Raw genomic sequence first — 70,204 nt, 5'->3', positions numbered from 1 at the left:
CGCCTGAACTTCCCCAGCTTGCCAAGGGCTCCTGGATGGAATTATAGTCTCAGACGACAGTGGCCAACGGGTGGGTTCCTCTGCTCTTCCTGGGGACATGGAGTGTGATGTGCTGTGCCCACTTCAGCTTGTTCCTAGAAGAAAGGGTGGCGGCCAACCCTGATCTCATGTTACAGGGGGATCTCCAGCTGCTCACTCAGTTCTGAGAACAGAAAGCCATGGTTGGGCAAGGCTATGAAAGTCCCTGCCCCAGAAGCAGAGCTTCTGGCTTTGAGGTGCAGGGTGGGCCAGCCTCGACTCAAAGACTCTACTTCACCTGGTAGGGCTCCTCCTGCCACTCTTGGCCAGCACAGCCCTTTCTGTACCTCAGTTTCCTCATCTGTATCACACACTAGGTTACTGCCTGCCCAGATTGTGCAAATGAAATGTAAGTCATAGACGTGGAATGTGGGTTCTTCCAGATCCTGAATCTCACCCAGACGAGGCTGTCAGAAGGAATCTTCCAGTAACCAAGCTAATTTAAGTATGTATAAGCTAGGCACGTGGCTCAGTGGGTAGAGGATTGGTCTGGCATACATGAAGCCCTGGGTTCTACTCTGAGCACCTCATAAAACCAGAAGCAGAGGTGCACACCTGGGAGCTAGACAGAAGCTCGAGATCATCCTCAGCCACATAGTGAATTGGAGGCCAGCCTGGTCTACTTGAGACCCTATCATAGGAGGGAAGGTAGGTCCAGCCATCCCCCATCATAGGCTCAAACAACTGCCAATCAAAAAAATGGGTCAAAGGAAACACTGCATCTGCAGTGAACTTGCTCTGACCCCTTTCCTGCCTTTAGATCCTGAGTTGCCGCTCTTTCCAGGAGGTCTGAGTTGTTAGGGGCATCCTAAGCCAGCCAGATGATCAGAGCCCACAGAGGGCATGTGTGGCTTCCAAGTAGGTTTTGTGCCTTAGAGGAGACTTGGGCATCCTTGAATTTTGTTGTTTGTGTTCTGTGATGCTGAGGGTGGAACCAGGCTTCTAACACCCAAGGCAAGTGCTCTACCCTGAGCTACCTTCCAGCCCAGGCTTCCTGGGAGTAGTGTCCCAGAACCAAATCCCAACACACACACACACACACACACACACACACACACACACACACACACACACACACACACACACTGCAGATAACAGTGTGTCCTGCTGAACTGTCACTGAGAGAAAACCACAGAGGGAATGAACTGGAAATACCTCAAGCCATGACCTTCTGCCCATCAGGGGCCTTGGACCAGGAGGTACTGGCATATACAAATGCATGACCCGGTTTGAAGGCAAGACAATGGAGGGCCGCCTGTCCAGGGAAGGCACCTGCTGCCCCCATCCAGAGAGAGCAAATATTAGGAGAGCTGAGTCTAATCTGCAGGGATGGAACATGGCGCTGGAGTGACTCTCAGGCCAAGAATCCATCCGGCATGAAGCTGAGGACACCGTAGGGCGTCACAACCACCCACCTGGGTAGGTAGGGAATGTGTCATCACATTAAAGCCTGTGGGAAGTGCAGGTTCACTGGTGTCATGGGTCTCCCCTCTGAGGAAGTTAGCTTGGGGACCACCTGAGAAGCCTGCCTACATGAGAGAGAGTGAAGGTGGGACAATTCTGGGCACAATAGGGAGCCATGTTGGCGTAGCTCCCAGGCTTTGTGTTCCTGCTGGAGGCTGAGGCAGAGCCACAGAGCCTATGTGCACAGGCAGGAGGATGAACCATGCAGCCAGCTGCTTCTGCCTCTGAGGACACAGGCGCTGTAGCCTCCAGACGTTCATTCCCTGAGATGTCTGAAGGGGACATAGCCCTGAAAGGGAGACTGGCAGGCCATAGTGCATAGAGGACCTTCTGTAAGGACCTTTGAGGATCTCCTGAGCCTCAAAGGAAAGCCGCCTTTCACAAGGAAGCCTTCACTGAGCACAGGGGTGTTCAGCTGAGGTCCCTGTGCTCATGGGTCACACTGGGGGCATGGCTGTCCTAGGTTCCACCTGGAATATGTAAGGGCACAGCCTTCCTGGGAGCAATGCTGTTTCCTAGAAATGGGATCAGGAAAGTGCTGATGCTAGTTTTTAAACTCTGTATTTACTGCCTCTACCTCCCTTCTCCACCCCCAATCCTTCCCAACACCCCATCTCTCTCTCTCTCTCTCTCTCTCTCTCTCTCTCTCTCTCTCATGCTCTCTCTCTCACTCGCTCTCTCTCCTCTTGCATTTATACACCTCAGAGTCCTCAGAATTAAAACTAGCTGCACCTGGCAAAGACCATACCCCACACTTGGAATTAAACAAAAACATCTTTTCTTTTTTCTTCTTTTGGTTCTTTGAGACAGGGTTTCTCTGTGTAGCCTTGGCTGTCCTAGAGTCACTTTGTAGACCAGGCTGGCCTCGAACTCACAGCGATCCGCCTGCCTCTGCCTCATGCTGGGATTAAAGGTGTGTGCCACCATGCCCGGCTGCATAACTGAGATTTTAAAGAAACTAAAACTTCCATTGCAGGAGAGGGGATTCAAATGCTGTCTGTGCACTGGGCCTCAGTGTCCCCTCTGTATAATGGGAGTAATACCAACTCCTCCTCTGGTCCCCAAAAGGCTCAAGTGAGAATTTCCCCCAGGAGGAGGCTAGCCTGGAGGATGCCAGGCAAACAGCCACTGAGCTGATTAGTAATGAATGAGGGGCTGGACCCACCGAGGAGTCACAGGAAAGAGCCGTCGTGATCGATCCAGGCAGTGATGAATAGGCAGGTGGAGAAATGAATCAATGAGTGAACCAGATGCAGGGCTAGTGCTAACAAGGGTCTGAGTCAGCTCAGAGGGAGGCCAGAGGTCAGGTGATGATGACCCAAGGCACATGGGTGCAGGCACGATGCCTCTGACTCACGCTGGTATTGTGCCACCAGGCCTCGCCTGAACCCGCTGAGTCACCTTTCCTCCAGGCCAGCCCCGGCCTCTGCTTCTCATGGCTCCTTATGGGCTGAGCCCACAGTCAATCAGGGATTTTGCAGGAGAGTAAAGACCCAGGAGTTGCCTTACCTGGAGATTGGGGGGAGGCGGGCTGTAGATGGGGGTTAGCAGAAAGACGCTCAAAGGCTGTGGGCCTGGGGGTGGCCCTGGAGGTGGGGGCAGGGTGGGCTCCATCCAGTGCAGGAAGTGTCAAGGGAGCCTGGCCCTGTGCCAAGGGGTGTGCCTTCACTTCCCTCTGCCTACTGGGGACAGGTAGTGCCTGATTTCCATCTGCAAAGCTAGCATTCTTGGGGCTAGAGATGTGGCCCAGAATACATGAAGCCCTGACAGTGCTGTTGCTTGTCTGCAGTCCCAGAACCTGGGAGGGGACAGGAGGGGGAAGCAAGAGCATCAGAAATTCAAGGTCATTCTTGGCTGTGAGTTGGATGACAGCCTGGGCTACATGAGGTCCCGTCTTACAAAGGGACACTATCCCGTGGGCTCTGTCCCCCAACCCCCAATTATTTCCCCCCCCCCCAGAAGACAATGAAGGCACTGGACTGAGCAGAGGGCTGAGAGAGCCCTGGGAGGTGCTCGGTCTAAAAGCGATGGTGTCAGGTGCATGTGTGACCAGACCTGAGCTGTGTCTTCAAGGAAGGGGGCAACAGGAAGGAGCAGGCAGTCTTGGGGGAGGAGAGATAAGGCAGCCCCTGTGATACAGGCTGGGGGAATTCGGCACCGGGTTTAGAGGCCATTGCAGGCAAGGCAGGTGTTTCTCATCCGCCTTGGGGGCGGGCAGCTGGGAGTCCATCCATCTGACCATCCATCCCGCACATCGCTCTATATGCAGTGGTCACCCGAGCAGTCTGCACAGCTGTAATGAGTTACACTCGATAAGAGCACCCAGTGGGGGGTGGGCACTAAGCTCTAAGGGAGGGTTGAAGTATGGCGACTTTTCTAGGGTGTTATGGATCTACGCCTAACACAAGGAGACCTAGTAGCCCTGGAAGCTTCTAGGCATTAGAGAACAGCCCACCCAGAAGGCTTGGAGATGCACTCTTCTGTCTTCAGTCTCTCACATGGCCATACTTGGCCCTCCTGCGCAAAAAAGCCCACAGCCGGTGTGCATGAGCTGTTAAGCCCCTGCCTAAGCTCTCCAGTCTTAAGGCGCAAAATGCAGCATGACCCACACATCTATACAGCATGCCCTTTCTATCTGTGGGGTGCTGTGCTCAGCCCTTTCTATCTGTGGGGTGCTATGCTCAATGAGGGCCTCACGTGCAGGTGACAGGGGACTCCCAGTAGAAAGCATAAGCAATGCCTGCTCTGTCCTACATCTTTTAAGAAAAGAAGAAAGATTGAAAACCCCAAGTAGCTTGTGAGAATCCCCGAGTTCTCGGAAGTGAAGCCAGGGTCAGCTTTTGTCGTGTACACCTCGGGTGCTTCAAGAACTGTTGGCTGGGATTGGCTTGTCAGGTCCATGGCTGCTTCTACACCATGGCCCATGCCCTCCCCCAGCTCCTAGAGGTGTAAATTAGGCAATTGCTACTCAAAAGAGAGCTCAGGCCATGAGCCTGTGAAAACCATAACCCCCGGGTTCATTTTTAAATGATTTACACAAAGCACAGGGTGTAGGTTAGTGGCAGAACAGGGGTCTAGCACGTGCTGGGCCTGGCATTCCCCAGTGCCCAGAGGCCAAAATTGTTTACATAAAAAAATAATGGAGCTGGGTGGGGGTGGTGCACACCTTTAATCCCAGCACTCGGGAGGCAGAGGCAGGCGGATCTCTGTGAGTTGGAGGCCAGCCTGGTCTACAGAGTGAGTTCCAGGATAGCCAGGGCTACACAGGGAAACCCTGACACTCAAAAGGAAACAAAAACAAAACAGAAGTAATTATGGAAAATTGGTAGGATGGCTCATGCCTGTGATTGAGGAGGCCAAAGCCAGAAGATTGCCATGGGTCTGAGGGCAGCCTGGGCTACAGAGTCAGTTCAAGGCCAGCCTGGGCTACAGAGTGAGGCTACAAACAAATGTTGGTTGTGGCCTCTCACACCTATAATCTCATCACTCAGGAAACAGAGGCGGGGCAGTTGCTACAGGTTAGAGGCTAGCCTGGAGTTCCAGGCCAGCTAAGGCTACAAAGTGAGAGCCTGTCCCAAAATTCAAAGCAACAACAACAACAAAAAAAACCAGTTGTATATTATAGCACGACCCAAAAGACACAGGGACAGAGCTCCCCAGGGAAGGAAAAGCTGTCCTGCTTGCTCTGGGATGATGACCACCATGTCCCGGGACAGGAAGGGATCTGGAGCCAGGACCTCTGGGAACTCTGTGTGGCAGGGGTCCTGCTCGCTCGCCTCCACCCTGTGAGCTGTGCCACCTGAGATGCCTTCCTTCCAATCCAGGTGTCAAACCGGCTTCACTAGCTTGGACACCCCCTCTTCCAGGAAGCCCAGTAGGCCAGGTTAGTCCCTACCTCAGCCCTCCTAAGTGTTTGGCTTCTCCACTGCTCTGGCTTCTGCAGGGGGCTGTTCACTTGCACTCCTCAGGATAATCTCAGCCCTCCCACAGGCCCCTCCCACAGGTCTCTCCCACAGGCAATTAACTTATCTGTAAGGCCTAGGAAGCCAGGGCTACAAAGAGAAACGCTGACTAGAAAAACTAAAAAAGAAAAAGACAGACCCTGCGTGGGTAGAAAAAACAAAATAGGGTTGGGGAGAGAAGCCGCCCAAGGAGGAGGATCAGACTGGCAAGTGACTGGGATAGATGCAAGTTTTGAGGCCATAGGATTAGACTAGTTTAGTTTAGTTTACTAGTAGATTAGTGGTAGTTTAAATTCTGCCCAGTGTAGGCCTTGTAGCTTTAAAATACACTACAGTCTCATTGTATCAGTTATTGGTTTCTTAGGCCACACAGATAAGTTAATTGCAGTAAATTGCTGCCCAACGAATTTAATGTATCTACACCCTTGAAATAGCATACTTTGTCATAGCTTGGTAGGGGAAATAAGCTCCCAAAGAGATTTAAAAAAAAAAAAAAAAGAGGCATTTAAGATGAAAGACACAATAACACAAAGTTTTTGGGGTTTGTTAAATGCTCTTTTACATGAAGCTGAGATACAAACATGACAGAAAGGTTTGCCTTCTCAGTACCTACTTTTTGTTTGTTTGTTTGTTTGTTTTTTGAGACAGGGTTTCTCTGTGTAGCCTTGGCTGTCCTAGACTCCCTTTGTAGACCAGGCTGGCCTCGAACTCACAGCGATCTGCCTGCCTCTGCCTCCCGAGTGCTGGGATTAAAGGCATGCACCACCACGCCCGGCGTCAGTTCCTACTTTAATAGAAGCTGCACAATAAAGAGATATCATTGGAAAGTTTTACCACAAGGAATGTTAAACAGTCCTACCTTGTGTCAATATTTTGTGCAACAGCCATTGGAGATAATTCGTAAGATATTTTCTCAATCCGTAATTTACCATTATATGGAGGAAATCTTATTGGCTGATTCAGAAGCAAGTATATTAGAACAGATTTTTGATTAAATAAATAGAACACCTTGTTGGGGATTACAAATTGCCCCCCAAAAAATACAAAGAGGAGATTCTGTTGATTATTTAGGGTACAAAATCGGACTTAGAAAGAAAATTAGACCATAGAAAGTACAAATAAGGAGAGACCAATTAAGAACTCTTAATGATTTTCAAATTTTTTCTGAGAGATATTAACTGGCTGTAGCCTACAAGGTGTTGGGGTATGGTCTGGTGCTTTGTATTTGTTCATTGCTTGCCCCCAGAGATTCTTACTGCAGACTGTCAAGACTGTCACATACCCCAAGTATGCCACTTAACCTTGCATCCCTGTCTCACCAGTAAACTAACAGCAACAGAGGGGAGCTAACATTTCCTGGTGGGCTCAGGAGTTCGAGTGCCTCCTTCTTCCTATTGGCCCAGTTCTTCCCTGAGACAGTACATACCTAGGGGAAGGGGACCACCCCAGTCCTGTATGTCTACAGAGAAGTTGAGCTCAGGGAATGGGCCTGAGGTCACATAGCCATTAAGTGTCAGAGCTGGGATTCAAAGCCTTCACCTAACATGAGCCAGTGTCACAGAACTTTCTACTAAGAAGACCCATGTTCAGGCGGAGGTGGTGGTGCACGCCTTTAATCCCTACATTCTGGAGGCAGAGGCAGGTGGTCTCTGTGAGGCCAGCCTACAGCATAGAATAGCCAGGGCTACACAGTCCCATTTCTTGGGTGTCTTTCTCCCAGGCCCTCCTGCTAAGGGAGAAAGCAGACATCAATAGCAAGTCTGGAGCCCAGGAGAGATGAGGGGAAAGTGGAACCCCATCTTCTTGGGGCTTTTCCCATTCAACTCCTGAAGAGGCTGCGTCCTACCCTGCACCTGCCGCCCAGAGATGGGGGAGGGAAGCCTTCCTGCTCAGAGCCGGACTTACGGGAAAAGACCAGTGGGGAGGGGTCTGGGAGGGGCAGAGAGGGACAGGTAGCAAGCAGTGATATTTCCTACAGGCGGGAAGTGTTCCCACCACTTCTGGGAACCAAGATTGCCCAGGAACAACATGGTGTACTTTGACCTCAGTGAAGAGGCCCAGCTGTCACTACCTTAAATCCTCTTCCTTCCCTGGAGCACAGCTGGGGACATGGGGACACACAGGCCACTTGTCCCACAATCTGCATTGAGGGTATAAAGTTCAGGGTTCCTGCCTCGTGGCCCCACTAAGCCTCTAGCCAACGGGGCAGCCCAGCCCTGGTGGATGAGGCAATAAGGTCCCTCTTCCTGTTAAGGCAACTATGCAAATGGGTGGAAAGCTGGCTTCCTGGAATGATGGTGTCTCCTGACCTGAGAAGCCTAGTCCCTGGGGGTTCACCCAGGCGGGGGCTGGGAATGCCCCAGTCTCTCTATCTCCATCTCTCTCCCAGCAAAGCCTGTAGCCCACACTTGGGTCAGGACATCCTTTGAGGGGAACAAACCTGAAGCTCATCCACCATAGCAGGGTGTCCCTAGCTCCAAGAGCATCATGGATATGGGTCCAGGGAAGCAGAGGGTGGGTAGCCCTGCTGGCTTGTGACACCCTTTCTATTTACAAAGAAGGAAACTGAGTTTGCAGGCTGTGCCAGGGACTTGCCCAGCTCCCTCCTTCCTCCCTGTCGCCTGGACATGCCCCAGCAGCCTACTCTTGGCTTTTGACTGCTAGGGTCCCCACTGCCTCAGTGGCTGTTCCCAGGCTGCCTGTTCCGAGGAGTCATTAATACACTGCCCTGGCATCTAGCCCTAGCATGAAGGCCGGGCCCCTAAAGCAGCCAGAGGCCTCTTCCCTGTGTGGCTCCATCCCTTGATACCTACCTCATGGCCATCCCCTGTGACACAGCACGTCTTGGAATGCCCCTGCCTGTGGGGCTTCAGCTGAGCTGTTGTATCAACCTATGACTCCCACTCGCTCTTCAAGTCCCATCATTGTCACCTCCAGGAAGACCTCCCAGCTGCTGCTACCTGAGCCAGTCTCATGCTCTAGGCTCCCTCAGTCATGACATGGCCGTCCTCACCCTCTTGTTGCCCATCTTTCTCACTGGACCGGGGCTCTTGGAGAGCTACAGCAATGAAGGAGCTGGAGGTTGTCACTAGACAGAGGACACACATAAGGCTTCAATCCTCAGGGCGGATGAAGAGTCCAACCAAGGACTGGACAACCAGATAGTGGCATTCTCTCTCAGAGATGGACAGAGCTGCAAGTTAGGGGAGAGAGGGTTTTGGTCATCCTTGAGGTGGCTCCTCTTTCCTTAGAGGAAACTGCCCCCTCATGGGGCTTAGGGAAAGGCAAAGCCTGTCTCCCATGGGAGGAGCCTAAATAGTCCACGCCCATTTTCTCGGCCTTCCTTGCAGCTATTTGTATCATGTGACCAGGCTCAGCCAGTTAGAGCCAACAGCTCGGGAATTTGAATGGAGAGCTCATCCTGGTGTGGAGTTCCAGGAGGGCTATGATGTCTTTCACTAGGGCTATTACCAGTTTGGCTCTGTGCTGAACTTGGACCTTTCTGTCTCCTTTTCCATGTAGTCTCCTGGGGAGTTCTGTGAGCACCTTAATATCTGTTTGGTACCCTCTGTTGGATTCTACTGAGTTTTGTTATTGTTGGTGGTGGTGGTGGTGGTTTTTTGGTTTTGTTTGGTTGGTTGGTTGGTTGGTTTTGACTGTCTTGGACTCACTTTGTAGACCAGGCTGGCCTCGAACTCACAGAGATCTGCCTGCCTCTGCCTCCCGAGTGCTGGGATTAAAGGCGTGCGCCACACTGCCTGGCAGGATTCTACTGTTTCATAAACACTGTAGGTGTCTCTTGAGATGCCATGAGACCCAGCCTTCAGGGAGGTTGATGGATGGGAGAGGGGATGGGCAGAAGTGCGTTCAGTACCAGACAGGAACACCTGATAGGACCAGAGCCAGGCTTCCAAACAGTAGCTGCAAGTGTTGGGACAACGTGGGGTTCCAGAGCTGCTGCTGGGAAACAGATCCAAGAAGCAGGCGTGCTGGGCTGAGAGCACACCTGGATGCAGGCAGCGGCACCCAGGGGACATAACTTAACTGCAGGCATGACTTTATTAGACTTGTGCTGTAAAGAGCTCACCCTGCTGCTGGAGGGAAGCTAAGCTAGACAGGTTAAGATTAACCTACAGCCTGCTGCAGCAGTCCAAGCAGACAGCCGCGGGAGGCAGAGCTGAGAGTCACTGTGACTGTCGATAGGGGACCATGGAGAGTTGAGAAGACCATAGGAAAATGGGGGCATAAACTCCAGAGTCCCCATTGTCTCTTGTGGGCCTTTTCCCTAGGGATTGCCTTGTACTGGGAACTTTCTGGTCAAGAGTTCCAGATAGATTTGGGGATGGACCACGCGTCTACAAACTCCTTTCCAAGGCCAAGAGGAGGAAAGCCATTGCCAGAGGGTCATATCTGTAGTAGGACATTAGCTAGGCGTGATGGCTCATGCCTCTAACATCCGCATTCTGGAGGCTGAGGCAGGAGGGTGACAAGTCTGAGGCCAGGCTGTGCTGCATAGTGAGACAGCCTCAAAAAGACAAAGCAGGGCCGGGCCGCTGGCTCAGAAGGTAAAGGTGTGAGACACAAGCCTGATTGTCTGAGTTCAGTCCCTGGACCCTGAGGAAGGATGAAGGACAGAGCCAACCCCACAGAGTTGTCCTCTGACCTCTATATTTCCTCCTTTCCTTGCACCATGTACACACACACACACAGAGAGAGAGACACATACACATTTTTTTTTAAAAGAATTAAGTAAGGGTTTAGGCTAGCATGGAGGGAGGCGAAGGAAAAGGATTCATTGAGATACTGGGGTGGGAAGATGCAAGAAGTTGAGGGGGCGCTGAAAAAATGAAAATTTGAAATACAGGGACACAGGTCACTCTGCCAGCCCAGAAGTCCCCGGAGTAGAGCTCCTGGATGGCAAACTGGTTGCGTGAAGGGGAAACCCTGGCCAGGGGACAGGAGTTGTGAGAGGCCAAGCCCATGGTTTAGCCCACCTATTTCACCCCAGAGAGCCCTGGAGGCCCCATAAGCCCAGCCTTCAGATAGGAGCAACATCTGGGGTGTCCTAGAGGCCAGAGCTTGGAACACAGATATCCATAAGGAATTGATTTTCTTCTTTATCCAAACCGCACTGTGGAAGTCAACTGCAGCCCCCCCCCCCCCCCCCCCGGCTCCAGGGGTGAACTGTGAACTCCTGACCTCCGAGTACTGTTTCCTTAATTTCCTTCCCTGTAGGTCTGGGAAGACTGTTCAGGACATCCTGGGGATGTCCCCTCCATAATCTGGCTGCTGCTGGGGACAGCCCTGCTGGGAACCAAGCTCCTGAGGGAGACGCAGATCTGCATAGAGGAAGTGATCTCATTTTGTCCTTGACTGTGAAGCCAAGTGCTGCCAGATTGGGGGCCAGAGAGACCTTGGCAGCTCCCTTATTACTTCTGGGGAAAAGAGACGATCCCAGTGGGCAAGTGGGCTTTGTAGGACTGTGACGGAGGGGGCCACATCCTCTGTCCCCAGCCTCAGTGCCATTCCCCTGACATTATCTTCCACACGTGTGAGCATCCGAATCCTGGCCAGGGTGCAGGGGTGGGGCCAGCAGCTCAAGCCCTTCTTGACTCTGAGTCTCTCCCTTCCCACACTCCTAGGGTAGGGCCTATCTGATCTCCCAGACTGAGTCTTCCTGCATCCTCCAAAGCTTCTGAGGCACGCAAGGAGCAACTGTGGGCAGGTACCCGGGATACCCACTAGTACTGATCAGTGGCACTCTGGTATGGAGGTCCCCACACAAAACTGTGGCCTGATTTTCGCTCTGAAGTTTGATAGTGTCTGTGTCCCATCTCATGCTCAGGCCTTGGGGCCTGAGTCTGTCACACTACTTCATTCCTGTCCACGCTGCCTCATCTCTCACCTGGTCTATCCTTAGAGCAGTCTCTGGCCTGGTCTCCAAGTTTCTGTTCTTTTCAACCCCAGCCTTGGTTTGGACAGTGTGGGACCACACTGCTCCACCCTTGTCCTACCCATTTTCTGTCAGCCCATGGCTCAGGCCACTGACGCCACCCTCCCTGTGCCTCAGCCCCACCTACTCTTCCTTTACCGAATCTCCTTAATTACATGCTGCTAGCCCCTGGCCCCAGGACTTCACACATGGAGCCATCAGCTGGAGCCAAGCAAGGCCTGGCCTGGCCCCTATCAACTTGGGGAAATGGCCTCAGCTCCTTCAGGCTCTCCCGGGCAGTCTGATCCATCCACTGTCTTGTTTATGTCATCACCTCAAACCTGCTCTGCATTTCGCAGCCTGTGGAGGACTATAGTGCTCTGATACACTGTTCTTGGTCCCTGCCTTGGAGGATGCTGACTTTGCACCTTAGGTGCTGGAGGAGCAACTGAGGCAGGGCATCTGATCCAAAGCTCTCTTAGAGCCTCTGCTGGGGACAGAGGTTGTGTGGCCACAGGGGAAGTTGGGAAGAAATGCCCACTGTTCTCGTGAGGAATGACAGCAGCTGTGTGGGCAGCAGTGGGGTAAATAAGAGCGTGTCCAGCTGTGGTCAGTGTTCAATGGTGTCCCAACCCCTCCTGGCCCCCACCCCCGTGTCCTTATCACTCCTCCCAGGGAACTTTCTGGGGCTGCGGCAGGTACCTGCAAGGCTTTGTCAGAGCTCTCCTGTGGGCTTCTGGAGCCAGCCTCTCCTGCCCCCCAACCCCCACCCTGGGGGGACTACAGTCCTGGCAATTGTGCCCTTACAAAATGGACATTAAAAACTCCAGCCAAGGCTGATCTGGGCCCTTTGGGTGACCCATCGCCATGTCACAGTTCTGAGGCCCAATCTAGAGTCAGCATCTGAGGAAGCCGTGATGAGGGCAGATGGTGACTGGTGGGCTGGGGACAGAGGAAAGTTAAGAGTACCTCCACAGCCAGAGTCTTGTGGAAGACTAACAGAGGCAGCATGCACAAGCCCCAAATGGCTACTCGTGCAGTTTCCTTAGTGGCAAGTTGCTGTGTTGACTTCACATGGACAGAAATATGGCTGGAGATTGGGCTGAGCTCAGATTCAACTTGCTGAGATGGGTCATTGAGACTATGCCTCCCCCATCTCCCAGCATCCCTTCCCCACAAATGTCCCACCACCCTCCACTATCCTCCCACTTTCCCTCCACCATTCCCCATCATCCCTCCCCCATCCTCCCAACATTCTTGTCCCAGCATCCCCCACCACCACCTCACTATCCCCCCCACCATCTTTACACCAGGACCCCTAGCATCCTTACAGCATCCCCCACCCCTCCACTATCTCCCCACCATCCCCCCATCTTTCCCTCCCTCCAGCATCCTTATACCACCACCCACAGCATCCCCCCACCATCCTTACACCATTCCTCCCTCCACTACCCCCCCCCCAATTTTTCCCTCCCTCCAACAGAGAGGCCAAGTGGGGCCTTCCTGTGAACTGCCTCCCAGAGACAAGGTTGGTCCTAGAGAGTATGAGTCAGAAGCAAAGGTCCCCCCCACCCCCCATCGCTGGTTGCTTAGGGATTACCTCCCCAGGGGTCCTTACAGGGACCCTCTTCCAGTCTCTGCTGGGATCCCTGGAATCACCAAACCATCTTGGCCAAGAGAACAGGCCTTAATGGGACAACTTGGAGGCCGTTGCTAGGAGGGACTCACGAAGCCACACCCATGAGACAGAGCCAGCCTGGCTTCCTGACCCCTTTCTGCCCTACCATGGAGGAAGCCCCAACACTATCCTACCCTCAAGCACCACACGGTCATCCTGGAGGTGGGCACCAGTCACCCAAATACATGGGAGGGTGAAAGGGCTGAGTGTGAGGGCACCAGGACCCTCCGTCACCTCTGGATGACTCCGAGGGGATGGCCCCCTTTCTAGGTGTGGCCGCAGATCAGGGGGACAACCTGGGCACTCTAGGGCCTGGAAGAGGCTGTGTCCCCTTTCTCTGGGGACATATATCATCCCTGTACTAATTATGTACTTTCTTCAGATAAAGAGATATTAGCTCAGAGAGGCTAAGGGATACCGGAAGCACACAGGCATGGGCTCCTCTGTGCCCCACCCATCCAGCCTTGCCAATTCTTCATGGGCTCTGTTTGCGGAGTCAACCCTATGCACCCCTGCCTGAAAGGAGCTTCTTGCCCCCTTGGGAACGGCTATGCAGTGAACAAGCCCAGCTGCTGTTTATGGAGCCCTGTTGAACTGGGTCAAGAACTTGGTTTATTTTTATTTATTCACTTGACATTTAGTCGATCTTTTCAAAAGATGACTCCCAGCCAGATGTGGCAGAGCACGCCTATAATCTTGGGAGCACTTGGGAGCACTTGCAGAGGCAGGATGATCAGGCATTCAAGATCATCCGTGGGTATACAGGAGAGAGTCCGGGGAGACCCTATCTCAAGGAGGAGGAGGAGGACTTGGGGGAGGGATGGAGGGGGAGGAGGCTCAGTGGATAAAACACTTACCATGTAAGCATGAGGACCAGAATTCAGATTCCCAAATCCCATGTGAACATGATATTATTATGACATAGCCTTGGAAGACCCATCTTCGCCTTTGGATCTCACCATGTGACCCCAGTTAGTTCTCCGCCCTCAGCCCTCTGGGCGCTGCCATCACTCACAGGCAGTAGGTCTGGGTAGCCATACTCTTTTAACTCCACAGACCTGTGGGAGAGAAGCAGGGGGGCAGCGATGGCTAGTTGGCTGGAGACTGTGTACCTCCCCAGACCTGGGCTGCCTGTCCCTGTCCAGTGCTCTTCAGAATGGCTGGATGTCCAGGTCCACTGGGAACCCTGCATCTTCCCATCAAGCGGCCACTGGCCATGCCCTTTTTCTCTCACCTCTGCAGAGTGTTATTTCCCATCTCAAGCAGAGACGGTCACTCTTCTGGTCACTGCCTTGAAGTCACAGCCAAGCAGCCCTTCACACTTTCTGGGTGGACAGGTGGGTATGCATCTGAGTGAGCTGTAATTGCTACTTCTCACTGCTATGATGAAAGTATCTGATGAGAGCAACTTAGAGATGGAAATGGTTGTTTGGTTTCATAATCCATCAAGGCAGGAAAGGTGCATCCCTAGGCAAGATACAGTAGGAGGTGAACGCTGGTACTGTTCAGGGTCCCCGCTCATGGGATGGTGCTGACCATGCACAGGGTTGTCTTTCTTGATCAGTTAAACCTTCCTGGAATCGCCCTTACAGACATGGGAGAGGTATACTTCCAAAGTAATCCTAAATCCAGTTGGGTTGGTGGTGAAGGTGACCAATTCAACCACAAGAATATCACAGCAGTGACCCCATGTGACACCTGAGGCTGGTTCTGATGGCTTGTTTTTGTTGGTGGTGGTGGTGATGGTGGTGGCTTTTGTTTGAGACAAGGTTTTTCTGTGTAGGCTTGATTGTCCTGGACTCACTCTGTAGACCAGGCTGGCCTCAAATTCAGAGATCCACCTGCCTCTGCCTCCCAGAGTGCTGGGATTAAAGGCGTGTGCCACCACACCTGGCTTCTGAGGCTGGTTCTGAAATGCCACATAGAATAGCTGTATTTTTAAATTGTGTGTAGATCTGACTTTTTGTTGTTGTTTGTTTTTGTTTTTTGAGACAGGGTTTCTCTGTGTAACCTTGGCTGTCCTGGACTCACTGTGTAGACCAGGCTGGCCTCGAACTCACAGAAATCCACCTGCCTCCTTTAATCCTGGGATTAAAGGCGTGCACCACCAAGCCCTGCTTTAACTTGTTTTGTAATTGTGTGTGTGTGTGTGTGTGATAGAGAGACAAAGACAGACAGACTGAGAGACAGAGACAGAGAGACAGACAACCCACAGGCATCAGTTTTCTCTTTCTATCACGTGGGTCCAAGGGATCCTGCTCAGATCGGCAGGTTTGGCAGCACCTGCCCTCACTCCTGAGGCACCTTCCCCACCCTCTGCCTTGCCTTGTAGAACATCTGAAGCTGGAGCCCAACCTGAGCTATCAGGTGCCAAGTGACTCCCTCAGTTTGTCACACTCAGAAGTCCAAGACACACGAGGAGGCCTCGGATCAGCGTAGAAGTCCCTGGTGATAGGAGCCAAGATACCAGCCACAGAATGAAGAGCCCCAGACACTTCAGAGCCACCCCCAACCGAGGCCGTAGGTCTCATGGGTCACAATCAGATTATAGGAGGGTGGAATAAAACAGCAGGCACTGAATCTTCACTTTCTTTCCAGCCTTCAACGATCCCTCAGCACAAATACTGTTCACCCTGTGCTTCCTGTTCTTCTTATTTTGGAGGCAGGGTGTAGCCCAAGCTGTTCTCAAACTCCTAATCCCCTCCTACCTCAACCTCCTGAGTGTTGGAATTATACATGTGCACGCTGTACAGGAGTCTATCAATATTTCACAAAGAAGATTAAAGCTCGGAAAGGTTCAGGAACTTGCCCAGTGCTTTCGAGCTAATTGGGTCTTCTGGCTTCTGAGAAGCACCTTACTCTGTCGGCCTCCGTAGTAGGAATTTCTGAGAGCCTGCAGTCTCTAAAATTGTTGACCAAAGGGAAAAACAAAACAACAACAGCAACAACAAAACAAGAACACCAGCAGTTGAGGCAGGAGCAATATGGAGAGTGTCCGACTCTCCCTTCTTGCCAGCAGCCGTATTCACTGAAGATCTTGACTGGCCACGCGTTCTCAGCAGCTCCTCTGATTTACAAAACAGGGGAGTGATTTCTAAGCACGGAGTTGGGACACAGCACTTCCGGCTGGCTGGTCTCCCCTGCTGGTGAGAGACGGTATTGCAACTCAGCTCTAGTAGACAGGGGACCAAAACCCTGCACAGAGGTTTCATTACACCGGTTTCTCCCTGCAGCCTCAGGAGATGTGTGAGGTGAGTTTGAACTCCTGCCCTGATACATGTCAGTCAGGGGCCACTGAAGATCCCTCAAGAAACCACTCCAGGAGTTTCAGTAGAGGTCAAGATTACAGGACGGAGAAAGTCACCAAACAGGAGCATGAGCAGACAGCCAATGCCACCCTGAGCACAAGGAAATACTGAGCCAGTGTTCCCTGAGCACAGGGGCGAAGTGTACCAAACAGGCACAGGGAGAGCACTGAGGACTTTGCCCTGACCTGGTGTTGTTACAGAGGAGAGAAACCCCACTTTTCCCACACCAGGTGTTTTACCATGCCTCCATCACCTCAAACTTGTGAAGTCCTCTTGTCTCCCCGACTCCCATGCTGGGATCACATAGGTGAGTTTGTCACCATAAGGCAAAGAAGCCATGGCAGCTTCCAACATAAGGACTGGGATGAGAAGAGCTGGCAGCACCCAGTGTGGTGCAGGATGCGGCCCTCTGCTTGTTTGATCTCAGGAAAGACTCCGTGAGAGTCTTGGCAACTTGCTAAAGGTGAAGACTCACCTGTAGTCCCAGCATGAGAGAGGTGGAGTCGGTGATAACCCAAGGCCAGCCTGAGCTGCACAAAGGTCTGGAGATGGGAATAGAGCTCAGTGGGGCTGTAGTTGCCTGGCATACATGAAGCTCTGGGCTCAGTTCTCAGCACTACATACGCCAGGTGTGGTGGTGCACACCTGTGATTTCAACACTATATAAACCAGGTGTGGTGGTGCACACCTGTCATCTCAGCACTTAGAAGGTGGAGGCAGGAGGATGGAGGCCACAGGTCCCCTTCCCCTATATAGGAAATTTGAGGGCAGCCTGGGTTACATGAGACCCTAGAGGGGGTGGAGAGGAGGGAGAGGGAGACGGAGACAGAGAGAGACCTGCCTCTCTTCACCTACACTCCCCGCCCCCCAAAAAAAACCCAGAAAGTAAAAGGAGGACCAGTGTGTGGGGAAATGCAGTAGTCACACTCAGTGTGTGGGGGAAATGCAGTAGTCACACTCAATGTGTGGGGAAATGCAGTAGTCACACTCAGTGTGTGGGGAAATGCAGTAGTCACACTCAGTGTGTGGGGAAATGCAGTAGTCACACTCAGTGTGTAGGGAAATGCAGTAGTCACACTCAGTGTGTGGGGGAAATGCAGTAGTCACACTCAGTGTGGGGAAATGCAGTAGTCACACTCAGTGTGTGGGGGACATGCAGTAGTCACACTCAGTGTGTGGGGAAATGCAGTAGTCACACTCAGTGTGTGGGGAAAATGCAGTAGTCACACTCAGTGTGGGGAAATGCAGTAGTCACACTCAGTGTGTGGGGGAAATGCAGTAGTCACACTCAGTGTGTGGGGAAATGCAGTAGTCACACTCAGTGTGGGGGGGAAATGCAGTAGTCACACTCAGTGTGTGGGGAAATGCAGTAGTCACACTCAGTGTGTGGGGAAATGCAGTAGTCACACTCAGTGTGGGGAAATGCAGTAGTCACACTCAGTGTGTGGGAAAGGGGGGGGGAAATGCAGTAGTCACACTCAGTGTGTGGGGAAATGCAGTAGTCACACTCAGTGTGTGGGGAAAGGAGAGACACGGGGAAATGCAGTAGTCACACTCAGTGTGGGGAAATGCAGTAGTCACACTCAGTGTGTGGGGGAAATGCAGTAGTCACAGTGTGGGGAAATGAAGCTAGGTAAACACCAACATTAACAAGACCTGAGTTAGGCTGTAAACAACTGAACTTGTGGTGGGTTTTGTTAGACTCATTGCCCCTACGTCTTTTCAGGTAGGTGAGAGGCTGGAAGTGTGGCTCAGGAGCAGGGAGATTGCTTGGCTTGTGCAAGACCCCAAGTTCTATGCCCAGCACCCACCAAAAATGAAAGAGGAGCCGAAGGAAAAGGAGAGGAGGAGCAGGGAGCAGAAGGGAGGAAGAGGAAGAAATTGATGGCAAAGTAAAAACTCAGAGTGCTCCCAGCACACCCATGTGTGGGGCCACATTTTCTGGGTAACACAGGTGAGGGAGCCAAGGTCCAGAGTGGCAGTGACCTGTCTGAAGTGGCGCAGCCTGTGGCTGAGCTGAGAGCAGCCAGCCCGCGCTCGCGCGCGCGCACACACACACACACACACACACACACACACACACACACACACATGCACACGCACGTGGCAGGCAGAGTTCCTGGAAAGCAAGCGGGTGGGGTTCCTCCTAGAGATCAGAGCAGCTTGGGCAAGATCCCCTGGTCAAGTTCCCCACCCTGGCAGAGGTGACACCTCATGGGGGAGGGGGGCATGTGTCAGGCCTGAACACTGAGTTCTTGTGTAGTTTTGGTACAGCCTGTTCTGAGCCTTTCTGTCACCTACCCTGATCACCTTCAGCCCTGGAGGAGCTGGTCTCAGGTTCCCAAAGGCAAGGGTGGGGGTGTCCTGAGGCCACCTGAGTGGGAAGGCAGGCACTGTTTACAAAATCAACTCCCTCCTTGGAAACTTTTTTTTTTTTTAATTAACCAAGGTGTTAGGTAAGTACACAAAGCAATGAAAGTTAAGACAAGGAAACAGAAGGGATGGCCAAGCCTGGTAGGGGCTCCGCTGCCTTCCGGTCTCTCCTTCCTCTTCCTCCCTTCCTCCCTTTTCCCCTTGCCTTCCTCCTCCCTCCCTTCTCTTTTCCTCCCCCCCTCCCTCCCTTCTTTCCCCTCACTCTCTTTCCACTACCCTCCTCCCCACCCCCCACCTCCCCACCCCCCCCCCCACCCCCCCACCCCCTCCCCCCCCACCTCCCCATCCCCCACTCCCCACCCCCCTCACCCCACCCCACCCCCGCCTGCTTCTGCACACATTTATTGACTACCTAGGCACTTCTCTGAGCCGGGAAGCTACAGCATGCACTGAAAAGGGCCCCACTTATATTCTAAAGGGTCACCCACCCTGCTCCTCTGAGGGGTGGGAGGCTGTGGCAGGGGTGGGGTGGGGAGTGGGAGGGCAGCTTCTCCTGGTGCTGCAGGCTGTTTCACAGGCTGCTGTGAAGGGATAGCCCACCTAGCCATCTCCTTGTCACGAAGACGCCTCTCCCTGTTGCAGCCCTCTGCCTGGCTCCACTCAGGCCAGCAGGTAGTGGACCCCATCCTGGACTCGCTTCCTTGGGGACTATATCCACCTCCTGGTCCCCAATTTCTTTTTCTACAGCCTCTCTCTGCTGTCACCTCCCTCCTGCTGTCACCCACAGCTATTCTGGGACTCGGTCCCTTTCACTTTCTGCTCTGCCCTTCCTGCTCGGTGGTTCCCCACCCTCCCCTGCACCTCCAGCCCCCTCCCTGCCGGCTCCAGGGCCTGTTAGAAAGTGTACAGGGAGAGCTGCAGAGTGTGGTGAGATCTGGATTTGAGTCCCCTCTGTGCCTTCCTGGCCATGGGACCTTGGAGTCCCAAATCCTCGTTTGTGCCACCTAGTGGGGCTGTGAGGGCTGGGGGTCTCCTCTGCGGGTTCCCTGGGACCCTCCAGGATTTATAGCTTAGCTCAAGTCTCAGCGCATAATAGGAATAGAGAACACACATGCGCGCGCGCACACACACACACTCCACTCCCATGGGCTGGGGCACTAAAAAAATAAATAAATAAAAGAACAACAAAATCCCGGGGGAATTCACTGAGCTACCTCTGGGTAGGGTAGCCTTGGCTAAGGTCCTTCCTTCCCTGAGCCTTAGTTACTCTCTGAAGTACCTGCTGTCCCTGCCAAGCAGTGGTGGTACACACCTGTCAGCACTCGAGAAGACAGAGGCAGGTGGATCTCTGTGAGTTTGAGGACAGCCAAGGCTACACAGAGAAACCCTGTCTTGAAGAAGAAGAAAAAAAGTTAATCCCAGACCTTCAGAGACAGAGGCAGGCAGATCTCTGAGTTCAAGACCAGTCTACAGAGTGAGTTCCAGGACAACCAGTGCTACACTAAGAAACCCTATCTGGGGACACAGACGACACAAGAACAGCTATCCCAGCGCAGAGTGAATGCAGGATGGGCTACAGCCTGTGGGTCCCCTGTTGGGTGCTCTAGAGAGGCCTCTGTCTATAGAGCTTCATCCAGCTGTGTGTGGCTTTGTTGTACAGAGGCTGACTCAGGCGTGTTCCGTGGTGTTTGCAGCGCTGACGGGGCAGGTAGGTGCCACAGACCCCTTAAAAATGAGGCAGGAGTCGCTAGTCTCGCAAGCACTTGGCCAACATAGCAGCATTCAGGGTTAGGACACGAATTCCGCTAACAACTTTAGGGGTCACCCCCACCCCATCTTCTACTTTAGGGTACAGGACCTCACTATGAAACTGGCCTCTGGCAGCGGGGACTACAGTTGTATGCCAGCACACGTGACATTTTCTTACCTTTTCTCTCATTTCTCTTTTCCTTCTCTCTGAGAGCCCTCTCCAGTGTCATCTTTCTAGTCCTTTCTTCTTATCCGAAGTTGCCTCTTTCAAAGCATCTGTGCTTGGTTTTGGATATAACATCTCCTGTTTCTCTAAAGACTTTTTTGTTTCCCTACACAGACTCTACTTTCTCTTTTCGTTTTTTATAGTACTTATTTTATTTACCTACCTATTTAATGCACAGCGGTTTGTTGGCTGGTGCCGTGGCACATTGGTGCAGGTCGGAGGACAACTTGGCAGAGATATTTCTTTCCACCATGCAGATCCTGGGCATCAAACGGCGAACTGGTTTACCCTCTGCCCAGCCCTCCACCCTCATGCCCAGGCCTCAGCACTTTTCATGTAGATGCCACACTTAGGGACTAAAGATGTGGCTCAGCTTGTAGTGCTCACCTATTTACGCACAAGACCCTGGATTCCATCCCAGGACTACAGAAGCTAGGCATGGTGGTGCATGCCTGTAATCCTGGTACTACTGGTTAATGGAGGGAGCAGAGCAGGAGGATCAGGAGTTCAAGGCTATCCTAAACTAGTATGCTTGAGGCCAGCTTGAGCTTGTCTTTTTAAAAGAAAAATAAAAGTGCATTTATTAAGGGCTCTGGGAAGACTGAAGTGCTAATAGCCTCCTGAGTGATCTCTGCATGACCCTGTGATTGCCAGGAGAAACAGGACAAAGCAACCCAGGCCTGCTTCTTCATCAAAGTACCAGACTCAGAAATTAAACTATAGTTCTGTCCCCAGGGAACACAAGGCCACATCAGGAGCCATTTGTCACCCTTGTCACACTGGGGTGTGAGGGTGGATCTAGCACCAAGTCAGCAGAGAGGATGTTACACATGGCTCTACAAGCTACAGGTCACTCCCTTCCCCGCCAGCAGAAGCCCTGGGGGCCAATGGCCAAGGTTAAGAGGCTGTACTCTGGAAGAGTCTCCAGGGAAGGAGTAGAGAGTCCCAGGCCAGGGACAGAGGGAGGATCCTTCTCCCAGCAGCCTTGTAGCCCGCTATCCTTGGCATTCTTGCTTAGGGAGTTGAAGCTGAGCTGGCCATGCAGGGTGTTATGGGAGTCGAAGGCGCTCCCCCCTCTTTAGCCTCTTGGGGAGAACAGGGGTGGCAGCAGTTGCCTAGACTCCAGCCCTGCCTGACGTGGGTCCCTACCAAGCCGTGTGACGAGACCAGGCCACAAGAAAGAGGTTTCAACAAGCGTTATCGCTTCCTGGAACTCAGACTCAGAGACTTCCCCGAAGAAGAGCGGCTGTGCCTGGCGGGTGGGCAGGCTGAGCGCCCCAGGGACCACGCTGTCCCCTTCCTCCTCGGCTGCCCCCAATCTCATCTCAGTACCTGGAAATGCACCACCCTCCTACTCTGTGCCCCGTGGGATGCCAGCAACGGCTCCAGAGGCTAGGGTAGGTACCAGACCAGGACCTTTTCCCTCTGCCCATGAGATGCTTAGGCCTGGCTGGGCCAAATCAGCACCCCAGGTGTCTAGACACTGGCCCGTTTAGCTCTCTGCCTCTGCACAAGTGCTCAGGGTATTGAGCACAACTAGGTGTGCACAGATTGGCCTCCGTGTTACTGACAGAGAAATGGGCCCAACTTCCACCCATTGCATCTGGCCCACCAGACAGGTGGCACCTCAGTCAAGGTCTGTCTGGTAGAGGAGTGTCAGCTCAAAAATCCAAGCCTAGGGTCTCATTGTCCCGGAGTGGCTATGATGCCTCTAGAATAAGTCACTTCCTGATTCCCCATCTACAGACACCTGGGTGGTTAGTCTGGGTGCCCTGGGTGCTATCAGTACAAAGTGTAGTTGAGGCAGGAGGGACAACAACGGAGACCTGGCGGGGAGGGAGGGGGACAAAGCTGAACAGGTCCTGGAAAGCGAAAAGCTCCAAGCCTCGCAGTGGCTTTTCTTCTGGCTTTCATCGGCTGAGGCCTAGTCAGTCTTAGTATGAAGTGCTCTCAAAATAGCATCTTCTTTTTAACGGGGCAGGGGGTGGGTGGGTGGGGTGTATTATAATAATACTGTGCAATATTTCCCCATTTGTGTAATACATTATGTAAACAATGTAAATAAACACATGTCAACAACCATGAGGCGGGTGAGCCAAGAAGTCCAGGCCACACTGTGCTCCACAGTTAAGACCCACCCTGATTCAAAACAAAAATAAATCTACAAGCAGCAGGAAAAGTAAATAAAGGGAAACAAAGGCAGAGGAGCCTGAAAGGTGCTGGTCTGGGACAAAGCTTGGGCCTCCCAGTGAGTTCAAGGCTAGCCTGGGAAACTCAGTGAAACTTTGTTTCAATTTTTTAAAAAGAGGGTCTGGGGTTGTTACTGGGTGATAGAACATTTGTGTAGTGTGTACCAGGCCCTGGGTCCCAGGCCCTGGGTCCCATCCCCAACACCCAAAAGCAATGAGGACCCCATCAAGATCCCTGTCAGGTGGGAAAATCAGGGCCTGCATTCCAGTGGCTCTCTGCAGCAGACAGCTGGGCAGGCAGCAGAGGCTCTGGCTCTTGAAGGGACGGGGACCTTGGCTTTTCTAGATCAGAGGCCACTTGCCTGGCTTCTTAAAATGAAACCAGACTCCGTTTCCTGCCTTGGCCTTCATTCCCTGGCCTGACTGCCGCCCTTGCTGCTCTGTGAATGGATTCCACAGACTTTGGAGGGACAGAAACGGAGACTAACATCAACAACAGAAGAAATGACGCACGAGACCGGGACATCATGGGGCGGCAGGGCATGGCTGATTCAGGAGCCCACACAATTCATGTTCCTTCCAGCAGCTCCCCACATACAAGACAGCCTGCTGCTCAAACTCTCAGCAGGAGGACTGAGGACGTGGCCTTGTACAGTGCCCTCTCAGTGTGCATGTTAGCACAGCATGGTGGACCGGTATAGTCTCCGTCCTCTGGAAGTAAAGACAGGAGGATCAGGAGTTCAAGGTCATCCTCAGCTGCGCAGAGAGTTCGAGGCCAGCCTGGACTATGTAGGGCCAGAGGCTAGTGTAAGTATCAGTCCAGGACCTTTTCCCTCTGTCCATGGGACACTTAGGCCTGCCTGGGTTAAGTTGGCACCCAGGTGTCTAGGCACCTACCTACCCCTTTAGCTCTCTGGCTCTGAACAAGTGATCAGGGTATTCAGCAACTAGATGTGCACAGATTGGCCTCGGTGTTATTGACAGGGAAATGGGCCCAACTTCCACCCATTGCATCTGGCCCACCACACAGGTGGACCAAGCCCATGAAGTGCATGCCAGGGAGCTCTCCCGTGAGTCCAACCTGGGTCAGGTGTCTACTCTGAACTGGAGCATGAAGAACTCTGATTGCCCACCTAAAGTACAGCGCTTGACAGCCATGGTTCCACTCAGGACTGTGCTAGCATAGGCAGCCTCTGCTCCTGAGTGCTAAGCCTGGAGTCTCAGTTCTTGCTGTCTTTGCCACTTCCTAGCGACATGGGACAGGGCCTGTGAGCCCAGGTCCATGCTCTTGGGAAAGGAAAGGGTTCATTCAAGTTCAGCAAACCCAACTATGGCTGTGGGGTCTGCCTGAGACACCTCCCCCCAACAGTGTGCTCCCCTGGGGATATTGACAAGGATTTACATGTCCCAGGTGGGAAAGTCACAATTAGACCCAGGGTGCAGCTTGAGCCCCTCCCCCACCCCACCCCAGGAGAATCTAGACATACATGCTTCTCTGAACGTCTGCAGAAAGAAGAGAAAGGCCAGCTTCTAAGACAGTTGCCTGGCATGGGGAGAGCACATGGTTCAGTTTGCATCTCTGGGTCTTTCCTGGCATTGTTCCCTCTGCCCAAGATGCCCTCTCTAAAAATCGTGAACTTTCCAGCAAACTCTGCTGCCCCATGCCTACCAAGCATGCCACACTTCTTAAGGGCCTGAGGAGGGCTGGACCTGGAGATCCCAAATTCATTTCCAGGTCCTTCCCTCCAGCCCTGTGAATGGCTCAGATTTCCAGTAGCTCAGAGTAGAGTGAACGCAGGCTGAGTGAACGCTTGACCTCCCAGCCTGCTGAGGACCACCCTACTCCAACGGTAACCTCTGCCCCTCATCGCTGGCACTGAGATGCTCGCCAGGAGGAAAGGAATGAGCTGAGACGGAAATCCAGGCCACCACTGCAAGCACGGGCAGCTGATTTCTAAGAAGCCAGCCAAGGGGCAGGAAAGTCTAGGGCAAGTCTCTAGGGACAGCTTTTGCTTTCAGTTTTCAGAGGTCAGAAGGCAGCAGTGCCCAGTGTTCTTGACTGAGCACTGCAGTGGGCTCTGCTTTATGGGGTCAAGGCTGCACCCAACAGCTTCTTCTGGACCTGGGCCAGGCTGGAGCCTAGAAATCTCTGATGGCTGCCACCCAGCCCAGAGTTAGGCACTGGGGGCCACGACTGTGGACTGCTCTGACTCCGTTAGGTTCCTTATCTCTTTGCCCTTTATTTTATCGGTGCCCTGATCACTCAGCTCATCCCTCCATTTCCTTACGCCTGTGTCCCTCCTGCCAGCTTGTACCCTGACACACACCAGTTTTTTCTTCTTCAGCTCTCTTCTCTTCTTGTTCTCATTTTCCTTCTCCTCTTCCCATTTCTCCATCTTCCCCTTGCTGTCTCTCCTTTACTCTCTATCCTTTTTCCCTCTCTGACCCCCTCCCCTCTGCTTCTCTCACTCTCCCACCCACCCACAATCCCTGTCTCCCGTACCTCTCTTCTTTGTCCCGAATTTCACAAACTTCATTACCCAGAGGAGACAGTGTCTATATGTTTGTTTTCTGACATAGGGTCCCATGTACCCCAGGCTGGCATCAAACTTACTGGGTAGCTGAGGATGACCTTGGCGGCACCTGCCTTTAATCCCAGCACTTGGGAGGCAGAGGCAGGTGTGGTTTCAAGGCCAGCCTGGTCTACAGAGTGAGTTCCAGGGCAGCCAGGGCTACACACAGAAACTCTGTCTCAAAACGCTGGGATTACAGGTGTACACCACCACACAACCGTTTATGTGGTGCTGGGGAGACTTCCAGGCTTTAACAGATTGCCTTTCAGCCTCAAGGTGATGTTTCCCTGTAATACACATTGAAAGAGGCATTTAATCAACAAGGGGACATTTGTGCACCTTATGCCTAACCTAACACCTGATCTTGGGGGTGTCAGCGTCTTCTTCACCCACATGTCCCCAGTTCATCCCTGCCCCTCCCTCCATCTCCATGGCTACCTTCAGTTTAACCTTTCTCCAGAATTCCTTATGGAGTTCTTATCTTATCTCCAGAGGACTTTCTTTGTGCCTGCATATTTCTAAGTCCTTTACAGATAATTAATGCCCGCGTCTCTCTAACTACCTCACACTTAGCCAGGGAAAACAAGGAACAGAGGTCAAGTAAGCATGCTTGCCAAGGAAAGAGGAAGGAAACATCAAAGGCTTTCTTTGGGGAGCTCAAAACTGTCTAGAGAACCAGGAGAGCCTGGCAGTGCCTGGAGTAAGAGGTCAAGGATGGGACTGAGGGGATAGGAAGGGGCAAAATGGACATGGGCGGGGCAGATTGGGGAAATCTCAGATCCCATGGAATCAGACCCTATTTGTGCATGGCGGTCACTTTCTGCTAGAGTGTTCTGGGGTCACTTTCCTGGATTGAAATCCTGTCTACTATGTAGGTTTGCTGGAGAGCACATGGCGAGTGCTCAGGTCCCCAAGCCCCACTGTCCTCATCTATAAAATGAACAGTAACTGCACCTGCTGGGCAGGGCTGGGCCAGGAAAACAGCTGGCAGCATTCATGCGCGGTGTGTTTTGTGACAGGAGGTGACTCATGCCCTATCAGGTCCTCATGCTCAATCTTCTATCTTCTGGGCCTCGGTCCTCAGTCCTCCTGCCCCCATACCCATCCCGCGTGTCACTCTCCATCCCACACACCACCCATCTGCCTGGGGCCCCTCTCCTCCCCTAGACCTGAAGACTTTCGTTTCAAACCACCTTCTGGAAACTGTGGTCTTTCCTGTCACCAGGCTGGTGGGGAGGAGACTTGGCCAAGGTGAGACACACAGATGGCTCCCAGGCTGTGTTTCGTTTTCAGTGGTCCATGCAAGAGGTGAGGAAGGAAGGCCCGAAGCTAGTCCTGCACAGAGCTATGTGCTGAGCATATATATTCTATGACACAGCATTTCTGGCTGTTTCTGCAATCCCATGTGTTTTGTGGGCTTCACATGATCCCATCTCATAATAAGTAGGTAGTGTTTATCTATTTACTTACCTACCCTACCCTACTCCAGGAATTCTGAAACTTCCTCCCCCCTCTCCCTCCCTTTCTCTCCCTCTGTCTCTCTGTGTGTGTGTGTGTTTGTGTGTGTATACACCCATATAGAGCTCAGAGGTCAACATTAGGTGTCTTCTTCAGTCACTTTCTACCTTACTTTTTTTTTTTTTTTTTTTTTTCCTGAGATAGGGTTTCTCTGTGTAGCTTTGGCTGTCATGGATTTGCTTTGTAGACCAGCCTGGACTCAAACTCACAGAGATCCACCTGCCTCTGCCTCCCGACTGCTGGGATTACAGGCATGTACCACTCTACCTTATTTTTTGAGACAAAGTCTCCCATTGAGCCTGGAGCTCACTGGCTGAGCAGCTGAGCAGTGAATGCTGGCATCCTCCTGTCTCCACCTCCTGCCACTGGGATTGCAGACTCCCATGTCTGGGTTTGTTGTGAATATTGAAGATCTGAATTCAGGTCTATGTGTCCAGCACTAGACCCTCTGCAGCCCCATTTCCTCTTTTCACTGCAGGTTTTCTGCTCAGCTCAGGCAGTGGGTCAACTGTGTCTTAAACACCTCTCCAGATGAATGTGGAGGGACGGGTGCCTGCCGCCTTGGCACGTGGACACAGAAGCAGAAAAATCATGAGATCACAACCAGCCTGGGCTGTGCTGCCTGAGACCATGTCTCAAAGCCCAAAGCAAAACAATCCCAGGCCTCTGACACCTGTTGCCAAGCTTCTTGCTTCTTTGTGTCTTTTACTTTAGGGATGGGCAGTGAGGCTTGTAGAGGCTTCAGCACCCTAGTCCATGGAATGGACAGTAACAGCGCCCACCAGGTGAGGCAGGGTCACTACACGTCTCACATACACAGAGCAGAGCCAAGTGTCTCAGCAGAACTTATGACCACTGCCCATCCCAGACCTTCAACACAGGCCATCATCCTGTTCCCTTTCTATAAAATTTCCTTATGGCAACAGTAACCTGATTAGGCTAGGGGTGGCCTATTATGCAAACCTGAAGACCCAAGTTTGAATTGCCAGCATCCACTGGAGGAAAGAGACAGGCAGATCCCTGGGACTTGATGGCCGGCCAGTCTAGTGGAAAAAGTGAGTTCCAAGTTCAGTAGGAAACCGTGTCTCCAAAAATAAGATTGAGGGAAGACACCAGATGTACATCTGTGTGCAGGCAAGGGTGCACAGATATACGCACACGCACAAAGCACACATATACACACACACACACTCACACAACTGGGTAGTAGAGTGGCTGGAACTTGTCAAATAACACAAATGGAGCCCAGGGATGCATGATTAGTTTAGAATTTAACATGCAGGAATGGGAGAAAAACAGAATCAGACCCAACCTGGGGCGTGGCATTGGCGTTTATTTAGCTCTCTGAAGTTCAAGCTCTCGTGCTTAGATCTGGTCCACACTGGTGGAGTGGGGATGGTGTGGGCCCCTATGCCAGCATGACTTAGAACGATGCCTAACATCTAGGGATCATTTGACAAGACTGAGCCAGCTGTCACTCCTCCTATCAGCAAGTGAGGCGGCCAGGATGGGACTGGTCATGGGTTTGTGGTTCAGTTGACGTCAGGGCAGCTGGCACAAGTACAATAATTATTATCTTTATTAAAAGCCCCTAAATTTGGGGCATCCAGGAGTTTGCTTGTCATCTGCTCAATGCCCATAACCTCTCTCAGCTAGGGCAAAGGTAATATACTAATTGAGCCTGATCCTGGTTTTATGAATGAGGCCACCACAGTTCCTCAGTTGACAGAGCCAGAACTCAAAGCCAGGTCCAAGGTCCCGGTACTGGCTCTCTCAGCCCCTCTATACTGTCTCCTAGAGTGCAATGTCATTGGGCAGGGGCCTAGTCAACTGAATCAACCAGGCCCCACCCCATATCCTCCTTCATCCTGTCTGGTTGTTCCTCCTGGCTGCTCCCGGCTGTGGGAGGGAGTGTATGGCTCACCCACATGTCCCTGCAGGCTCCCAGGTAGGGCCAACTTTTTGTGTCATCTTTCAGGCTCCACCCTCATAGGGAATCACCTGTTTTCCTCAGGCTTCCTAGCTCCTGGCTCACCCTCATCTGCACCTGTGGGCCCTCTTCAGTCCCTCTAGGGTCCATTCTGATCAGGCAGCCCTCCCAGGCTTGATTCTAACACACACACACACACACACACACACACACACACACACACACACACACTGCCCCCTCCCCCAGCCTGTGTTGGCTTCCTAGGCCTGCACTGTGGGAAAAGGGCAGGCTGGAATGGTGGGGTCCCTGAGCTTTGGTTGGTCTGTGGACATTCCCAGTATAAGTCCTCAGCCCTCTATCACCTGTAGTGAGTAGGATAAAGATCAGAGGCATCAGAAGCATCTAGGCCCAGCCCTGCTGCCCCACCCACCAAAACACAGCCATCCTTCGGCCTTTTTGAGCCTATTTCTTTACAATAGGAGCTGGGTTAAGTGTAGTACCTATCAAGTAGTCAACAAATGACAACGACCTAAAACAGGAAAGGCTGCTCATCTAACCCAAGGGGTCGTGAGTTCAAGGTCATCCTCGGCTACATAGCAGGATCTGGGTCAAACACTTTGTAGGTGTCTATTTAACATTGTCTGGAAGGCTAGGGGCTTATTTTACTCCCGGGTGAGGAGAAGAGGTTGGGACCCAGTCTGTGTGGTTAGGAGGGCCTAGAGTGAGGTGGGAACACCGCTGAGTCTCTGAGGGAGCACTAAAGGACCGCTGAGTCTCTGAGGGAGCACTAAAGGAGGCAAGGAGCAGAGCTCGGTGGGCCAAACCTATCATTCCAGCACTTGAAGGCTAAGGTAGCCCGGGCTATATAGTGAGTTCCAAGCCAACTTAGAACTGGCCTGGAGACCTAGAGACTCTGCCTTTAAAAAGAGGGTTAGAGCCGGGCGGTGGTGGTGCATGCCTTTAATCCCAGCACTTGGGAGGCAGAGACAGGAAGATCTCTGAGTCCAAGGGCAACCTGGTCTACAAAGCAAACTCCAGGACAGCCTGGGCTACACAGAGAAACCCTGTCCCAAACAAACAAAAAAGAAAAAAAGAAAGAAAGAAAGAAAAATGATTAGGGGCTGGAGAGAGGGCTCAGTGATTAAAATCAGTACTGCCCTTATGGTACTGGTCAGTTCTTGTCAGCTTGACACAAATTAGACTCGGGACCCTTAATTGAAGACTGGCCTCCATCAGATTAACCTGAGGTCACACCTGGGGGGCATTTTCTTGTTTAATTATTGATGTGGACAGTGCTAACTCGAGGGCAGGTGGTCCATGTGTGTGAGGCAAGCTGAGCAAGGCCGTAAGCAGTACTCCTCCGCGGCCTCTGCCTCATTTCCTCCCTCAGGCTCTCAACTTAGCTCTTGCTCTGACTTCATTCAATGATGCTCTTGACCTGAGAGATGAAATAAACCCTTTTGCTCCTCCCAAGTTGCTTTTGGTCAATGTTTTATTACAGCAACAGGGGGCAAAAAAAAGCATAGGACAACCTGATTTCGATTCCTAGTACCCATATCAAGCAGCTCACTGACATCTGTATTCAAAACCCAAGGATGCAATACCATCTTTTGACCTCCAGGGCACTGTCACTCACATGCACACACAAATTAAAAATAATAAAAATACCTGGGTGTGGTGGCGCACACCTTTAATCCCAGCACTTGGGAGGCAGAGGCAAGTGGATCTCTGTGAGTTCCAGGCCAGCCTGCTCTACAAAGTGAATCCAAGACAGCCGGTGTTCTGTTACACATAGAAACCCTACTCAAAAAACCAAAACCAAAACCAACCCGACCAAACAAACCTCAATAATAATAGTAAATATTCAAAAGGGGGGGGATAGGGGGTGGCTATCATCACTTTGACCTGGCATGACCTTGGGACATACCTGCTTTAGGCCTTAGAAGGAGCCAAGCAGGCTGCATACACAGCGCACACGCGCACACACACACACACACACACACATGCACACACGCACGCACGCACACGCACACACATGTCTGTTACACAAGGGGGCCACTGGTGAAGGAAGTCAGGCAGGGCTGAGCAGAGCCCAGCACAGCCCTGCAAGTTCAGTGACGTCATCAATATGCAGCACTTGGCAGCCAGAGAAGCCCTGGCTGAAAACAATTTGCCCAGACCAATGCTTTACTGTGCCACTGGCCGGTACCCTACCAACTACACCTTAGGAATTACCATAGAAAGCACAACAGCCCAGAAGTAGGAGCAGGTAAGTCCTGGGCCAAAGCTGGGCAAGGTCTCGGATCCTCAACTCTATGGACTTTAAGCTTGTCCACCTGGCAGAACAGGCATGGAGCGGCTGACCCATCCTGTGTAAGGTCAGGGCAGGATGGGAGATGTTGAACCAACATCCCACAGTCATTTGTGGGCCTGGGATCCATGGTTGCCATAAGGGCTGTGGTTTAGGTCCCAGTTCCAAGCTCAAGGTGTCAGAGTGGGCATTGCTCTGTGAAATGTGTGATGTGATTTTTGCTCAGTGAAAACAGCACTCCTATGAGAAACTTTGAGGGCCCCTGGAGTCAGGCTGAGACCCCTTGTTATTCTGGGCGTTTTCTGATGACGGGTGAGCATCACTCCAGGAACCTCTTAATGCTGTGTCCTGGGTTCTGCTCAAACACTGCTGCCAACCACTCACACTCAGGGGTTTGCGAGAGACCTTCTGCTTCTCCTTGCTATTAGCCTATTGGAGCTGAGGTCTGGCCAGGAATTACCCACCCTCCTAGCCCCGCCACAGGGAGCAAGCTAGCTGCCTCAGGACCTCTCTACCCAAAGGGCAGAGTATATACAGGTTCCCTATACACTCCCCACTGAGATCTATGGGGCACAATACAGCCTCCCCTCTGGAAAATTATGGGATGACAGAACGTGTTTGTGCTGCCTCTACATCCATCCATTATGGCTTTTCCCTACCCTTCCTGATCATCTCGAATATGTTACTCCAAAGACAACCTCAGGACCATCATGGGTGGCCTTCCTGACTTCTCCCAGTGCTGCACACCGTCCAACACTGTTAGTTTCTCTTTGAGCACTGCCTCTTCTTGTAGTATTGTTCTTTTATATTTGTCTGTTACCCAGAACCCTTCGTTTCTGTGTTCTTGGGCTTACAATAACACCTGAAATGGGCAGTGTTTAGTATTTCTCACTATGTACCCTAGGCTGACCTTGAACTCTCAATCCTCCCAACCTCCACCTAGTGTTTGTTTTCTGGATGTGGCCTCCTTTCTTGAGCACTTGGCAGAAATTAGGCACCTACTACATGGCATGGTCCTGTGCTAAGTGCTTCATATATCCAAGATGTTTGCCTGACCGCTCTGTGTTCAACTCCTAAGAGAGAGCTGACGGCATGAGGGGCGGGGCCTAGCGACGCATTTTCACAGGGGTGGTGGTGTACTCAGGAGGTGCAGAGGCAGCAACTGGGCGGCACAGGCAGGCAGGTCTCTGAGTCTGAGGCCAGCCTGGTCTACAGAGTGAGTTTCAGCATAGCTAGGACTACACAGAGAAACCCTGTCTCAAAAAAACAATGGGGGGTGGGTGGGGAGAAACAACTTCAACTTTGAGGCCTGGCCGCTACTTTAGAGCTTCGTACACTTGTCTGAGCCTTTTCTTCCCGAGTAAAACAAGGACCACAGTTGTCAGCTGTGTTGGCTTTTAGGCTCGTCTCACACCGGTGAGTGAGTGCGTGTGTGTGTGTGCATGTGTGCGTGTGTGCGTTTTACGCAAGCAGTCAGTCTCCCAGCCCCACACCCCACCTGGCCCCCTACTTGGTCCCTCTTCTCACTTTTCATTCTTGTGCACTGACGTAAGCTCTGCTGAATCATAAGGCTGAGGTTTGACGGCCCTGATAGAGAATCCGCACCCCAGGGAAGCCACAAGGCGACTGACACACAGACACTGGAGTGCAGCTCCCAGGGGCTTTTAGGTCACCTTCCCTGTGTCAGGATGGATTTTTTTTTTCTTTTCTTTTCTTAATGACTCATAAAGGGAAGAAAGGGCCGGCTCTGGGGAGTATGACAGGAGTTTTTTCTTCCTACTTGTTCTGCCTCAGGCTTCTACAGGGCAGCATGTCTGTGATTTACTTAGGTGATTAACTCAGGCTTGTCAACTTTCTTCTGATTAGGAAATCCCCCGGCATGCTGTAGAACCACTTGCCTATTGACCTGTGCTTGAAGGAGGGCCTGGCTCTTGCCTGCGAAATGGGGATGCCAACAGTGCCACAGTCCCAATCAGGAGGCCCAGGTGAAGGGTGACTGTTTTAAAGGTGATTGGGAACTAGCGAGTACCAGTACCAGCCAGACACCAGCAGGGCCTCAGCAATATAGGGGCTCTTCTTGGCCTTCTCACCTGTTTCCCAGGGGCAGGAGCTTGACTCTCAGGCAGGTCCAAGTATTAAGCAGGGTCTTTCCCAGATAGCCCAGCCCATCCATCACCACCACCAAGCTCTTGCTGGGGGTGGGGGTGGAGGGGAGCAAGGGAGAGGTGTCTGCAAAGTGTTGCTAGTGTCACCTGCTCTCTACCCTGCCAGACTGAAAAGCAGCAAGAGGACCTCATTAATTCACACAGCAGAGGTGAGGGCTAAAAAAAAAAAGAATAGTGGGCAAACAAGATGTGGCCTCCAGCCTCCCACCCCACCTCCCTGAAGGCACCTCAGAGCAAGCCTGGGCCCTGCCAGCATGCCCAGGGCAGCTGCGTCCTCTGATCATTAAACAGTAGGGAAGCGACAAAGAAGCACATCCCAGGCTGCAGGAACACAGCAGCTCATGAGGATAATGCGGGACATTTCAGCTAAGCAGCCACACCTGATGACCTGATGATCTCAGCCAGGGTCTGAGTCCTTCCTGGAGCCCCAAATGTGTCCTGGAACAGCCCTGACAGCAGCAGCGCCTCAGAGTTGGGCTTTTCAGAGGCCCAGAGAGGCAAAGGGAATTGCCCAAGCCACCAGCCGCACCCGGGCCCCTGCCACCACAGACCACAAAGCAGCTTTCTGGCTCCAAAAAAGTACACAAGGCAGAGTGGGGAGAGAGGCAACATGTCAAGCCGGCATGGCTCATTGTCCTCTGTGAGGGACTTGATGGCTTGCAGAGCCTGCCACTCCTTCCAAAAACTCGGTGAGCCCTGGCCGCTCTGCCCCACCCTCTTCCTGGAAGTAGTTGTGGTCAGAGACGCAAAGAAGTTTCCTCTCTGTCATCCATTTCAAATTGATGCTGGACAGACAGTCAAAGGGGCCCACCTCTGCAGGCAAGAGTGGCACCAAGTACCCATCCCTCGGATTTCTCCTCTGTACTTTGGGGACTAGGCAGTACTAAGCGTCAGGGGCTGTCCCTATAAGATTCGATCAGCCAGGGGTAGCAGAATCCAGGCTCGGATGGCCAAGAGAGCTCAGACTGGAGCGGCCATCTTCCCAGACACACAGCAAACTAGCCTGGCAGTTTGGTCCCCAGGCCAACCCCCAGCACCCCCAACACTTCAAGAAAGTAAATCTGCATACCCCTGTCCCAAACATACGCTCTAGAAATATTTTTTTCTTTAAAAAAAAAAACTTTCATAATAAAGTTTATTACCTAAACTGGCTGTAAAAATATAAAATAGGATATTCTGCACAGCAGAAAAATGAAGCCAGAGACCCTCCCCCACCCCTGGTTTGTGCAAAGATACTGGGAATATGTAAACATGGAGAGGTAGGAGTGGAGTTCAGGTCCTGGCCCCAAACACAAGCTGCTACAACCAGGGGTACCCGGAGGGAGCACCAGGAGGGGAGCCCCCCCCCCGCGAGAGGAGAAATGGGGTCTCCAGCCAGAAGCGGGAGGCACCTCGCCCTCCACACCCACTCCCTCCGACCCAGGCGGGGAGGGCTCCCACGTGGTTCCAGGAAAATAATAATAATTAATAATAAGAAATAATAAGGCGCCCCCACTTAATGCTGCGGGCACGGCGGCAGCCGGTCAGATCTGGAAGGGGAAGGAACTCAGGTAGTCGCGAAGTACCGGGTTAAGAGGAATGCGCGCCAGGTTCTCGCGACCCACGGCGGCCACGATGCGCTGGCGACACAGCTCCTGCAGCGGCCGCACGCGGCGCTGGCGCAGCGGGGCCCCCAACATGCGGCGCGGCGCCGCCACGTAGTGCTCCAGCAGCTCGAAGAGGCAGTCGAAGGTCTCGCGGCTGCCGTCCAGGTGGAAGCGGCCAGCTTGGAAGTGCACGCGGATGCTCGTGGGTCCCGAAGCCATCTTCACGCTGAGCGCGAAGAAGCAGTTCCGTTGGCGACTGTCGCGGACCAGGAAGGTGCCCACAGGCTCGGCGCGCAGTCGCTCGTGCGCCCCGTGCACGCTCAGAGGTCCCCAGTAGAAGCCGCAGGCGTCCAGGAGTGCGCTGGTCCGCGTGATGCGCCGGTAATCGGAGTGGGAGCGGAACGTGCGGAAGTGAGTGTCGCCCGGGGCCGGGGCTGGGACTGCGGGGCAGGGCCGCGGACGCGCGGGGGCCGCCGGCGAGGATGAAGACGAGGACGAGGAGGGCTCTGGCCGCCGTCGGGGCTCTGCTGCCGGAGAGATCGCATTGTCGGCTGCCACCTGGTTGCGTGCTACCATCCTACACGAGGGGCCAGCCGGAGGGGTGGGCCATAGCGTCCGGGGCTGCGCTGATGGGGGGAGACAGAGGCAGTGAGTCGGGCGTCCGGGTGGCACTGGCCGGCCAGCGGACCCCAAGGAGTGAGGGCGCAACGCAGAATCCGCCCGGAACCTCTAAACCTCGGTGGGCTCATCTGCGAAGTAGGCCGTTCCGGTACGTGGAACCCTTCCAGGCTGGCGGTGGAGCCCAGCCTCCCCGCGCGCGTGGAGAAGGGGGCGTGGAGAGGGGCCCGACTCCCGGCCGTCCCCGCCGGTGGCTTGCCTCCCCGCGGCTGCCGCCTGCTGGCCACGCCGGGGACTGGAACCCGGGCGGGCTATCTGGGCTCAGGGCCGGGTAGGAGGCGCTGCCTGCACCCCGGGCACGCGAGGGGCCGCCTGGGCAAACCAGTGGGGCGGGCGCCAGAGGTGTGGTATCCACCACCCCGCCACGCAGTCTGCGAGGGTAGTCCTGCTGGGCTCCACTCCCTTTCCTCCCACCCCTCCCTCCCTCCTCCTTTGCCGGAGATTCGGCTCACCTGGCGGCGGGACGCTGGGCGCCGCGGCTGGGGGCTCTGGGGCGGCTGTCGCGCATGCTCCGGGGACGGAGCCGTGCAGCTGCCACGGCCGCAGCTCTCTCTGCTGCTGCCCGCCCCTGCATCAAGCTCTTAACTAGGGAGGCTCCGCCCACCAGCCCCGCCCACCGCCGCTTTCAGTTTCTTTTTCCGGCCAGTCTTAGGTCTCCTCTTGGTCCTGATTGGGACCTCTGCGTCCTGAAGTTCTGGCTTTGCCCGGAATCTCTGGTCCGTGTCTGGGATGGCCACCTTAGGACCTGGTGCCCGCTCTTTTACTCTGGCTACCTTCGCCCTGCAGCCGGCCGGGTGGGAAGCTAGCACGGCGCTGACCCGTCTCCTCCCCTCTGGGTGTCTGCATCCTCCTGGTCAGGGCTCCGCCTCGCCTGGAGCCTGCGCCCCCCTAAGAAGCTCCTCCCTGCCAGGGTCCTTCCGAAGGCCTTGGCAGTCTCGGCCTATCCTGGAGCTCGGCTAGCCGGTCCTGGAGACTGGCGGGGCCGCCGCCCTCCCTCGAGCCCGCGCCCGGGCCCATCCCGTTGGCCACTCGGCCTGGCCTTGGCTTGGGCTTCCCAGGAAGCGGTGGCCTGACCGCAGAGGCTTCAAAGGAAGCCTAAGGCGGTGCGGGAGGGGCGCCCCCGCTCCCGGCAGAGTTCCTCGGAAACCGGGCGGGGTTGGACTGGATCCCCAGCGGCCTGGACTCATTCTTACTACGTGGGCAACTGGAGAAACTGAGGCCTGGGGCGGAGTTTTGATTCTCGGTGGCTGGGCACCTCCAAAGAAACCCAGGGTGAAAAAAAAAAATGAGGCTTACAAACTCTGTCTCCCCACCCTCAGCCCTCAACCTTACTGACACCCTCAAGGCTCCAGCAAACATCTGCCTGCACAAAAGCCCCGTGCACACCTTGGGTTTGGGATCCAGGCGGTCAGACCTATCATTAGGACACTGTGTGGTTTCGTGATTCAGTTTGTCCTGGAAGGCCAAGAGTAGGCGCCTGGCTGGTGGCGATGTTTATGAATGAAGGCGGGTGAGGTGCGCGAGCAAGCTTCTCTGTGCCTCATAGAGGCGCACACTGCCCTCTACAGGCTTCTCTGATTGCTGCCAGGCGACTTATCTAAAACTCTGGGGCCAGGTCCTCCTGGGCTCCCTGCCTCAGTTTCCCCAGGCTGAGCCCAGAGCTCCACATTTCTTTCATTCTAAGCACAATGATTTGCGTGGCCGGGGCTGGTAGTGGTCACTGGTGGGATGAGAAAAGATGCTGAGTGGTGCTGGCCACACCTTTGGTGATGGGGCTAACAGAAGGTTCTATAGTGGGTAAAGGCTGGGCTTAGAAGCCAGGCTCTCCAACTCAGCCTCTTCTGGGCTGGGGATAGCACTGCCTCCCTCAGGTCTATGGATGTGCCCACCCCTCCCCCTGCCTTCAGGGTTTGGAGGTGGCCTGTTAGCTAAGGCTATCAAACTTCCGGTCCTCCCGCAAGCACAACCACGGGGTAGTACCATCTCCCCAGCCCAGGGAGTATGGACTAGCGGAGGGAAGCCTCTTGGCGTACAGTATTCCCTTGGGACTTGGCATGAGGTGGGTGGGTGGCAGAAAGTGGCAAGGGTAGGCTGGCTCTGCAGGCATGCCTCCCTGCCAGGCTCCTTGGCAGGCCTGTGCAGAAGGGAACCCTATAAATAGATGGCCCCAAGCCTCTCACCACCCCACCCCCCACTGGCAACTTGAGCAGCTGCTCAGGAGAGCTACCCTCATTCCTCAGTCCTCTCACCCCTCCCCTGGCTAGTCCTCTCTCGTCTATCCTTAGGGACGAGCCTTTCACTTCCTTGGCTATGACCTATTGGCTTGCATGCTAAGCACTTCCCTGACGCCTTTGCCCCTATGGACTACACTGGTTTGCTGGCAGAGAAGCTAAGGGAGCCAGTCATGACAACTTGGTTTCAGTTTCCAAAGAGAAAGAAATATGCTGAGCTGCTGCACAGCTTCCAGAACAGAGGGACTGGTTTCAAGACAGGGTTTCTCTGTGTAGCCTTGGGTGCCCTGGACTTGCTTTGTAGACCAAGCTGGCCTCAAACTCAGTGATCTACCTGCCTCTGCCTCCCAAGTGCTGGGATTAAAGATGTGTCCCACCATGCCCAGCAGGCCACCTTTTTCTACCAGTGAGGTTGGGGTGGACATCCTTTGGTTTCTTTTTCCAGCTTTCACAATGTCCTGCTGGGAAACATGGCACTTTCAAAATCACACGCACATGGGAGAAAGGTAGGAATAGGCTTGGAGTCACCCCAGGAATGTTGACTTGTCCGAGTGTATACACATGCACGCTGGCATTGCTTGTGCCACTAAGTTAAAAAAAAAAAAAAAAGCTGCTGACTCAAAAGATAGTCTTCCAGGGTACAAGCTTTAATCCATGTTGCATAGAAATTGCTGCAGCGACATGTTCCTGTAAGCAACATCATCCCAACATTCCCCTAGTGATGCCTATCTCCTTTGGGATCGAATGGACACAGGAACCTGAAGAGTCTCACTTGTGTCTTCGTCCTAAAAGACAGGGTTGGGAAAGGAGCCTTTAAAACCTGCTCCCCAGCCACTCCTCCCTCCAAAGCAATGCCCTCCTGGGCAGCCTCGCCTATGTTCCCTCTTCCCAGCCTCCACTAGCAGGTACCTGAGCTACGCCTCTTAGCTCTGTATGTCCGTTTCCGCCTCCTGGCCGCCTTTCTCTTGTTCACTTTCCCTTCCAAGGTCTTCCTGTTCTTGGTGCCACGGTGGCCAGGTCTTGGAGGGGAGCATCTGGAGTGCATGGCTTGTTTGGGGTGCCTCGATGGCGGGCTGGGGCTGGGGCTGGAACTGGAGCTTGGGTGGCCTGCCGGGCTGCAGCTCCGGCAGTGACGGCTGCAGTTGCACTGGTTACAGGTGTGGCCTTGGGGCCGAAAGGAGCTGTGGGGGTGGGTGGTAGAAGAACTCTGCATCTTGGTATCCATGGGAGGCCACACTCGGAGGGGCAAAGTTCTCCTCCTCCTCCTCTTCTCCCAGCAGGCCCAGCTTTGGGAAGTCTCCACAGCCCCTGGTTATATAGCTGGGCCGATTATGATGGCACAGGCCATAGAGGGTGACAGGTATGGCAAAGCCCTGCCCCTCACCCTCACCCTAGGGTGGGGCAGCTTTTAGGGTCCTGTGGGTCAGATTGTGTTGAGCCCACAACTCAGATATGCAAGCTTCCTTGTTGCACCCCTGTGTGTTCACTTCTCCACATTCGTCTCCCCAACTTTGTGGAATAGGGAGTCACTGCACCCACTTCACAGTGACATTAACAGAATTTGTATCATGAGGTTAGTAGTGAAGGGCCAGCCTTCCCAGACTCCTTTCCAGGTGGGAGGTTGAGGATCAGGTTCAGAGCACTGAAATCTGATCTTGATTTTGCCATGGGGTCCCCTCAGTCTTTTTATTCACTTTATAGCTCAGCCTCTTCTTCCTCTCCCCCTCAGAAAAGAGCCCCACCACCACCACCAACCCCCTTCCCTCCGCAAGTACTGAGGATAACCTCTACCATGGTGGCTCAGCAAGGCAGCCCTGCCAAGGAGAAGTAATTGAAAAGCAGGCAACAGAGTCCTTTCAGAAACAGCCCCCACTCCCTTCACTAGAGGACTCACATGAAGACCAAGCTGCGCAGCTTGGTCCACTCCATACATGGTCCTTGTCTCCAAAAGCCCCCTAGGCCCAGGTTAGTTGGCACTGTTGGTCTTTCGGGATTCCTGTCCTCTCTGGGTCCTTCTATCCTTCCCCGAACTCTACCACCAGGCTTCCTGCACTCTGCCCAATGTTTGTGAGTCTCAGCATCTGCTTTGATCCATTACTGGGTGGAGCCTGTTGGAGGACAGCTATGCTAGGCTCCCATCTGCAAGCATAGCAGAGTATCATTGATAGTGTCAGGGATTGGCTCTCTCCCATGGGGAGTCAGGTTGGGTCAGGCAAGGGTAAACTTTGGGTTGCAGTTTTTGTGGGTGGGTTGGTGTTCTCCAGAGTCTCAGCTAGAGTCACCCCCATACCCTCCTAGGAGCCTATCCTGTCATAGATCTCCAGCTTTTCCAGATGCCCCCACCTTCAGTATCTCCTCTCTACCAGCCCTCTGTCCTGCCCCCAGCCCTGCTCTCCTCACAACCTAGGTCTTATATCCCTCCCATTATCAGCATGGGATGCCTTGAGTTCTGGTGGTCTCTGCTCCAGCCCCTAGGTGGCCTGTGTGCTCTTCCCAATCCTGAGCCACCTGTGTATTTCCACAGCACTGTCTACCCTCCTGCCTACAAGGCCCTGCCTACTCAGGATTTAATAAAACATGTCATTGTGAAAACTGCCTGATTTACTGAGCCCTGCCATGTACAAGGCTCTGCGCATAGGTTGGGGTCCTGTATCTCTGCCTCTGTGGCAGGGTTTGGGAAAGCCAAGGGTAGCAGTGTCCTTCCTCCCTGTTTGGGAAGTTTCAGACCTCTACTGCACTGCTTTGACCAATGTTATGAGGGATTGCCCCTCCTCTGTATGTGGTCCCCTCCTCTGTATATGGTCCTTGGTTGGTGCTTCAGTCTCCAAAAGCCCCCTGGGCCCTGGTCTTCCCACCCAACGCACCCACGCATAAGGGGAAAAGAGGAAAACAGGAGAGTTCCTTGGAGACTTTATTTTCTGAATGTCCTTCCTCTGGAGCGGCAATAGGCACCCATTGCCGGGCAGACCTCATATGATGCATCAGGAGTGCGTCTGCTTGGGCTCGGGGCTCGGCTGGGCCATGGTGTCCTCTGTGCTCTCCTGCTTCTCGGACTCCAGCAGCAGCAGCTTGCCTTTCACCGGGATCTGCTCCTCCTCATCCTCGCCTTCCTCTTCCTCCTCATCCTCCTCATCCTCATCTTCCTCTTCCTCCTCATCCTCCTCTTCCTCACCCTCTGATGACAGGGAGAAGTTGTCTTGACTCACACAGGCCACAAGCTTCTTCATGGAGGACTCATGGCCACGGCTGTGACCTGTGTTCTGGGCTGTGCCGTGGCCGATGCTGAGCTTGGCACAGCGGGAACCCATCACCCACTCCTGTCTCTCCGGACTAGGAGGGAGGCCCCTTGGACAGTGAGAGGATGTGAGGCTAGTGGGTGTGGCACTGACCTCACAAAGAGGCTCCAAGGCACCACCCTCCCCCACCCCGGAATCTCCAAGCCCTATCTTCCCGTGTGCCTATTTCACTGTACAGGCAGAGTCGCCTAGGAGTGGTCCCTTTTCCCTTCCCCCAGGCCCATGATGGCCATGAAAAGGAGACAGCAGCCAGTGAGTCTCGTGTCAAGCTTTATTTGGCAGGTGGCTTTGCTCATTACTCAGATCTGATGGCTCCTTGGCAGCTCAGGGTTCAGGCATTAATGTGGAATGGTGGTGTGGGCTCGTGTGACATTGCTTGCTTGGGCAGGTGACTTGGCTCCAGGCGGGATGGACGGGCTTGGGGAGGCTTAGTGGTAACGCCTCCTGCACCTCCTGCACCTGCACCTCCTCCTCCTTCGGGATCTTCTGCAGCCTTTGGGAAGGAAAGTTCCAGTTTGCAAAGCTGTCTGGGAGGCAGCAGGGTTCGGGTGGGGGCACTCCTGCCTTGCTGGGCAGCAGCATAGGTAGCTAAGGTGCTCACCTCTGCGATGCCGCCTCCTGTGGCGGCAGGAGCGTCTCCTTCGCCTCCTGCATGACCGGCGCCTCCTGTGGATCTTGTGCAACCTCCTACGCGAGCAGCGCCTGCGTCTGTGGTAGTGGCCCCTGTGTGTCCTCCCATAGTCCTCTGCATTCTCTGGGCTCAGCCCTTGCCCCTGCCCCTGCCCCTGCCCCTCACGCCCATGTTCTTGCCCAGGCCCCTGGTGCGGGCCCTCGCTCGGGCTCCGCATTCGGTAGCGAACCATAGTGCCAGGAGATCAGGAGGCTCTGGGCTGAGGCTGCAGCTGACCTAGGTAGAAGGAGGAGGGTGGAAGGCTGCCCACCTGCTCTTGGTGGTGATGGTCTGGTGTGGGGAGTGCTTGCAGAGGGCTCATATATAAAGGGGAACCCCACTGTGACCTGGCGGCCCACCCCTGATTGTTCCCCCCCACACACCTGCACAGTCCCCTCTGTGAGGGCAACACAGGTAGGGTTTGCCGCACTGGCTCTCAGGGGTCCATGGTACTCACCTTGCATGGGTTAGAGGCGTGTCCTGCCATGCCCACTTTATATAGAGACCAAGCCCATGGCCTTAGATGGCATGCCAAGCAAGCAAACCACCTCCCAGCTGCCTCAGTCTGTGAAAAGTTTCCCACCTTCTCCATGTACATAAGGACACAGTCACAGAATATTGTCACCTTGTATCTTCCATGGAGGAAATTAAGGCCCAGAAAGCCTGGTAAGGTCTGAAGGCAACACGGCTTCAGAGTCCAGTGTAACCCTGACCTGGCAGGACCTTGCTCTGTAGACCAGGTTAGCCGTGTCTCACCCTCATCACCTCAAATTACACACACACACACATATACACCCCTGCATCAGGGTCTGGGCTCCACTCACAGGAAAAAAAAATTGTGCAATTTCATATCACACACAACCTGGTGGTTGTATCTACAATCAGAACCACAGCTACTTAAATCTTAGTTCCCCTCTCATGGATGTGGGGGTGGGGTGGGGCAGAGTGACACCATGAACGTTGAAGGCTTTCGGATCTTGATCGGATTCCTAACACCACATAAATTAGGCACCAAAGGTTTATGTGCCTGGTATATGCCTATAACCAGAATCCTCGGGTGGAGGGGGTCCACTGCCAACCAAAAGTGCAAATTTGAGAAGGCCCCCATGGGCTTACCAGAGAAAGGGTCGGTGATGGGCTTCAGGGAAGTGCGTCTTGGACAGCCTGCCATAGAGACCTTCTGATGACATTTGACCTGCCTGGCTTTGACGGGGCTCAAGACCCCCTCATCAGGGTAGGTGACCATTGTGTGTGTGTGTGTGCACAGAGGCCTTCAGACGCCAGTCACCCATGTCCCCTTACCACATTCACGCAAGGACCAAGGACCAAGAGGCATGAGTGGGATGAGTTTTCAACATTTATTGACAGGTGGCATTGTTCCTTAGCAGGCTCCTGTTTTTCATCGGATGGTGGCATTTTTTTTTTTTCAAGATGTGGCGAGAGGCTCTTGAAGTCTGGTAAAATTCTCAGGCAGGAGTTTTGGTGGACTTGCTATTCTGTGCATCTAGATTCTTTTACACCTTAGGGTGTATCGGCGGCGGCGGCAGCACCCTGGGAAGGCAAGAGAGGTGGTGAGAGGGGCTCCACAGGCTGGGCCCAATTCCCTGAACCCCTGGGACCCAGCCCAGCCCAGCTGGTCCCACTGCTCACTTCGCCTCCTCCTCCGGCAGCATCGCCTCCTCCGTCTGCGACATCTTCGCCTGCGGCGGCGGCATCTGCTCCTGCTTTTGCTGCGGCAGCATCGGTACCTGGCCATGGTGCTAGCTTGGCCTGGAGCTGGCTCAGAGCAGGGGGCACCACCTGGGTCGAGCCAGCCAACCTGTGAGCAGGTGGAATTTTGCGGGCTGTGGCTGGGGAGTCTGTACCCTCTTCCTTTTATAGACACTTAAGGGGCCCCTGGGGACTATGAGGTCAAAGAGGGCCAGGACCTCACAGACCATGGCCAGCAGGACGGGTACCATGTCCAAATATGGGCACGAGAGGAGTGGGCAGGACTTCGGCATCAGGAGTTGCTTGTGTCACAGTCAAGCAGTGACAGGGATGGCACCATCTTGAGCATTCAGTCAATCAACTTAGGTGCTAGTGAGGGCTTGCCATACGCCAGCTTCCAGACAACACAGGGCCAGGCAGGTGAGTGAAACAGCCACATAAAATTGAACTGTGAAACAGCACACACGCTCAGACTGTCCAGAGGATGTTGTTGAGGGAGTCCGTCCTTATGAAAAATTAGTGTCCCCGTTGGGGACACTGACAAGAGTCAGGAGGGTCTCAGAGTCGCAGAAGGGATCATTTGCAGTGAAACACTGGCGCCCCACTCATGCATCAGGTTATAAACAGGAGCCACATCCATGTGGGAAGGTGCTGAACGTTGCTAGACAGGGGAAACATGTGGGTGGTGCTGCTGATCACTGCTTTGGGGAGTGAGCTCCTGTCGCTGCACCACCTGAGAGAGGGGCTGAAAGGTGGCTGGACAGGAAGCAAAGGGAAGGAGACTGGGATGTGAGTGAGGCAGCAACAGGGGATTGGCTGAGACGGATTGGTGGGACCTGCGCCGTGCCCTCATGAACTTGTGGCCTATAGAGGACTGCAGTTCATATCAGACTTGGCATCTGGTCACAGGGAAGTGGCATGGGACGAGAGAGAGGCTTTGCTGTACTTTCTGTAAGAAACCAGAGGCCCTCCATGTCCTGGGGACACACTGACAGGCAGAGGGGTGACAGTCACATTCCTGCCAGCTGCTTCTAGGTGTCTCTGAAAATACCTAAAGACACAGAGCGGGCCCGGAGAGGCAAGTGAAAGTGGCCAATATGGGGAAAACCTCAAAAAACCAGCCCCTTCTGATCAAGGACTGCGGCTTCTTTGACTTTTCACTCCGCCTTCAAGTTCTTTTTGTTCTCACAGTTGTCTCGCCATTTAAGAGCAGGACTCCACAGGAGAGTTGTGCAGCCCGTGGGCTACTCGGAGCTTCCGAGCAAGGTAGAGGGTGGAAGTCCAGCCTAGGATTTGCTTGGTAAGCCAGGCCCCACACCGTGTGTGTTTCTCACGCAGGACCTGTTTTTGTAATCCCATATCTGGGAGTAGAGCTCGAGTTTTCAAGTTTGAACAAAAGCTGAGTAAAGGCTAGCCTTGGACTTCTGGAAACCCAGTCACAGCCACTTGTCCAAGCACAAAGAAAAGGCCGTAGGATAAAGGTGCCACCGTATGGCAGCTGCCTCAGACACCTAACCGCTGTCCACGATCACCCTACATGGCTTCAACTTCAAGCCTCAAGGGTGAGGCTCTGGGGACGTGGGTAGGGTGCACTCCAAGGAAAGAGCTCGGACTCCCCTCCTCCAACCCCCAGTGAGGTGTCTTGAGTATCAAGCTGCAGGCTACTTAGGGCTACAATGGGTGGGACCGAGTAGGCTAGGATGGGTGTCCCATGAATCAACTTGGGGTTCTGTGCAGGGTCCACCACTTGAGTGGACATCGTGTTTGCTGACCTGACCTCCACCAGCCATTGAAACCCTGCACACTGGCGGTCCGGTCCCCACCTCACTGCCCCTGGCCTTGCTGTCAACCTGATCGGTTCTGTCAGTGTGGATTTGTGAGCACTTTACACTTTGCGTTATTTTATTAGCCAGGCAGAAGCAGCTTCAGGAAGGACGAGTTTATTTTGACTTGCAGTCTCAGGGGTTTTCACCCCACGATGGCGGAGGAGACACAGCAGCTGGGGCTTTCTGTCTGCAGAGGTGGGAGTTTGCGTAATTGTGTAATTGAGATCGTCCTAGGCTGGGGGAGGCAGATCTTTGAGTGTTTCAGTGAGAGTGTTTCTAGATCATCTGACACAGGAAGACCCATTCTAAACGTGAGCAGCAGCACCCTGTGGGCTGGGGTCCTGGACTCAGCAAGGGGAGGAAGTGGACGAGTACCAGCTTTCATCTCTGCTTCCTGGCTGTGGTTGCAATGCGACCAGCCGCCTCACTCTCCTGCTACCTCAGCTTCCCATCATAATGGGCTGTACCCTCCTGTGAGCCAAATACACTGTCCCTTAAAGTATTTCGCCATGGTGTTGATACAGGTACCCAAACACGTGGCTTTTTCACATCATGGATCAGGAAGCAGAGAACTTTTGACCTGTGTCTACCAGCTAGGGTGCGTATCCCAAAGGTTCCATAACCTCCCAAGAGAACACCACCATCTAGGGACCAACTGTTCAGTTCACATTCAGATTTAGCACTTATAACCAGCGTTTGGACCCTCCTAGCTGTCCCAGACTCATCTTGGGTTCCTTGGTTTGACCCTAGAATCACATCTCTAAGCAGCTCCCTCGGGGTGGCATCAGAAATCAAGATGTGGTCATGGGGTGCTTGACCATGGACCACTGCTGTTCACCGTGTGTGTGCTCCAAAGCTATAAACCTGTCTAGACACATGAAGGTATGGTTCACTGTGACTGGAACCGTGACTGCATTGAGACCCGCAAAATATGTGAGGAAGTTCTCAGGGCATATGAGAGCCAGAGGGCCTTGATCTAGTCAACAGTTGAGCCTGCCAATAGAGTTCCAATTTGATGGGGCCTGTGGAAAATGGCGTGGTGAGAGGAAAGTGGTTCACTGGAGGGGCAGGTCCTTGCAACTCCATCGCTCTCTGGCCCCTTCCTGTATTCCCACCCCCCTCAGCTTTCTAGCTGACAGGGGGTAATAGAATGTCACACAACACTGTTGCTCATGGCCCAAGCGCATGTGATCAGTGACAACAGTACCGACTTTGTGGGCCTCCGAATGCTGAAGCCACCCACCCATTGTGACTTAAATAAAGCCTCTTGGCAGGAGAGCACCACCCCTCCTCCCTTCCTTGGAGAGAGCTGAGACTTTCCCTCCAGTGTGGGGCTGGAGCCTAGGTCTCAGAAGGTGGGCAAAGGGCTCTGCCTCGAGTTCCCCCTTTTCCCATGAGTATTGATTAGTTCCTGCTGCTCCAGGTTCATCTGCCTATGAGACATATGTGTTCTTGGCAGCACTAGCACCCTCTGGGGTTTTAAAGCTGAGGAGTGTCTCCAAATGACAAGTGTTTGGGGTGTTGGATGCCCTATGCATCACACACACTGGGGGCGGGGAGCAAGGGGAGGGGAGCAAGAGCATAACTTGCTAGAAGCCCCTGTGAAGGAGGAAGAGGGGAAATGGTCTCTGTGGCCGTTGATGCACTGGAGGCTTCCTCCACTGTTGTCTTGCATTCCTTGTAATTACCAAGGCCAGGTCAGGAGCCACCTCCCCAGGGCCTGTAGCCTATGTGCCGCACCTGCCCATCCAGTGGGAAGGTGGGAGCTTTGAGCTGCTTATGTGGCTACGTACCTGAGGATGACCTTGAACTCCAGATCCTCTTGCCTCCACTTGCCCAGTGCTAGGATTGCAGGCGTTCACCACTACATTTGCCCCTTAACTGATAGACACAAAAAGCCAGTGCGTACTAATAGAGAGCATGCGATGGTCCCAGATGTGCTCACACTGGTCTTTTTTTTGTTTGTTTTTGTTTTTGTTTTTCGAGACAGGGTTTTTCCTTGTATCCTTGGCTGTCCTGGACTCTCTTTGTAGACTATGCTGGCCTCAAACTCACAGCGATCCGAGTGCCTCTGCCTCCCGAGTGCTGGGATTAAAAGGTGTGCGCCACCACTGAAGTCTTAAAGCCACAGTAAAGCTATCTATCTCCCTCAAACATCTACCATGGTGTGTGTGTGTGTGTGTGTGTGTGTGTACCTACGATACTAGATGTTAACACTGAGTGTTGTTCCTTGGGAACTATCTACCTTGGTTTTTTGAGGCAGGATCTCTCACTATCCCAGAACTCCCAGAATAGGCTAAGGAGTCCCAGGGCTCTTCCTATCTCTGCCTTGCCAATGTTGGGGTTGCAAGCACATGTCACCACACCTGTGTGCTAAGGCTCACACTCAGGTCCTCAAGCAGGCAAAGCACAGCTGACTGAGCCATCTCCCCAACCTTTATAATTTCTCTATGGTGGAAGCATTTGCCCTTCTTTCTTGTGGGTGTTTGAGGACATGCAGTTTGAGAGCAAGAAAAGAATAAGACAGAAGTGTGGGTGGCGTACACACACACACACACACACACACACACACACACACACACACACTTTCAGTCCCAGAACTCAGGAGGCAGAGACAGGAAGATCTGTGTGTTCAAGGCCAGCCAAGGCTACATAGTGAGACCTTGTTTCAGGGAAAAACAAAACAAAACAAAAAAAACAACCAAAACCAAATCAGGCTTGGTGGCTAGTGTCTATAATCCCAACACTAGAAGCTGAGGCAGGAGGATTGCCATGAATTCAAGGGTAGCCTAGGCTACACAGTGAGATCCTTGTCAAACAAAGCGAGAGGCCAGTAAATGGCTCAGTGGATAAAGTCCTTGCTGTCAAGTGTGAGGACCAGGACTTAGGCCTTCGGAGTCGACATAAAAGCTGGGCAGCTGTGGAGCACTTAGCGCTGGTTAGTCAGACTAGGTGAAATTGTCAAACCTGGATTAATGGAGAGACCCCACCTCAGTAAAATGAAGTATTGCTGAACAACCTCGGGCCTTCACACATTCACACACACACACACACACACACACACACACACACACACACACGTGGACACATACATGTATACAGACATGACATCACACACATGCAAGCAAACAGAGAAAAGAATAAAGACCAGGGCCTGGGGCAACCCTCAGTGGGTAAGGGTTCCTGCTGCCAAGCCCCATGACCCTTTCTCTAGGACCCACAGAGCAGTAGGAAAAAAGTGACTCCCACAAGGTCTTCTCTGAACTTCACACGCCCGCTGTCGTCTGTGTACACTCGTGCGCGTACACAAGCACACCAAAAATAATAGTGTCATTAAAAACTAAAAGAACAATACAAAGAGGAAGTTCAGCGTAGCCCTAACCCCAGCATTTGGGAGGCAGAAACAAGAGGCTCACAAATTTCAGGCTAGCGTGGGCAACATAGTGATCCTCTCTCAAAAACACAAAACAGCCGGGGGCCGGGGGCGGGGGGGGGGGGGGGGGGCGGCGGCGGAGCAGGCCTTTAATCCCAGCACTCGGGAGGCAGAGACAGGCGGATTGCTGTGAGTTCAAGGCCAGCCTGGTCTACAAAGCGAGTCCAGGACAGTGAAGGCTACGCAGAGAAACCCTGGCTCGAAAAACCAAAGAAAAACAAAACAAAAACACACAAACAAAAAAACCCACAAAACAAAACAAGCACAAGGTAAACAAACAGGACAGGAAAACATTTTAAGAAGGCAGAGCTCTTGGTTAAGTAATGTGGTGGGCAGGGGTTGAGGCACATGAGACCTAAAACAAACAGCCAAGAAGGAACCTTCTGGAACTCCCTTGCCCAGAATCTCTATGGCTGGTATGTAGTTCCTGTGTGTGTTCCTCAAGGACACGCCAGCCGGGTGGCTTCTGTGGCTTCTGCACACCCACAGGTCCCATAAGACAGTGGTCTGACAGGAAAGAGAAACTGAATGGCCAGCTGGGGTTCATTTGCACTTTCCCCGCCTGCTGCGCCGGCCCTGCAGGTGGCTGCTGCAGCTGGCTGCTCTAAGGGAAAGAGGTTCCCAGACAGCTCTGCACAAGTGCACAGTGTTCTGCATCCTAGGCCGGCTGCAGAGCTGGGGGGGTGGTGGTGGGGGGAATCACCACACAGCACACTCAGCCCCAGCAGCAAATGTGTCCCCAGGCACTCAGATGTTCCTTCCAGTAGCAACCTGCTTGAAGGGTCTCAGTCTGAGTCAGGCCCCTCGGTTTCTCTGTCTACAAAGGGGCATTAAAGCCCTTTTTCTTGAAGTGTAGTAATAGGGAAGGTCTGTGCTTCGGCATTGGTGTATGGGACGTCAGAACAAGAATGCAGAAATACAAACAGCTAAGAGGGACTATTGTTCTGATTCAAAACAGAAGCAAGCAAGCCAAGCCCTGCCCAGTATTCTGAAAGAGGAAAGCTGGGCTGAACATACGCTGCACCTCCTGTTGCCATTAAGGTTGAGTTACAGGAAGGAGAATGAAGGCAAGACACACAGTCTGTTTTGCAGGTCACAGCCTGTGTGAATCGCCCTTGGCAGCTAAAACAAAGCAAATGCAATGAGAACTGAAACCTCCTGGAGACCCGTTTAAAGCTGGCACTTCCCAAGTACCCATGAGGAGGAGACCCAGCCGCCACAGCTGTTACTACAGGTCCCCAAGCCCAGACCTGGGGCTGTGCTTAGGAACTACCACGGTGTTGGTGTTTATTGTGAAGAGAGACTGTGTGTGGCTTGTCTTCCACACCTCTGTGGTCCAGGAAAAAGTTTAGGGTGGGTGTCATCATCCCCAGTCCAAAAAGACGGGACTCCAAGCCCAGCCCTTCTTGGCTCAAGGAAATGTCAGAGTGACACTCTCAGCTCCAAGTCCTGGAGATGCTGGAGTTAGATAGGCCGCTTGCGACTGGCAGAGATAAATCAGCTATGGACTTAGGGCTTACAGCCACCTGCACCTAGAGGTGCGAACAAGCCAAGGGCCAACTCGGTCCTCAGCTGCAAACTCCAGTGCTGGGTCAGAGAGCACAAGAAAGACAGCTTTAAGGTAGAATCAGACAGCCAAGCTTGTCTGAGCTTCCATTCCCTTACCCAATAAGGTAAGCAACTCTTAACTTTGCAAGCTTCACGTAGGGATACAAAGTGACAAAGTGGGCTAGCAGATGTCCAGAAGGCAGGGGACAGTGGCCATGGAGGGTGCTGCTTTTCTGCCCCAGCCTTGTCAGTGTAAGCTGCGTACAGGACTTGGCATCTTTTTGACTCATCTGATTCATACTCTGGGGCTGTGGAACTAAGGTAGAGAGTGATGGAGGAAGACACCAGATGCTTGGCTCCCACACCCACGTGTACACACACCCTAAGTAAAAACACGAAGGCCATACATACTTAATTGAGTGCTGGTAATATATGTCAGGCACCAGGCAGGGGTTCCCTGACTCAGTTTCCTCATCTGTCAAGAGGCCATAGTAATGGTCCTTGCCTCATATAGGAGCATTGGGAGAGTTGAATGCCTTCCCAATGTTGGTAGGGGTGGGGATGGGGCTTTCAGATGGTGGCTTGCTGGTCAGGGAGGTTAGGAGCACAGGTGTAGCCCGACCGACTTGTCAGGTGGGTTTTGAAACCCTTTTCACATCCCACTCAATGCTCAGCTTCTCTCCCCCGGTGGTGGTGTGCCCAGGATGAGTGTGCCTCCTCTGAACTTTTTTCTCCAGAACATAACTGAAAATAACTTGTAACTGAATCTTTTCCCTGACCCCGGCAGGGCCACAGTCTTTGAGGATAGCCATTACTGGGCTTTGCTAGGTCATAAGTGTCTTCCTTTTGGAAGAAAGTTCTAGAAACTAATGGTTGCCAGCAAACAGAGACCCTTGGTCACCTTGGTCACAATGCCTCTGAAGCATGTCTCTCTCTCAAGGCGAGGACTGCAGGCCCCATAGATTTCGCAGATGAGATGCATATGACTGTCCAGGAGTCGACAAACAGGGCAATGTGGCCACACCATGTTAGACACCTTCACATCTGGAGCTTCCAAACCATGCATCACCATCCCTGCAGCCCAGAGAAGTCAAATGATTTGTTCAAGAGCATGTAGCAATTGATTCAAAATCACGGGATGCTTAATAGTCCCTCAAGTTAACACAACATACCAGCAAGATCCCCAGTGGGCACAAAGCCACGAATACATCCCATGGGTGGCTTCAAACAACAGAAGTGTCTCCCATGGTTCAAAATCAAGGTTTCTGCCAGCTCTCGGGGTTTTGGCTGGCTCTTGCTGAGGCCCCTTCCTGGGCTGTCCAGTTCTGGGTGGTGCTGACAGGCTTGGAGCTCTCAGCACTCATCTGCCATGCTCCTGTCTCCACCTCACCCGACTGGGTATGGACACCTGAGTTGGAACTGTTTTTTTTTTTTTTTTTTTTAAGATTTTAAAAAGATTTATTATGTATACAGCATTCTGCCTGCAGGCTAGAAGAGGGTACCAGATTTTGTTACAGATGGTTGTGAGCCACCGTGTGGTTGCTGGGAATTGAACTCATGACTTTTAGAAGAGCAGTCAGTGCTCTTAACCTCTGAGCCATCTCTCCAGCCCTGGAACTAGTTCTTATTCCAGGAGAGTGCCAAGTTTATGTCCTTGGCCTTACCCAGGTATGGTGGCACACACCTTTAGTCCCAGCACTCAAGAGGCAGAGGCAGACAGACCTCTAAGAGTTCGAGGCCAGTCTGGTCCTCATAGTGCTTTCTAGGACAGCCAGAGCTACAAAGTGAGACCCTATCTTAAAAAAAAAAAAAAAAAAAAAAAAAAAAAAAATCATCCTGTACCCTACAGAATCCTCAGGTTTGGGAGGTGCTAGAGTACCCCAGCTTTGCAGGTGTCTCAATAAACACTAGAAGGCTGGAACAGTGCATCCCATCTCGGAGGGCTCTCCTGTGTTTGACAAGCAACCAAAGCTGTGATCTGGTGGCTTCAGACCTTTCTCCTGCCTTCTTTGGCCTGCGGTGCCTCTACCCTTACCCTTGCACCTCTAGACAGTACTTTGTAAAATGGGCACCCTCCCCCGAGGCCCTTTCGGTTCCTCGAGTCAAAATCCTGTTGCTCTCAGGGTCTCTGTATACTCTATTCCCTCTTCCTGGAATGCTCATCTCTGTATCCACTGAGAGCTTTAGTGAAAGGAGACTGTAGCCAGACTTTTGGCTACTTTATTGGGTTCTTTTCTCTACCTCCCTACACCACACCTATCCCTTCCAAAGCCCCAACGCTAGTTGGGCAGAAAGAAGGTTAGCAGGGAAAGGGAGCATCAATATCGTCAGATGACTTCCTGATGACTAGGGGTGTCCAGATCCTTGTGGCAAGTTTGATCTTCACTAGCAGGACATCTCCAGCCAGCAATGCAGCAGCCAGCAATGCAGCAACCAGCAATGCAGCAACCAGCCATGCAGCAACCAGCAATCCAGCAATGCAGCAATCCAGCAATGCAGCAACCAGCAATCCAGTAACCAGCAATCCAGCAACCAGCAATCCAGCAACCAGCAATGCAACAACCAGCCATCCAACAACCAGCAATCCAGAAGCCAGCAATCCATCAACCAGCAACAGCAGCAGAAGCAAATGAGAGCAACAGCAGAGGGAGCAGAAGCCACTGGCGCTCCTCTCATGGCATTATATACACTTGCAGAAACTCTGCAGTTGACAAAATCACACCCCTGCCAGAGCACAAGGCAAATCACAGTCAAATGGCTGTGGACTGTGTGAAGCAGCCCCATATCCCACACCTTGGATTAAAACAAACATTCACATATAACATTTCTGTTTTTAAAGAAACCAAAAATTCTTACTCCTGGGAAAGTGTCAACTGGAAGTCGGTGCAGAGCTGGCACCATTCCCTGGCTTCCCAGACACATGATGGGATGTCATCCAACAATAAGGACAAAGTCCAAGCTCTGTGTTAATGTCATTCATGCTGGTGAATCTGGAGACCATTCCAGCAACTGCCTCCTGCAGAGCACATGTTCCTATTTAAAGGAAGAGGCCAGTCTCCGGAGAAGACATGGGGAAGGAAGTGATTCAAGATGGGCACAGGGCCGGGTGGTGGTGGCGCACACCTTTAATCCCAGCACTTGGGAGGCAGAGGCAGGTGATCACTGTGAGGCCAGCCTGGTCTACAGAGTGAGTACAGGGTAGTCAAGGCTACACAGAGAAACCCTGTCTCAAAAATAAAAAAATTTAAAAAATTTTAAAAAAGAAAAGAAAAATAAGGAAAGAAAGATGGGCGCAGGGTGTCCTTTAGAGACCATGGAATGTTCTAGAGTTGACTGGCCACACAGCTCTATACAGAGATTAAGAAATTTGGGCATGTATGTGGGTGAGGTCACCAGGAACATGTGCACCTACACATCCACACCTGTGTGTGAAAAGTAAAGGTTGATAGCTTGTGTCTGCTATCACACTCCACCTTCGTTTTGAGACAGGGTCTACCTGAACCTGGAGCCCACCATTAGCGGATGAATGGATATAAGCCTATAGGCCTACATTTGACTTCTTCCATGAGCACGGGGGATCCGAATTCAGATCCTCAAGCTACTGTGGCAAGCAGCACTTCACCAATGGGGCTGTCTCATCTCCCCCTAGGCCCCCCATCCTTTATTGTCTGTTATTTTTGAGACAGGGTCTCATGTAGCCCAAGCTGGCCTTGAACTTGCTATGTAACTGATTATGGCCTTGAACACCAGAACCTCCTGTTTCCATATCCTGAATGTCAGGATTTCAGACTTGTGCCCGTTTATACAGTCTGGAGATCAAACTCAGGGCTTTGTGTATGCTAGACAAGCACTCTACCAGCTAGGTAACTACCCAGCCCCTAGAACAGGTAAGTTTGCATCATGAAGATTATAACTCAGCAAATAAATAAATAAAGTCAGCCTCTCCCAGTTCTGGGGAGCTTCAGGGAACAAAGAGGACCTGCCTAGGCCAATATGCTTCATAGGTGGCAACGGGTCCCTTCTCCATCCTCGGTAAAACAGCTCTCTGGGGCCACTTCATTCATGAAGGCCAGAGGGACTCCAGAGTACTGAAATGCAAGGTCCCGGCAAGAGCAGCGTGGCCTGGTGATGCTGTGGGGGGCTCTCCGCTGTTCCTTGTGAGCTGTGGAGCTTTGTGAACTCCTCTGCTGGGGTCGTGGAGTCACTAACCCCTGGGCCCAGAAGACATGGGTTACACCAAGTGAGTGGCTTTTGGAAACCAGGTCCATATACCATGTTAAGGAGGAGCAAAGCAGAGGGAAATGACCCCTGTGAAGGGCCTGGGCCTCAGTGCCACCTCATTCTCTGGATAAGAGGCCTTTGCTCAGCTTGCGCCCTGGAACCCAAGCCATATATGCCTGCAGAAAAAGAGGAAGGCTTCATGCTTCAGCGTCTCTTGGGAACTTCTTGAGAGCCTGGGAGGCATTGTCATACTCCCAGAAAATGGATATTTAGGGACTCAGGTTTCTGAGTCTGGCTTATTGTGTGCTTGAGGATAGCTCTTGAACGAGGCCGTGACAGTGACAATAGCAACAGTTGACACCGACTGAAGTTGTCTGTGCCAGGCCCCTGCTGAGTGCCCAGTGTGCCCACATATCCTCTCACCACCCCCTTAGGAGAGGATGTGAATCAGGATGGGGCGACACTCACAGGAGGTACCCTGCCCAAGGTTATACAGTTATCCTTTAATCTGGTCTGGCCCTAGAACTCAGCCTCAGGCCCATGGTTCTGCCTGCTCCATTCCCTGACACATTCTTGGGTGACAGAATGGACTAGAATGATTGTAACTGTGCTATGGAGAACAGCTAAAAGGTGAGGGAGTTTCAGTGTTTGCCAGCAGTACATGTATAAACATAAAGTGCTACATAAATGCACAGTGACTCCAATGTGACTAGTGTCCCTGAAAATGAGGCTCCAAAAGTCAGAGGTGTGGTGTACACATGTGATCCCAGCACTTGGAGGTAGAGGCAGGAAGGTCAGGAGTTCAAGGCTAGCCTGAACTAAAACAAAAGCAGCAAAGGCAACTTGCAGGCTCTGAAACCTTGTTCATTTCTTCTCCCACACGAGAACACAGCTGAAAAATGCCATCCATGACACCGAAAGTCAAAACCAATACTGGATCTCACCACACCTTAATCTTGGCCTTTTCAGTCTCTATAACTATGAGAAATAAATCTCTGTTGTTTATAAACCATCCTTCATGTGTTTGTTTGTTATAGTGCCTGAACAAAGCCTACCACAAAATATAAGTCAGCTGTGGGGGTAAAAAAAGAAAGAAGAAGAAGAAGAAGAAGAAGAAGAAGAAGAAGAAGAAGAAGAAGAAGAAGAAGAAGAAGAAGAGAAGAAGAAGAAGAAGACGAAGAAGAAGAACGAAGAAGAAGAAGAAGAAGAAGACAAGAAGAAACGAAGAAGAGAAGAAGAAGAAGAAGAAGAAGAAGAAGAAAGAAAGAAAGAAGAAGAAGAAGAAGAAAGAAAAAGAAGAAGACAAGAAGACAGAAGAAGAAGAAAGAAAAGGAAGAAGAACGAGAAGAGATAAGAAGAGAAGAAGAAGAAGAGAAGAAGAAGAAGAAGAGAAGAAAGAAAAGAAAGAAGAAGAGACGAAGAAGAAAAAGAAGAAGAAAGAAAGAAAGAAAAGAGAAGAAGAAGAAAAGAAGAGAAGAAGAAGAAGAAGAAGAAGAGAAAGAAGAAGAAGAAGAAAGAAAGAAAAGAAAGAAGAAAAGAAGAAGAAGAGAAGAAGAAGAGAGAAGAAGAAGAAGAAGAAGAAGAAGAAGAAGAAGAAGAAGAAGAAGAAGAAGAAAGAAAAGAAGAAAGGAATTGTGGCCGGGCGTGGTGGTGCACACCTTTAATCCCAGCACTTGGGAGGCAGAGGCAGGCGGATCGCTGTGAGTTCGAGGCCAGCCTGGTCTACAAAGTGAGTCCAGGATGGCCAAGGCTACACAGAGAAACCCTGTCTCGAAAAACAAAAAAACAAAAAAACAAAAAAAAAAAAGGAATTGTGATACAGCCTTCATTGGGTGAGCCTTGAGGACATTTGGCTAAACGAAAGGAGCCAGGCATAAAAAGATGATTACTTTATAACTCAGCTTATATTTTCTATGTACTTAGTAAAAACAGGACTACAGAATGAGAAAGTGAAATGGGATTGCCTAGGCTAGGGCGGGGAATAGGTGAGGCATTGTTTGGTGGACTTAGTGTTTCATTTTCACAAGATGAAGACTTCTGGAAACTGTTCACAGCAACACATGTGCTCCTAATCTGCTGAGAATGGCTAATGAGAAATCTTATGTATTTCACTGTCATTAAGAGTGTCTCAATGAGCCAGCATTTAGTCCCAGCATTCAGGATGCAGAGGCAGGCCAGCCTGGTCCACAGAGTGAGTCCCAGGTCAGCCAGGGCTACACACATAGAGAAACACTATCTTGAAAAACCGAAAGGAGGAAGAGGAGGAGGAGGAGGAAGAAAAGAGGAAGAAAAAGAAAAGATGAAGAGGAGGAAGAGGGGGAGAAGGAGGAGGAGAAAAAGAAAATTCTCTAAATGAACACAGTGTGGGAGAATGCAATAAATTCCAACCTTTGCAAGGACCTACACATGTGCACACTCTTGTGACCTCCTAGATCAGACTCTCCCAGAGCTGTGGCTGGGTGTGGTGGCACACGCCTTTGCTCCCAGCAGTCAGGGAGGGGAAGGTGGATCTCTATGAGTTTGGGACCAGACTGGTCTACAAAGTGAGTCCAGAACAGCCAAGGCTACACAGAGAAACCCTATCTATTAGAGAGAGAGAGAGAGAAGAGGAGAGGAGAGAGAGAGAGAGGAGAGAGAGCAAATAACCCCATGTGTCTGGTCCCTTCCTGTGACCTGCTCCTGGTGATGGCAGCTGCTACAGTCCCACCTCTTCACCACTGTGCAGCTCCTCTGTGTGGAAGATCACTGTTGGTTTGTCCTTCCTGTTGGGGTCTGCTCCCAGACTGGAGCTTCTGAGAATAGTACCTACAAGATTTTCACCAGGAGAAAAATGGAAGAGCTGTATCAATACCAGTTACTGAGGAGGCTAAGGACAGCGGATTGCTTGAGCTCACACATCAGAGACCAAATTGGGCCACATAGTGAGACTCTAGCTCAAAAGAGGAAAAAAAAAAATGGAACAGAGACTGGTGCCCTGAGTCTGAGCCCTACTACCACATAAACTAGAAAATCCACTACCCAGGGGTCCACAGTGGAAGTTTCTGTCGCTGTGGTAAACACCATGACCAAAAGCAACTTGGGGAGGAAAGGGTTTAATTTCGGTTTACAGGTCAAGGGAAGCCAAAGCAAGAGCTGAAGAAAAACCACGATGAAGGAACAGTGTTCATTGGCTCATGAGCAGCCACCTGCCTGAGGTGGCACTGCCCACAGCGGACTGAGCCCTTTACATCAACTAGCAATCAAGAAAATGCCCCCACAGACACACCTCCAGGCCAGTCTGATGGAGGTAATTTCCTTCTTCCAAGTGTGTCCGGTCAGCAATCAAAATTAGCAGATGAACTGGCAAACGTGTGGCTGCCTTTGTCTTCGGATCCCTTAGAAAGGGGGACTAAAGGCTGGAGGCCGAGCATCTGTCTATCAGGAATACCCCTGAATCCTTACAATGCCCCATCCAAGCAGGAAACTTTCCATCACCATGTAAATGTTTGATTATTGTGACAGGGTCTCTTGTAGCCCAGGCTGGCCTGGATCTCACCACGAAGCAGAAGATGACCTTAAATTTGTTACCTTTCTGCCTCCATATCCTGGGTAGTGGGATTACCCAGTTGAAGTGCCGGGCCCAAACCCATGGCCTTATGTGTGCTAGCTAATCACTCTGCCTATCAAGGCATAGGCCCAGCGCCCCACCCCTCCACCCCACCCCACCCCTGCCCCCGTTTGTTCATTCTTTCTGTTTTGATTTAGGGTCTCCCTTTGTTTTCCTCTCTGGTCTCTGATGTCTGGGCTCAATCAATCTACTTGCCTCAGCTTCCTCAGCAGCTGGGACTGCAAGCCACCTGGAGCTATGCTTGACGGTGCCACTCCATTTCTCTCCTGTTAGCACAGTAGTGCCCAAGGGTAAGGCCATCACTGAAGCTCTAGCCACAGACTAGGGAGTAGGTCTGGCAATGGCACCACTTCCTCCTCCTCATGTCCCTGCTCATAAATCATAAATTAGTCATAAGGATCCTAACGGAATGATTTCCCAGTCAGCCTGTTTAGAGTGTTCTAGATGCCATGTAGTGCAGACCCTGACATGACAGTCCTGGAGGTTGGAAGCAATCTGGAAATTCTGATTTTGTGTTATACCTACTGTGGGGGAGGAGAGCAAGATGTTGTCCCAGGACTGGGCCTAGTAGTACAGGGTGTTTTCACTGGATCCCCATAAGGCCCATCAGAGTCACTGCCCCCCCCAAAATAGCAACTGTTGGTGGCCACAAATTGGCCACTCTCTGAATGTGCCCCTCATACTAAATGTTCAACTGCCTGTGTCCTGCACGTGCTGGTCTGACATCACGCTCATGTCTGGCTGGACAAAATGTTGATCCTGGGACTGGACTTGCAGGGAAAGCAGCTAGCAGCAGCCGGGCCCCTTCCCAGGACTTCAAGGCTGCCAGTCCTTTCTTCAATTTCACTTTCTGTTTCCTGGAAAGGTTTAGTCTTCCCTATACTAAGCCCCACCCAGGCACCGAGTGTATCTGGTGCCCTATCCCAGGCTATCAGATAATAAATGCCCCTTGTAGGTGTCAGGGTTACAATTGCAGACACACAGACTGATGGCCCCATGTCTGGAAGGCAGCCAAGTTTCCAGTGACTCAACACAACTTTACTTCAGTGGCAAACAGCTGGAAACAACTGTATGCCCAGTGTGGTGGTAAACAGCTGGCAATAACTGTATGCCCAGTGTGGTGGGGTGAAACTGAACATCAGTGCACCCATACCACAACCTAAAGGGCTATGTGTGCTGAGGCAGGCACCCCACAGGGAGGGCAAGCCCAGTCTGACATAGCCAAGGCTCTCATTTTTCCTTTTGGTGGGGACAAGTCATCTTGTGCAGGAAGGGACACTGCACTCCTTCAGAATGGCCCCTGACACTGAGCACAGACTGCCATCAGGAGCCTTGCAACCCAGAGCAGGTGGAAGGAGCTGGCTTTTTCCCTTTGGTTTCTGCTTAACCCTGTGCAGGTTTGATGGCCAAGTGTGACAATTTTGGGTTGTTTGTACTGATGGTCTCAAAGTCAGCATATAGCCAAGGATGGTCTTGAATTTCTGCTCTTCCTGCCTTCACCTCCCAGAGGGTAGGCCTACCAGCATGCACCATCAGGTTTACATGGCCCGGGGATTGAACCCAGGGCTTTGTGCTAGCAAGCACTTTACCCACTGAGTCACAACCCTATCCCCTATCATTGGTTCCAGAAAAATCAGGAAAACAGTGGCTTTTTTTCTCTGAGTTAGCTTACTGTGGTGCCAATGGGCTGGGAGCATTGAGTCAGGTAACATGGTTACAAGACAAGTTTGAAGCCAGCCTGGGCTATAAGACCCTGCCTTACCTGGTGGGGGTGGCGCACACCTTTAATCCCAGCACTCTAGAAGCAGAGGCAGGCTGATCTCTGAGTTTGAGGCCAGCCTGGTCTACAGAGTGAGTTCCAGGACAGCCAGGGCTACACAGAGAAACCCTATCTCGAAAAACCAAAAAGGACCTGTCTCAAAATGAAACAAGAGGCTAGGGAGATGGCCCATGTGCTAACAGTGCTTGCTGTACACACATGGGTATCCGTGTTAGGATTCCTATTATCCACGTGAAAAGCCCAAAACAGTGACAAGCATTCAAAACCCCAGCACTGGGGAGGCAGAAACAGGGTGTGGATATCCCAGGGCTCATTGGCTAACCAGCCCAACCTACATGGTGAGTTCCAGGTTCGATGAGAGACCTTGTCCCCAAAAACACAGTGGAGAAAGAGCCACCAGCCCCTGAGGGCCAGGAGCTATCAGTAAAATGGAATGAGATTGGTGGTCAGGGTTAACACACTGCCTGGTGGGAACTTACCAACATGGCGAGCCCTGCCTCAACACCCAAAGAAAACCGAGAGTCCTCCAGCTGAATCCAGAAAGCCAATAGGTAGGTTTTGCCTTCACACAGGCAGACATTTTCTTTTTTCCCTTTGGGACCGAGACTGGAACCGGCAACTGAAAAACACAAAGTAGTAGAAATAAAAACACCAGCTCCAGACCACCTAGAGGTGAACTTGGTCATTTATCGGACATCTAGGCATGGTCACCACGGCACTGGCTCCTCCCTCCTGGCCTCTGTTGCATCCAGCTGAGGTGACAGGGCTGGAAGTCCCTGCACCTGGGTGGCCCAGCCTCTCAGAAAAAAACCTCAGTGGTTTCCGTGTCCCCGCGGTGGCCTGGAAACAAAACCACCTGCTTTGTTGCTTAGAGAGATGGAACCGCTGCAGAGAGATTCCCAGAAGGGGGTTAGCTTCCAAGGGAATGGACAAGGACAGGTTCCTGCAGTTGCTGTATCACAACCAAGGGGATACAGGCTCAGCACAGCCACTCCGCTCCTCTCTCATTCTTGTGCAGCAAGTGGCCCTGGCACCTGGGGATGAGGGTGGCCTTTGTCATCCTCGACATAGCCCGTCTGCTCCTTAGTCTGGACAGTCCAGAGAGCCCTGCTGTCCTGCCTGGCTCTTGCTAGCCTGCTCTTTGCTGCCTTGCTAGCCATTGCTTCTCTGACCCTGGTCCTAAAGGGCCATGCAGCTGAGTGACACCGACCCTGTGTGGTCTAACTTAGTCTGGCTCTCAAACTAGCTATCCTCCTGCTTCATCCTCTCCACACCAGTGTGCCTCTGGAACTCATGTGTGAAGTCTGATTGGCTCAGGCTATAAAAAGCCAGCAGAGAGCTGGGTGCAGCTCAGTCAGTACAGTGCTTGATTAGAATCATAAGGTACCATCCCCAGCATCCTATAAACAGGGAATAAACTTGTAATCCCAGCACTTAGGAGGTGGAGGCAAGAAGACCAACAATTCAAGGTCATCATCAGCTACATGGTGAGTTCCAAGCCAGCCAGGGATACACAGAGACCCTGTCTCAAAAAAAAAAAAAAAAGTAAAATGGAATAAGTAATAATTCCAACAGTCAGGCTTTATATACTGCCCAGAGCTGGTGAAGGAACTAATAAACTCAGCAAAGTGGTGCCCAAAGTCATAGAACTTCCATGGCAGATGCAGAATTTAAGCCAGGTATGGCTGCCTCACATACATTTTATGTCTGAGGCCAGGGGTTCTCCAGCCTCCATCAGCATCACCTGGAGACACTGTCTGGGGCTCTGAGTGCGTTCCTGGCAGGGTCTAGGAAAGCCTTCAAGAGCCCTGCTCTTGGCTCTCTGTGTTGTCTTGCTTAGCTTGTGACGACCTCACTTGCTTTTTATCTAAAGCTATTGTCAGGAGTCAGTCTGGGAGCCCCACGTGGGATACTGATGAGGAGCTGGGATTGGAACTGTGTCCCATCTGAGGGTCCAGGAGGACCTTTCCTGTCTCTGGAACACCAAGGAAGGAGTGCCCAGGAGGCCACTAGTGAGGGATTTGGAGGACATTACCCACTTTCTCTATGATAGCATTTACTGAATGTTCAAGTTGTGCAAGCTACATTCTCTCCCCACCTCCCATTGGTGAGGAGCAAGACAGAGTCTCACTCTGGAGCCCAGGTTGCCCTATAACCTGCCATATAGCTCAGACCTTGAACATCAGCAGTCCTCCTCCTGCCTTAACCTTAGCCTGGGATTGCAGGTGTGAGCCACCATGTTTGAACCATGCCTGGCATGTATTTGTGAGACAGTTTATTGATCATTTTCTTCTCAGCTCCTGCCTGAGGTTTTATATTAACTTTATATTAACTCCTTTTCATTGATTTTTATTTTATTCTTAATTGCGTGCGCATGTGTGGTCGGGTGGAGCTGGAGTTACAGATGGTTGTAAGGTGGGAACTGCACATAGGTAGGTCTGCTGCAAGTGCTCTGAACTGCAGAGCCATTTTCTTGAGTCTACCTTATTTCCAGTGTAAAGTAGGGACGGTTATATCCTCTTTATTCAACAAGTGAGGAGATAGGGGTGGGGGTGGGGGATCAAGCTTTGCCAGCTTTGGTCTTGCCAAGGACATCCATTTCAGAGTCAGGTGGGACAGAGTGCTCCTCTGGGAACTGCCCCACCTCCAGGACTATTGACTAAAAACTGCGCCCTCCCCCCAGTCCTCACTTAGAACCTGAGGCTATAGCCTTATTTGGAAGGGAGAAAGCTAGACTGAAGGACCAAGGATCCCCAAATAAGAACATTCTAGAATTAGCACTGATTCAACATCCAGAGAAAGTTTTATAGATAGAAGCAGGGAAATTCTCTCTCTCTCTCTCTCTCTCTCTCTCTCTCTCTCTCTCTCTCTCTCTCTCTCTCACTCACTCACTCTTCCCCCTCCCCCTCCTCTCCCTGCCCCCTCTCTCATGTGTGCACACACAAGCACACATACATACACACTTGCACACACACTCAGCACACACGCACTGCCCAGGAGCCACTGGCACTGTAAAAGGCCAGACACCCCCCCCCCCCGTTATTTTGGCTGCATGTTTGTGATTTGCTCTGCGGTTCAGGAAACAGAGTCGGTGGGCCATCCTGAACAAGTCTCCTCCTCACCTGTGTCCTCTCCTCAGCCCCACCCGACACCCTTACAGGCCCCAAACCTGCCTGGAACAATAGCAGGCAGATCATGTCTAGACCAGAACCCCTCTCTAGTCAGTCACACCTGCCTAAGGTCAGTGACCTCAGACAGACCCTTCCCCTGGGGCTCAGTTTCCTCTTCTGGAAAATGAGCACCTTTGTACCTCCTGGGGTTTGGGACCGTCACAGGGTCCCACCTGTAGATGCAGAAGCCACTCGAGCTGTTAGACGTGGTTTCATTTCCTTTAATCATCTTTTTACTGAGCAGCTATTGTGTGCCTGGCTGGCTGCACGGCCCCTCTTGAGGGAAGAGGGGTATTGTGAGTAACGTGATGGTGATTTTAGTGACATGAAACTCAGGTCCACAGAGGTTAAGACCTGTATGGCTGGGTACCAAGCTAACCCACAATTCTCCTGTCGCCCAGCCCCCTTCAGCTTTCTGGTGGGTGGGGTGGGTGAAAGTGACTGGGGTTAGGTGGTTTAGGGTGGGATGGGACACAGATGTGTCATATCCAGCTGTGAGGGCCTGAGATGCTGAAGGACCAGAATGGGCATCCTGGGTGGCAGCTAGGGGCAAAGCAGGTAACTCTCATGTGGACAAATGTCCAAGTGTGTGTGTGACCACAAGGTCAGAGAGCCTGGCGATATGCACGGGGGCTGCTGGTCTGGCTCTCACGTGCTTGTTAGCGTGTGTTCACACACTGGCTTCATGTAGATACAGCTTTTGCAGCAGGAGCTGGGGGGGTGTGGAGCTGAGGCCAGGGACAGCAAGCCATATGCAAGAAGAGCCTCTGGGGCTAAGTATGTGCTTATGTGTTGGTGTGCCTGTGTAGGCTCATGCATGCATATATGCATGTTGACCTGTACATTGCATGCATGTGTAGATACATATGGGTCTACCTGTGTATATGTCCATGTGTTGGTGCATATTCGTGTCCATGTGTGCCTGTAGTATGTGCCTATATGTCACTGTGTGTGTGTATGCGTGTATATGTGTGTGCATGCTTATATATGCTATGCATGTGTGCACATGTTATGTTCAGGTCTCTTTGTGTATGTGTCTGTATATTAGTGCATGCTTTTGCATATATGGGCCTATGTGTCAGTGTGTGCCTTTGTATGTACACGTTTGCCTATGTGTGCAATGCATGCATGTATGCATGCAGAACTGCTGTGCAGGTGTTGTGTGTATTGTGTGCACCTGAAGGCATCCCTTCCATTTGGTATGGTGCAGAGGTCTCAATTCCTGTAAGTCACCCTGCTCTTGTTCCCATCAGAGCCTGTACCACAGTGGTGAGGACACGTCACCACAGTCAGGCTGTTCTGCCTGTGGCTTCCCCTTCTCCAGAAACTGGCCACAGCATGCAGAGAGGGGGGACATGTGATGATAGGACATCTGGCCTCAGCATCTGTGGCATGAAGCTAGCTGCAGACACCCAAGGGAGGTCACGCACTGTCAGAGCTGGTGAAGGCAGGGTTGCCTGGGAAATGTGGGCTCCCTTCTCCCAGAACCCTGAGAGGAGAAAGTCTTGCCTATAATAATAAGCAAGTGCTGGGGATGGAGCCTGCCGTTTTGTGAATGCTGGGCCAACACTCTACCACAGAGCTGCATTCCCAAAGATAAGGCCTTTTTGTAGCCCAGGCTGGCCAGGGACTTAATATCTTCCTGTCTTGGCTTCTTTTTTGTTTGTTTGTTTTGTTTCTGTTTTTGTTCTTTCACAGTGTAGCCTTGACTGTCCTGGACTCACCTTGAACTCACAGTGATCCACCTGCCTCTGCCTCTGCTTCTGCCTCCCGAGTGTTGGGACTAAAGGCGTGCGGCCCAGCTGGCCCGAAGCAGTCAAGTAGGAACACTCCCCAAGGCTCTGTGTGGGCCTGGGCTTCAGGTCTCCCTCAGTGACAGCAGCATGGCGAGTCTCTGAAGGGAGCAGGGACAGTTGCATGCATGTAGCCACTCCTGTGGAGACCCGTTCTGCAGGAGGAGAGACTGAGTCCCATGTAGACTGTCAGGGTTCTAGTTGGGAGCTGGCTAGATTGGAGTTCAGCGCATCAATGCTGGCTATAGAGCAGCCCCTTAATCCAAACGCAGCCCTTTTGTGGGCCTCTCTCTTCTACTTGAGGGAGAAGCAAAGGTCCTGAGGCAGGAGGAAGCTCACGCCCAAAGTTGCCAAGGTCTCGACAGGTTGTGGGGAGAGTGGGAGGGGTGCTGGGGCCTTGGGAACAGCATGAGGCGAGGATGGAGAGGAAAACTGAGGTAGGAGTGATGCCCACTCTTGAGTTTCCTGGGGGAGGAGGGAGAGGAGGGAGAATCCTTGTGGGTTTCTCTTGCTCAGTTTGCCCTCAAGGTCAAGAGCACCTGCATGGGACCTGGTTGCCAGGTCCCCGACCTTGGTTGGCATCACCTTGCATGAGTCTCTAGCACTGCTCACTGGGCTGGGGGGTTGGCCTCTTTCAGGCCCTGCACCACGATGCACTAAGTTGGCTTCATGTCTCATCCCCCACTGTACTGCCTCTCTCGCCTACAGCTCTTTTCCGGGCAACAGCCAGGGTCATGTATTCATATAAAAGCTCCAGGGGGGCTGGAGAGATGGCTCAGTGGTTAAGAGCACTGTCTGCTCTTCCAAAGGACCTGGGTTCAATTCCCAGCCACCACATGGCAGCTCACAACTGTCTGTAATTCCAGTGTTGGGAATTCCCATTATAGCTCACTCCACCCTCCAGACAATATCTATTCAGGTGGTGTTGGGGACAAAAATCCAGTTTCCTTCTAGTGGCCCTCAAGCTCACCCAACCTGGACCAGCCCGCCTCCATGCCTTCATAGCTGGCACCCCCAGCTCAGGGCCTTGCACTGGCTGTCCCCTCCTGGCGCTCTCATCATCAGACCACGTCCTTCTCCAGATGTCAGCTGCACTGGACCCTATTGGACCCCAGCCCTCTCCAGCTCCCTGTCTTGTTAGCTGATGTCCTGCGTGCTGGGGGGTGTGATTGCAGCTGGGACTCTGCGCACTTGTCCCTGGGGAAGGCTGGCCTGTTAGCTTAGCCTCAGGATCATGCAAATTCTCACCATCCCACAGCTGTGCAGCCTCGGGGTGCAGCCTTGCAAAAAGAATGTCTCCAGCAACTCTGGCTCGTTTGAGTCCCAGCTGGGTCTACTCAAGGTTACAACTCGAGTCCCTAGTGCAGGGATAGCATGCCCCTCCCTCATCCTGTGATGGGGAGCTTTCCCTCTCCCATCAAAGCTCCTGTCCAGGAGAGAGCAACTGCTCCTAGTAGTTTGAAGAAACCACTTTGGGACTTGAGCCTCCAACCGTCATCTGTTTACCCTGACTCCAGGCCGTCCTCCACCCCAAAGCCACTCACAAAAACTTCTCTGCTGCCGTGGAGCGGTCCTATCTTAAGGCAGGGTTTCTCAGAGCCTAAGGATTATTTGGCTTGACTAGGTATCTGGTGAGCACCAAGATCCTCCTGTGTCTGTCTTCCTGGCACTGGGATGACAGACAGACAGACGACCTCACCTGGAGCTTTTTTTTTTTTTTTTTTTTAATAATTTATTTAATTTTATTTTAGTGTGAGAGTGTCAGAGCCATTGGAACTGGAACTACAGACAGTTGTGAGCTGCCATGTGGGTGGTGGGAATTGAACCCAGGTCCTTTGGAAGAGCAGACAGTGCTCTTAACCACTGAGCCATCTCTCCAGCCCCCCTGGAGCTTTTATATGAATACAAGGATTCAAACTCAGGTCCTCATCAAACTGACCCGTCTCACATCCCACCCTCTTTCTTCCTTCCTCCTGCCTACCCGAGGTGTCTTTTTGCTTTGTCTTTTGTTTTTTTTGTTTTGTTTTGTTTTGTTTTTTTAAAGATTTATTTATTTATTATATAATGTTCTGCTTCTATGTATGCCGGTATATCAGAGGGCACCAAATCCCATTATAGATGGTTGTGAGCCACCATGTGGTTGCTGGGAATTGAACTCAGGACCTCTGGAAGAGCAGACAGTGCTCTTAACCACTGAGCCATCTCGCGCCAGCCCCTGTCTTTTGTTTTTTTGAGACAGGGTTTCTCTGTGTAGCCCAGGCTGTCCTGGAACTCACTTTGTACACCAGGCTGGCCTTGAACTCAGAGATCCGTCTGCCTCTGGCTCCCGAGTGCTGGCCTAAAGGTGTGCGCCACCACAGCCGGCTTTAGAGGTGTCTTCTTCCTCAGCACATGGCAGACAACGTGAGTCTCAATTTTCTGGGACAGTTTCACTTTCCCAGAATTGGGATTGTTATCAGAAAGGGGGGTTGTTACAGTTTTAATACACTGGCCCCAGCTTCTTGTTTATTCCCCAAGAGAATTTTCACACATAAAGAGCATGCTGGTATCCCAGGGTACAAGGAGTCCCATACCAGACTCCCTTGCTGATGTGGGCAGCGTGTTGTTGGAAGTCAGGGCGGCAATGTCCTGATGACACTGTGACAGGAGAACCTGCTGACCAAACAGTCTAAGCCCTGGCCAGCTTTACACACATTCCAGGAAAAAGAACCCAAATATTGAGGGTGGGTGACCCTTACTAACCCTGTGGCCCTAGGTAGTTTCTTAACCTGTGAGGCCTGTACTCTTTCTGTAAGGCGGACTTAGTGCTTAGTGATCCATGAGTGGTTTGTTTGTTTGTTTGTTTTCAGTTTGAAACTTTACTATTAATATTAATATTTATGGATGGATGTGCATTACTTGTTTTCATGTCTGTGCACATGTGTGTTGAGGTATGCACACATACATAATGTGAGTGCCAGAGTCCAGTGTCTTTTTTTTTCTCTACCACTCTCCACCTTATTTTTTTTAATATTTATTCTTATTAATTATGTGTAAAGTGAGTCTTTGGGTATGTGCAGTAAGTATGGGTACCTGACAAGGCCAGAATCATTGGATCCCTTGGAGCTAGAGTTATAGATGGTTGTGAGCTGCCTGATATGGGTGCTGGGAATTGAATTCATGTTGCCCTTAACAGCTGAGCTGTCTCTCTGAGGGGGGTGAGGGGGGAGGGAGAGGGTGAGTGTGTGTGTGTGTGTGTGTGTGTGTGTGTGTGTGTGTGTGTGTGTGTGTGTGCAGTTCTATTTATTTTTGTTTTGAAACTAGGTCTTACTCATGCAGTCCAGGCTGGCCTCCAACAACTCCCTGTGTAGCTCAGACCAGCTGGGAACTAACTCTCCTGTTTTCATTTCCCAAGAGCTGGGTCACAAGTATGCGACAGTACCTCTGGCTCAGTTCCACAATTAAAATATATATATATATATATATATATATATAATTTCTTACTGTTTGTGTGGGGCTGGGGATGTTCACATCACGGCATGTGGATACAGGCCAGAGGACAACTCTGTGGAGTCAGTTTTCTCCTTCCACTCTACATAAGTGCTGGGGCGGGTCCCCAGGCTTTCCTAGCAGGCACCTCTCCATGCTGAGCATCTATCTCAACAGATCAGAACCACGCAGCATCTCTGCACAGCTGAGATTCCTGCCATCACCACTCCAGCCAGTTTGCTGAGCAATCCTGTCGCCCTACCTCCTCTCCCCCTGCCCCTTTGTAGTTGTACCCTCCTCATCCCTCGGCTGTAGGTAACTTATCTGCTTTCTTTTCTTAGAGTTTTGGTTCTTCTAGGATATCAAGTTAATGGCATCCCATAGAATGTGACCTTTGAGCCTGCTGAGCACCAGAGTGTGTCCAGGTCTCTGTGCCCTGACCCCAGCCCAGCATCCCTCTGAGTGCTATGGATGAAGAAGGGCCGTTTCTTTGATGACCCTGGAAGGACTTGTAGATGTCTCCAGCTCTGCCACAGACTACCCTCAACATCTGTACAGAGGTTTTATTGCTGTTGTTCTGGTCTTCCCTTCTTCCTGACTCCTTGACACAGGGTCTTTTTCTGCAGCTCAGGCTAGCCTGGAACTCTTTACATAGCCCAGGTTGACCTCAAACTTGAAGTGACCCTACTGGTTTAGGCCCCTGAGGATCACAGGAGTGAGCCACTACAGCCACTTACATAGATTTTTGTTTTTGTTTTTGTTCTTTTGTTTTGTTTTGGTTTTTTTTGTTTTTTGTTTTTTTTGTTTTTTTTGTTTTTTGAAACAGGGTCTCTCTCTGTGTAGCCTTGGCTGTCCTGAACTTGCTTTGTAGACCAGGCTGACCTTGAACTCACTGCCATCCACTTGCCTCTGCCTCCGAGTGCTGGGATTAAAGGTGTACACCACCACACCCAGCTTTACATGGGAGTTTTGTTGTTTTTGTTTGAGGCTAGTCTCATATAGCTCAGGTAGGCTTTCAACTACTAGTCTTTCTGTTTGTACCTCCAAAGTGCTAGGGGTCTAGGGCACATCACCATGCCCAACAAAGACTGTATTATTCAGATAATTGAGCTGGGGACAGCCATTCCCCACCATCCACATCCCACAGCCAGCAGACCTTCCCCTACCTCCCATCAGCCCTGCCAGTCCTAACTCATTCCCAATCCACAGGGTCCTGGGCTGCATTTCAGAATAGGTGGCAAACGTCTGTGCCCAGCCCCCACACATACCTGAGGCATTCCGTCAACTAACAGCCAAGACATGTTTTATTCATTAAAAAAACAAAAACATTCCCGGGGGGGGGGGGTGGAGGGAGTTGTTCCCTGCTGACAAGTGGAAGCCCAGGTTCAGTCAGAGCTGGCTGCCCTTCTCAGTGTAGGCAGGCCACCCTGACCTGCAGACCGGAAGAGCCCTCTGTTCTAGGTGAGCACAGAGCCAACCTCTGGCTAGGTGTGAGGCTCAAGCAGGCGACCTCGCCTGTCTCAGCCTAAGTTTCCTCATTTCTGAAGTGGATTTGAGGGAAACACCTACTGCCGTTGCTGGTCTTGGGAGGAATTGATCACACACACACAAGCTGGTATGGTGCCCCGACATGAGTCTGAAGGGACTGCAGTCATGAATGGGCTGTGCAGGTACCCGTCCAGAATAAATCACTTTTCTTAGGGCGATTCCTTCAGCCAAGAGCAAACACAC

General features: G+C 52.1%; 3 protein-coding genes across 3 annotated transcripts; all 3 read right to left on the bottom strand.

Annotated features, from left to right (window-relative positions):
- Positions 1–34,561: 34,561 nt before the first annotated feature.
- Positions 34,562–36,276, bottom strand: Socs1 (suppressor of cytokine signaling 1). Its single transcript, XM_051168065.1, has 2 exons — positions 36,173–36,276; positions 34,562–35,668 (listed from the first exon to the last, which is right to left on the bottom strand). The coding sequence occupies exon 2, from the start codon at positions 35,616–35,618 to the stop codon at positions 34,980–34,982; it is 639 nt and encodes a 212-aa protein (XP_051024022.1). The 5' UTR covers positions 35,619–35,668; positions 36,173–36,276; the 3' UTR covers positions 34,562–34,979.
- Positions 36,277–40,932: 4,656 nt separating this feature from the next.
- Positions 40,933–41,259, bottom strand: Prm3 (protamine 3). The gene has a single exon (XM_051167777.1). It carries the CDS (start codon positions 41,257–41,259, stop codon positions 40,933–40,935), a length of 327 nt encoding a protein of 108 aa, XP_051023734.1.
- A 416-nt stretch (positions 41,260–41,675) lies between these two features.
- Prm2 (protamine 2) lies at positions 41,676–42,110 on the bottom strand. The gene is made up of 2 exons (XM_051168350.1): positions 41,849–42,110; positions 41,676–41,740 (listed from the first exon to the last, which is right to left on the bottom strand). The coding sequence occupies exons 1-2, from the start codon at positions 42,108–42,110 to the stop codon at positions 41,676–41,678; spliced, it is 327 nt and encodes a 108-aa protein (XP_051024307.1).
- Between the last annotated feature and the right edge of the window lie 28,094 nt (positions 42,111–70,204).

This window comes from Acomys russatus, chromosome 25 (genome assembly GCF_903995435.1).
Source record: "Acomys russatus chromosome 25, mAcoRus1.1, whole genome shotgun sequence".
In the NCBI taxonomy this organism is placed as follows: domain Eukaryota; kingdom Metazoa; phylum Chordata; class Mammalia; order Rodentia; family Muridae; genus Acomys; species Acomys russatus.
The sequence above is the reverse complement of the archived record's forward strand: the minus strand, read 5'-3'. Positions and strand labels throughout refer to the sequence as shown.

Coding starts and splice junctions, on each gene's coding strand:
- Socs1 (XM_051168065.1), bottom strand. CDS start 35,618: ATGGTAGCACGCAACCAGGTGGCAGCCGACAATGCGATCTCTCCGGCA.
- Prm3 (XM_051167777.1), bottom strand. CDS start 41,259: ATGGGTTCCCGCTGTGCCAAGCTCAGCATCGGCCACGGCACAGCCCAG.
- Prm2 (XM_051168350.1), bottom strand. CDS start 42,110: ATGGTTCGCTACCGAATGCGGAGCCCGAGCGAGGGCCCGCACCAGGGG. Junction 41,741..41,848: donor CAGGAGGCGGCATCGCAGAG/GTGAGCACCTTA, acceptor TCCTTCCCAAAG/GCTGCAGAAGATCCCGAAGG.